General features: G+C 44.0%; 5 protein-coding genes and 1 pseudogene across 19 annotated transcripts; 1 reads left to right on the forward strand and 5 right to left on the reverse strand.

The window, feature by feature from the left end:
- Positions 1–1,143: 1,143 nt before the first annotated feature.
- On the reverse strand, positions 1,144–4,108 carry LOC147978237 (FBD-associated F-box protein At5g44490-like; annotated as a pseudogene).
- Positions 4,109–5,585: 1,477 nt separating this feature from the next.
- Positions 5,586–32,468, reverse strand: LOC125542542 (uncharacterized). Of its 15 annotated transcripts, none has more exons than XM_087546174.1 (13): positions 32,111–32,468; positions 31,721–32,042; positions 31,428–31,605; positions 30,656–30,756; positions 29,790–29,822; positions 29,384–29,660; positions 28,720–28,990; positions 28,527–28,590; positions 28,201–28,430; positions 21,516–21,696; positions 20,425–21,281; positions 6,110–6,355; positions 5,586–5,819 (listed from the first exon to the last, which is right to left on the reverse strand). In XM_087546174.1, the coding sequence occupies exons 1-3, from the start codon at positions 32,314–32,316 to the stop codon at positions 31,597–31,599; spliced, it is 537 nt and encodes a 178-aa protein (XP_087402300.1). In that variant the 5' UTR covers positions 32,317–32,468; the 3' UTR covers positions 5,586–5,819; positions 6,110–6,355; positions 20,425–21,281; positions 21,516–21,696; positions 28,201–28,430; positions 28,527–28,590; positions 28,720–28,990; positions 29,384–29,660; positions 29,790–29,822; positions 30,656–30,756; positions 31,428–31,596. The 15 variants fall into 15 exon arrangements, with proteins under 15 accessions (XP_087402300.1, XP_087402305.1, XP_087402309.1 ...); XM_087546179.1 differs by having other exon boundaries at positions 28,527–28,593; XM_087546183.1 differs by having other exon boundaries at positions 28,527–28,990; positions 31,721–32,022.
- Positions 21,922–22,431, reverse strand: LOC147978238 (uncharacterized). The gene has a single exon (XM_087514683.1). The coding sequence runs from the start codon at positions 22,429–22,431 to the stop codon at positions 21,922–21,924; it is 510 nt and encodes a 169-aa protein (XP_087370809.1).
- Positions 24,773–25,833, reverse strand: LOC147978239 (uncharacterized). The gene is made up of 3 exons (XM_087514684.1): positions 25,618–25,833; positions 25,067–25,477; positions 24,773–24,805 (listed from the first exon to the last, which is right to left on the reverse strand). Exons 1-3 carry the CDS (start codon positions 25,831–25,833, stop codon positions 24,773–24,775), a joined length of 660 nt encoding a protein of 219 aa, XP_087370810.1.
- LOC147978240 (uncharacterized) lies at positions 25,617–28,190 on the reverse strand. Its single transcript, XM_087546166.1, has one exon. It carries the CDS (start codon positions 27,348–27,350, stop codon positions 26,037–26,039), a length of 1,314 nt encoding a protein of 437 aa, XP_087402292.1. The 5' UTR covers positions 27,351–28,190; the 3' UTR covers positions 25,617–26,036.
- A 15,746-nt stretch (positions 32,469–48,214) lies between the features above and the next one.
- On the forward strand, positions 48,215–55,156 carry LOC147978241 (uncharacterized). The gene is made up of 5 exons (XM_087514685.1): positions 48,215–48,571; positions 49,268–49,567; positions 49,889–49,966; positions 50,412–50,558; positions 54,797–55,156. Exons 1-5 carry the CDS (start codon positions 48,215–48,217, stop codon positions 55,154–55,156), a joined length of 1,242 nt encoding a protein of 413 aa, XP_087370811.1.
- The last annotated feature ends 16,463 nt before the right edge of the window (positions 55,157–71,619 follow it).

Here is a 71,619-nt window from a genome sequence, read left to right on the forward strand (position 1 = left end):
GGAACGTTGGAATGCTTGATTACACCTGGTCCATAGGTTGATGTATGTTCAACTTTGAGACCAGGCGGATAAAATTAGTTGGAAATTAACCAAAAATGGATTATTCTCTGTGAAATCCATGTATTTGGACTTAATTGACTCCGGGCCATTGTCGAGGTCTTTGCACATATGAAAGATTAAAGTTCCACTCCGCATCAAGATCTTTATGTGGTTCATCCACAAAGGAGTCATCTTGACCAAAGATAATCCGATGAAAAGGAATTGGGTTGGTAACCCCAGGTGTTGTTTTTGTGATCAAAACGAAACGATTAAACACCTCTTTCTCGAGTGTCCACTTGCAAAATTTTTATGGCGATCTATTCATATAGCTTTTAACATCCAACCACCAATGAGCTTAAACACGTTATTTGGGACGTGACTCTACGGAGTAGACATACACATAGCTAAACATATTCGGATAGGGATGTGTGCTTTATTGTGGGCTATATGAAACACTAGAAATGATATGTCTTTTAATGGTACAACATTCACCATTTTTTTTGCAGGTTATCTACAGAGTTACAGGCTGGATCCGTATGTGGTCGTTACTCACTCATGCGGACTACAGGGGGCCTATGGTTATTGGGTAGCACGGGATATCTTCAGCCGATTTGGATGGCGAGTTAATAATAGGCTGGGTGTGTAGACATCGTAGCCTGTTATTTATCGCCGGATGTGGCGCTTTATTGCCGGTTGTGGCACTTTACATATTAATTTTCTTTTTTTTCTCGGATTTTGAGCTTTCTTGGATGTTAAGACTCTATTGTGGTTTCTAATAATATGGCTGCATGCATCGACTGATGCATAGGCCAGAGATATTCCTCCTTTGCAAAGAAAAAGAGCAGGTGGCTTAGTTGGGGCCTCGGGTTTTAGATGTTAGGCATTGGTGCAAGGTCTGTTTGGTATTTGGCCTGGACTCTCGGCACCCCCTTCATCAGTTAGATAGGAGTAGCGACAGATGTTGCAAAGATGGTGGCTTCAGACTTATTAATGTATTTCTTTGTAAGGTTTTTGTGAATAATAAATAAAATGGCCGCATGCATCTTCTAGATGTGCAGAGGCCGGGGGTCATCCTCATTTTCAAAAAAAAGAAAAAACTTGTAGCTACCTACGTTGCCGATGCATCCACTTGTCGTTGCAGTTGTAAAGGACTCTGATTTCCATCTTCTTTAGCACTTTCACGTTCAAAATAAAGAATTTCACAAAGTCAACGAACAGCCTTTCATCGCCGTTGTAGTTCAGCAACACTAGCACTTTTAATTAGGTGGAGCTCAAGGCGTTCAACCGGATCCAATGGGCCATAGTCCAGCGCATTATTCAAATCCTCTTGTTGATGATGCAACTGGGGATAGGGAAAAGAAACGATATGAAGGCAGTTGCTAACAAGTTAGCAGCAAAATACTAATACTAGTTTACTTGTCATAACTCTGACCCAATGGAAAATGGTTAATTTGAAGTTTAGAGCAACAGCTATAAACACCCACAATGACATAAAGCTTCTCGAAGAAAGGGAAGCACTTGAGGAAGTCAATAGCCACACCCAGATTAGGACCAACAGAGTGAAGAACCAAAATCTTCATTGTGTGCATTTTGGTTGCCAAGCTGACGGCAACCATTTTCTGGAGAAAAATGTAAGCAGTGTGGTATAAGAAAATAGTCTGCATATAGGAATAGGAATGCTGAATTTGTGACTGTTCAGGATGCTACCTGAAAGACTGTGGTTCCACTGTAGAGTGTGGATATGTCTTCAGAGAACAAACCCAGTATTTCCCCGGATGGCCTCCGGATCATTGTGTGGACAAATTACTAGCAACTTCTCAAGGAAAGGGGCGTCCTCTATGACCAGCTCCTCGAAACCTTGTTAATAATGAGCATAGCAGCCCATGGACCTGATAGTCAGCGAGCTGATACAAAGGCGGGCCAATGCCATTTTGTACAGTGAGACGTTTTCCAAAACGGTGCATCTGGAGATGATGCCTTGGAGGCAGTCCTCCGAGATACTGACATTGTGCAAGAGGAGCCTTTTGAGGTGCGGAAAAGTGGGCGGCGCGACCAGGTCGGAGAATCGGCGGTCGCAAAGCCTGAGCACGCGGAGCGTGGGCGTGAAGCGGATCAGCGCGTGCGATGGCAGCGGCAGCGGGCAGTGCCGGCGCCACTGCAAGTTGGAGATCTGGAGGTCCGGGAGGCCAGCGAGGGACCCGGAGCGGAACCAGCCGTCAACACGCCTAGGATGTCAGGCTGGAGGGAGATGAGGAGCAAGAAGTGGCGGGCCGGGCCGGGCGAAGAGGATTCTGGAGACTAGCGCGACGTGGGAGTCGCTGTCTGAGAGACTCCAGTCTGCCCCGAGGTTGAGCGGGGCATTAGGTGAGAGCCAGAGGGGACGCTAGCGGCGGGAGGAGGCCTGCATGTGCGCACCGTCCTTGGTGAGGAGGAGGGAGATGACGGTGCCTAGCAAGGCATCGGTGAGACGGCTGATGAAGTCCAGGTCATCGAGCCTTCCCTGTTCCTCGCCGCTCAAGTTGCCGTTCCCGGTGGTTCTCCATCAGATCTACGCCTCTTGCGAGCGCGCGTTTCCGACGCCTCCTCCACGGCCGGCGGCTTGCGCACGGGTGGGTTCTGGTTTGGCTGGGAGGGATATAGGAATGGGGAACCAAAGTTTGGTTTTAATTATGTATTTAAAAAATGTTAAATATGTATATGAAAAAAGTTCCTGATGTATACAAAAAATGTAGTATGATTGTTTATGTTTATACAAAACAAGTAGGCATAAAAAATACATGTGTTAAAAATGTTAATCATATATTTAAAAAAATATTAAACATGTATATGAAAATATTACTTATGTATAAAAAATATACAATGTGTATACAAAATGATAAATTGATAAAAAAAGGCCAGGACAGGCCAAATGGGTTGCTCCATTGGGTGCACTAGCCATGGAATGGCGGACATGGGGCGAACACCTGTTCGTTTGACCACCCAAACAGACAATAGGCAGGCGTAGTTTTCTTCCGTTTGGGTCGGCCAATGGGTAGCGCAACCTGCTACTCCACAATCTCCCTAAGACTATGGCCAATGGGTAACCCAACCTGCTACTCCACAATCTCTACTTCTAACTAGTAAAACGCCCGTGCGTTGCCAACGGGCTCCTCAAAATTTATATCAGTATCTTTCATTTATCATCCTCTCATTTTGGGTGAATCTTGGGTGCTCTAATTAGCAGCGCAACAATCAAGTATTAGGAAATTTCACCGAACCAACAATAACAAAGAATATGACATCTATCCTACTAATAAAGGGAGGTCATATTTTTTGTTCGGCATGCACTTCTGCAGAAAAGCCCCTATCCATTTTAGAATCAACTTGGCACGTGAAAAAATACATCTCTAAGGGTGCGTTTGGTTCACAGGAAATATGTAGGACTTTTAAAGGAACTGTCGTTCATAGGAAATTTTGCCTTGGTGGTGTTCGGTTCACAGAAAGCATGAAGAATACTTCAAATGAAACAAGGCCTTCTCGTATTGATTTTGCTTGAAAGATAGAATCCATTCAGATCTCATGTTTTGACGAAAGCCTGAGGCGAGCCGGTGACCAGTTCAATAAAAAAACTTCATGCATGCATTGTACTCCACTCAGAAAGACATAAAATATTGTGGTCATGTACTGCTTCATAGGCATATCTTCCTGCAACACGAACAGTCTAATTTTTTTGGTTCCCGTGTTTCTAGACTCCATGGCAATCCGGTAGCCATCAGCCATATCCCTACAAAGTTTTCTTTCCTTAGTTCTCTCTCCCTGCAAACCGAACGGAGCCTAAAGTGGGAACCATCCGGGGCCAACAAGAACTCAAACTCCTATCCAATCTCGACTTCATGCTCTTCCACCTCCATTGATACAGACGGGTCATCAAGGCTTTCATCACGATGACCTCAAGAAGATGCCGACATCCCTCCCCGCATCTACCCCTAACCCCTGCTGCCGCCTGCACTATCCTTGCTCCTCGGGGAAGGGCGACAATGTCCTCTGTGATGGCCACGACCAGATCCACGGGGAGGCCACATTCTTCCATGGGAACCCAACCAAGCACACCACCCCCCACAACCATTCAATCCAAACTCTAACAACGTCAAGACCTGCCATCGATCCACGAATCAGGCTCACTGCATCCAGGTTCACTACGAGTCCGCGATGAGTCTGTAGTCAATGTATTGTCGTTGGCTATCCCCACAATAGGACCATCGTCTCTCCCCAAAGCAGCAACACCACCCAGCAAATCACCACCACCGCTTGCGGCTTGTCTACATAAAATCACGAGAAATCCCCACGGCGTTGCTGTAAGACCACCTTGGCGACCTTGACAGCGACCAACTGGTCTAAGTTCTAAGCTAGACGCTCTATGTAGAAACCAATAGAAGCAGGGGCGTGGTTCAGATTTGTTCTTCGTGCGCGTGCATGCCCTGCTGCCCACCAGCTCTTGGTCTACAACTCACCTCTGACTGACCTCCCATAGAAGATTCGGGAAAAAAACTCATCACTTACATTATCATAGCCGCACATTCCAAGTCAAAGTAGAACATATCACAAGGATTCTGTGACAACCAGCCATGGCCAGGTCAGTTGGATTTTAATTTCGTTCCATCTCATAATCCATCACCCACTCTCTCTCAATGGAAATTAAACTTAGGGATGTCACAAGTTGTCATTGTTGTTAACATTTAGAAATTTAAATCAAAGGAAATCTGTAACTAATCACAATGCTTGCATTAAGCTGTAAGTACATGAACTGTAAATGCTACAGATGTAGAAGTACCACACAGCTATGTCACAGCCCCAAGAAATATTTCTCTGCTATCCTTCTTGAAACTCTGGAAGAATGCATATATACTATCCCCAATTTCACTCAAGTGTATTCATGAGGTATGATAAGCACGAAAAATGAACTATGGCAGTAACAACAAATAACGGCAAAGAAGTAACTGCAATCAGTGCAACCCACTACATCCGCCGGCATGGAGATCCTAATACTTTTGTACCCTCGACTTTATATTTTTTCCGCGCCACCAACATTTTTATATCATTCATTATGCTTTTCTTCAAGGTTTCATGTGAGAAGTATGAGGGCACTGACACAAACTACAGATAAAATTCTCAATAAATAAGTCTCATTTCTATTTATATCTAGTAAGTAAAACTCTAGGATACCAACATTAAGTATCTTCTATCTGGTAAGAAAAAAGAACATAAAACCAAATGAGAGCCCCCAAAAGGGAAGCCTATCATAAATTAGTTAAGAATCCAAATCACCGACATTATTCCACAACGAACTGATCAAAGTTTCGACATACAACTCATAAAGTATTTCATTTCTCTCATACATAAATTAAAATAGCTCAACAAATCAAGTCCGAACCTGAACAATGGAAATTTGTGAAGAAATAAGTGACAAGAACTTATCTTATTAGTGGCATGATTTAATAATCAAACGATCACTTTCATTTGCATTATCAATATTATAGCGCATGTTCTTCCCATACATAACAGTAGACTTGGTACAAAATTTAGTAACCTTTTAAAATCTTCAAGTATCAATCCTTAAATTCAATAGTACTGCCTAATAACCTGAACTTGTATTCGGAAGTGATATACAAATGGAGGGGGTACTGCCTAATAAATTCGAAGTACTATACAAATTCAGCCTATGTGCTAAGATTTTTTTCTGCACATCGCTCCCGTTCACTTTCAGTTAGACTCATGGTTAGGCCCCCATCAACCGGCAGCACCTGCACATGCGGAATTAAACAAGTTGGTAGTCATTTCCGATGAATTAGCAGTATAGTTTGTAGAATTAATCATCTTCACGACATATCCTTCCGGTAAAATGAATAAATTGTCAGTTTAATATAGCCAAATAGATACCAGTCATAGATGTATATATGTTATGGTTCCCAACTCAATTAATTTTATGAAGGTAGAGTTTCATCAACTAAATGAGGGACATTTGTACCAAAGAGAATCAATCGGCTTAAATAGATTGTGTAATATGTTGCTGGAAGAGGACGACCCAATAAACCTTATTTCATCGGCACCAACATGTCCTTGTCTTAGCCCTTGTGCTCCTGGCGCGGCATCATGGTCGATGATGGCTCCAGCCGCCGGAGCCTAACCAGCCGCCACGTGAGTACGTCACGTGACATCAGCTCATCAATCCATCATGGTCCGCTACTCTAGGCACATGCCTCCGCTTCTCGCCATCCACGCCCCAAGGCTGAATCGCAATTTCACAAGAGAATCTATTGTTTACATTACCTCTTGTTTCCTAAGCATGCAGAGTTCTTTGTATTAAGCAAGATAGATCCATAGCAGACACAGTTCTAACTAAAAAAGGTGTACATGGTCATCAAGCCCACAACATGCATCCATTAAGTTTAATAACTGATGGGCAACATTTTATGAGGAAACAAAAAGGCTTTTCCTATCAGCATCTCGGCAAATGTTCACCCAGTGCTTCAAGAAAATGTCAATGGCAGATCTATACTGCATTTTCGGGTGAACAAAAATCTAAAATAGATTATGAACATGCATCTATGTTACTATGCATAGAGAATATATAAACTTGAAAAAAATATGGAACCACAATAAAAAGAACATGTGCATAATGCATTTCAATTGTTATAGAAAATATGTCATCAAAGAAGATGAAACCAGAGACTATTTTTATACAATATAACAAGTACACTAGTAGAAAACAGGGCTATGGTCCAGGCCGGCTCAGCCCATTAGTCCCGGTTCAGTGTAGAACCGGGACTAATGTGGGCATTGGTCCCGGTTCGTGAGCCCAGGGGGCCGGCCGTACCACGTGGGCCATTGGTCCTGGTTCGTCTGGACCTTTTGGTCCCGGTTGGTGGGACGAACCGGGACCAATGGGCCTCGCTCCTGGCCCACCACCATTGGTCCCGGTTGGTGGCCTGAACCGGGACCAAAGGCTCCCCTTTAGTCCCGGTTCTTGCCACAAACCGGGACCAATGAGGTGCCTATATATACCCCCTCGCGCAAGAGCAGAGCACAGTGCTCTGTTTTTTCTGGCCGAGGGGGAGAGGCTTTGTGGTGCTCTAGCTCACCTCCTATGCACATGAGGTGTTCGATGGAATGCCCGAGCCACACTACTTAAACTTTCTCCTCTCGAAGCTCGACCTCCAAGCTCCATTTTCCTCGAGATTTGTCTAGATTTAGCGGTCCGTCACGCCCCATCCCCGTCTTCACCGCCGTCGATCACCCGCGCTGATCTCATCACTGACACCACCGTGGTGAGCCTCTTGTTCTTATCTTCTTTCTGAAAGGAAAAATATTCTTACTTGTCTGTTTAGATAGATACTTGTATCATTTTCTTACATTTATTATTGCATCTTATATAGTGCGATGGTTTTGGTATCCGCCCCCGTCGGCCCTCGTCCTGTCTATGATTCGGATTTGGTATGTATATTATCTTCATAACTATTGGTTCATTTATTGTTTATGAAAATTATGCCGACCAACGTGACATAGATTTTATTTATCTAGGATGTATGTGAATCGGAAATGCCAACCGACCCTATTGTCGAGAGGTTAAATTTAGTTGAAGAAGAAAACAATTTGTTGAAGAAAAAAATAAAAAAAATTGAGGAAGAGAAGATGATATTGGAGTTGCATGTTGCGGATGTCGTCGATGATCACAAGATCAAGATGGATGCAATGCGCTTGAAGATTAGAAAGATTAGAAAATATGCCATTCATACCGAGGCTTGGTATCATTATGCCGTTGGATCAATTGTTACCTTGGTTGCGATTATGATCGCATTTGTTTTCGCATTGAAATGTTTTACATAGTTTCAATGTATGGTTTAATTAATTAGATGCTTTGGAGAGCTATATGTTGTTAGATGAGAACTGTGTATGCACTTTGGTTTTAATGTGATGATGAACTTCTATTAATTTGGACACTTAATTATATATAATGCACGCAGATGAACCAGCAATGGATGTACGGTGACAGACACACCCGCGAGTACATTAAGGGCGTGCATGAGTTTCTCGATGCGGCTGAGGCAAACAAGCAGAATGGTTTTATGTGTTGTCCATGCACTGAATGTGGGAATACGAGGTCTTACTCTAACCGGAAAATCCTTCACTCCCACCTGCTTTACAAGGGTTTCATGCCACACTATAATGTTTGGACGAGGCACGGAGAAATAGGGGTTATGATGGAAGACGGCGAAGAAGAAGAGTACGATGACAACTATGTGCCCCCTGAATACGGTGATGCTGCAACGGGGGGAGCTGGTGAAGATCAAGAGGAACCAGACGATGTGCCCAATGATGCTGCCACGGGTGAAGCTGCTGAAGATCAAGAGGAACCAGACGATGTGCCCGATGATGATGATCTCCGCTGGGTCATTGTCGATGCAAGGACGCAATGCATTAGTCAAAAGGAGAAGCTGAAGTTCGATCGCATGTTAGAGGATCACAAAAAAGGGTTATACCCCAATTGCGAAGATGGCAACACAAAGCTCGGTACCGTACTGGAATTGCTGCAGTGGAAGGCAGAGAATGCTGTGGCTGACAAAGGATTTGAGAAGCTACTGAAAATATTGAAGAAGAAGCTTCCAAACGATAACGAATTGCCCGACAGTACATACGCAGCAAAGAAGGTCGTATGCCCTCTAGGATTGGAGGTGGAGAAGATACATGCATGCCCTAATGACTGCATCCTCTACCGCGGTGCATACAAGGATCTGAACGCATGCCCGGTATGCGGTGCGTTGCGGTATAAGATCAGACGAGATGACCCTGATGATGTTGACGGCGAGCCCCTCAGGAAGAGGGTTCCTGCGAAGGTGATGTGGTATGCTCCTATAATACCACGGTTGAAACATCTGTTCAGAAACGAAGAGCATGCCAAGTTGATGCGATGGCACAGTGAGAACCGAAAGAAAGATGGGAAGTTGAGAGCACCCGCTGACGGGTCGCAGTGGAGAAAAATCGAGAGAAAGTACTGGGATGAGTTTGCAAAGGACCCAAGGAATGTATGGTTTGCTTTAAGCGCGGATGGCATTAATCCTTTCGGGGAGCAGAGCAGCAATCACAGCACCTGGCCCGTGACTCTATGTATGTATAACCTTCCTCCTTGGATGTGCATGAAGCGGAAGTTCATTATGATGCCAGTTCTCATCCAAGGCCCTAAGCAACCCGGCAACGAAATTGATGTGTACCTAAGGACATTAGTTGAAGAACTTTTACAGCTGTGGAATGGAAACGGTGTACGTACGTGGGATGAGCACAGACTGGAGGAATTTCACCTTAAGGCGTTGCTGTTCGTGACCATCAACGATTGGCCCGCTCTCAGTAACCTTTCAGGACAGACAAACAAAGGATACCACGCATGCACGCACTGTTTAGATGACACTGAAAGTATATACCTGGACAAATGCAGGAAGAATGTGTACCCGGGCCATCGTCGATTTCTTCCGACCAACCATCAATGCCGAAAGAAAGGCAAGCATTTCAAAGGCGAGGCAGATCACCGGAAGAAGCCCGCCATGCGCACCGGTGTTCACGTGCTTGCTATGGTCAATGATTTACACTACGTAATCTTTGGAAAGGGTCCCGGTGGACTAGCTGTTCCGAATGACGCTGAGGGACACACACCCATGTGGAAGAAGAAATCTATATTTTGGGACCTACCCTACTGGAAAGACCTAGAGGTCCGCTCCTCAATCGACGTGATGCACGTGACGAAGAACCTTTGCGTGAACCTGCTAGGCTTCTTGGGCGTGTATGGGAAGACAAAAGATACACCCGAGGCACGAGAGGACCTGCAACGTTTGCACGAAAAAGACGGCATGCCTCCGAAGCAGTATAAAGGTCCTGCCAGCTACGCTCTTACGAAAGAAGAGAAAGAAATCTTCTTTGAATGCCTGCTCAGTATGAAGGTCACGACTGGCTTCTCGTCGAATATAAAGGGAATAATAAATATGCCAGAGAAAAAGTTTCAGAACCTAAAGTCTCATGACTGCCACGTGATTATGACACAACTGCTTCCGGTTGCATTGAGGGGGCTTCTACCGGAAAACGTTCGATTAGCCATTGTGAAGCTATGTGCATTCCTCAATGGAATCTCTCAGAAGGTGATCGATCCAGAAATCGTACCAAGGCTAAGGAGTGATGTGGCGCAATGTCTTGTCAGTTTTGAGCTGGTGTTCCCACCATCCTTCTTCAATATCATGACACACGTCCTAGTTCATCTAGTCGACGAGATTGTCATCCTGGGGCCCGTATTTCTACACAATATGTTCCCTTTTGAGAGGTTCATGGGAGTCCTAAAGAAATATGTCCGTAACCGCGCTAGGCCAGAAGGAAGCATCTCCATGGGCCATCAAACAGAGGATGTTATCGGGTTTTGTGTTGACTTCATTCCTGGCCTTAACAAGATAGGTCTCCCTAAATCGCGGTATGAGGGGAGACTGACTGGAAAAGGCACTCTGGGAAGAGACTCAATAATATGCAGGGACGGATATTCTTGGTCTCAAGCACACTACACAGTTCTACAGAACTCTACCTTGGTGACCCCGTATGTCGATGAACACAAGATCAGTCTGCGCTCCAAACACCCGGAGCAGTGCGACGACTGGATTACATGTGAACACATCAGGACTTTCAGCAGTTGGTTGGAAACACGTCTCAGAGGTGACAACACTGTTTGTGATGAGTTGTACTTGTTGTCCAGGGGACCATCTTTGACTGTACTGACTTAAAAAGGATACGAGATAAATGGGAATACATTTTACACGATCGCCCAAGATCAAAAGAGCACCAACCAAAACAGCGGTGTCCGCTTTGATGCAGCAACCGAGAGCGGAAAGGACACATATTATGGTTACATAGTGGACATATGGGAACTTGACTACGGACCTGATTTTAAGGTCCCTTTGTTTAAGTGCAAATGGGTCAATCTGTTAGGCGGCGGGGTACAGGTAGACCCACAGTACGGAATGACAACAGTGGATCTGAAAAATCTTGGGTACAGTGACGAACCGTTCGTCCTAGCCAATGATGTGGCACAGGTTATCTATGTGAAGGACATGTCTACCAAACCGAGAAAAAGAAAAGATAAGGAAGCGAATACATCATACGATGTGCCAAAGCGCCACATAGTTCTTTCAGGAAAAAGGGATATCCTGGGAGTGGACGGCAAGACAGACATGTCTGAAGATTATGAAAAGTTTCATGAAATTCCTCCCTTCAATGTCAAGGCTGACCCAAGCATCCTGATAAACAATGAAGATTATCCATGGTTACGGTGCAATAAGCAAATGACACAAGCGAAGAAAAAGTGAAGACTTTCTCCCGCAATAAGCAAATGCTATGTGGGTGAAATTATGATACCATCCCAACTTTCAACTTTTTCAGAGTTCATTTGAAATGCTTTCATGTCTTATGGTTCGAAACTTTGATACTTCGAAAGTGATTGTCCATTTTGTACACGAAGTGCATCAAGTTTTTGTCGTAACCCTCTCTACTTTTTGGAACATGCTATGTGGGTGAAATGATGAGACCATGCCAACTTTTAACCTTTTTAGAGTTCATTTTGAAATGCTTTCCAATTTCAGAGTCATTTAGCTCAAAGAATGAATTAATAGCAAACAGAATGAACTACAAAACTTTTATGAAAATAAAAACAATCAATTAAAATATTATGTTATGATCAATTAAAATAAAACTATAATATTCTTCAATAGCAAAAAGAATATAATTTATGTGACCTAAAATCAAACTATAATTTGTGTGACCTAAAATAAAAAATAAATAGCAAAGAAGAAAAAAATAAATAGAAAAAAATTCTAATTTTATAGTAAAGTTATTCATAAACTAGTGATTCACACAAATTTTTAAAAATTCAAATTTAAACTATTTAAAATTTAAAACTAATGGCACTAATAGAAATTTATAATTTTGGTGACCTAAAAGCAAAAAGAAATCACTAAAAAACTGTAAGTATTTAGTTGTAAGTAGAAATAAAAAATAAATAGAAAAAAATTCTAATTTTATAGTAAAGTTATTCATAAACTAGTGATTCACACAAATTTTTAAAAATTCAAATTTAAACTATTTAAAATTTAAAACTAATGGCACTAACAGAAAGTTTATAATTTTTGTGACCTAAAAGCAAAAGGAAATAAAAAACAAAAAACCAAAAAAATGTAGAAATAAAAAAGAAAAAACCAAAAAAAATGCCACCTACTGGGCCTCCACGGCCTGAATACGACTAGAAACCCTACATGGGCCAGGATTCAGGCCCGCAGAAGGCCCAATAGGCCCACAGGCAAAGCAGTGTCAAATTAGGCCCATAGGCCTGCAGTTCAGAGGAGTTCGAGAGGGAGGAGACAGCAGGGCTTATAAACCGGTGCCGGCGCCCTTCAGTTAGTGATGTGGGACTAAACTTTTGGGCGCTAGTAGCAAAAGGGCATTGGTCCCGGTTGGTGGAACCAACCGGGACTAAAGGTGTCATTGGTCCCGGTTGGTGGCACCAACCGTGACCATTGCCCCCCTTTAGTCCCGGTTGGAGCCACCAACCGGGACCAAAGGCCGCCGCTTCCTGCCCTTTGGGCTGCCAAAAAGAGGCCTTTGGTCCCGGTTGGTGGCACCAACCGGGACTAAAGGGGGGCAATGGTCACGGTTGGTGCCACCAACCGGGACCAATGCTCTGGCTATATAAGCCGACACTTGCGAAAATTTTGGATCAGTTCTTCAACCCGCCCCGACGACGCCGCCAGGCTGCCCCTCTGCTCACCTCGCCGTCGCTGCCGTTGCCCCTGCCCCGCCCCCGAGCGCGCCCTGCCTCGCCGTCGTCCGCGGCCGCCCGTCCACCACCCCTGATCACCCCCTGCGCCGCCGAGCACCCTCTGCGCCTCGCCCTCGACGCCGTTGTCCCTGCCCCGCCCCCGAGCGCGCCGACCCCAAGCCCGTCCCCGAGCCCGTCCTCGTCCACCGTCTGCCGTCGCCCTCGCCGACCCCGAGCCCGTCCGCCCTCGCCGACCCCGAGCCCGTCCGCCCTCGCCGTCGCCCTCGCCGACCCTGACCCCGAGCCCGTCCGCCGTCGCCCTCGCCCTCGCCGACCCCGAGCCCGTCCGCCGTCGCCCTCGCCCTCGCCGACCCCGAGCCCGTCCTCGTCGCCGTCGCCCCCGACGCCGGCCGCCCGCGTCTCCTCCCCGATCCCTCCGGGAGAGGTAGCTACCGCCTCCTCCCCCCTTCCTTCCTTCCCTGCTCTTGAATTTGCAGATGTATGTATGTATGTATGTATGATGAATTTTGATTTTTGTTCATATATATATACTGTAGATGTATGTATGTATGATGAATTTTGATATTTTTTTGTTCATATATACTGTTCATATATACTGTAGATGTATGTATGATGAATTTTGATTTTTTTTTGTTCATATATACTGTTCATATATACTGTAGATGTATGTATGATGAATTTTGATATTTTTTTGTTCATATATAATGTAGATGTATATGTATGTATGGAATGATATCGATGGATGTATGTATATAGAACATTCGTAGAAAATATAATGAGAGGAAGAAGAGGATAAAAAAGAAGAGGAATAAGAAAAGAAAAAAGAGGAGAAGAAAGAATAGAGGAGAAGATCTCCTCTATTCTTTCTTCTCCTCTTTTTTTTCTTCTTCTTCCTCTTTTTTTTATCGGGAACGAGGGTCGTCGAGGGTCGCCGAGCGGTAGAGGAAGAAGAGGATAAAAAAGAAGAGGAAGAAAAAAAAAGAGAGGGGTCGACGGTCGCCTAGGGGTCGAGGGTCGAGAGGGGGTCTAGGGTCGCCGAGAGGGGAGAGGAAGACGAGGAGAAATAAATAAGAAGAAGAAAAAAGAAGAAAAAGAAGAGGAGAAGAAGAAAGGAATAGAGGAGAAGAGAAAAATAGAATATATATTCTATTTTCTCTTTTCTCCTCTATTCCTTTTTTCTTCTCCTATTTTTTTCTTCTTTTTTTTCTTCGACACATGGGGGAGGGGGTCGAGAACGTCGGACATTCATGAGAGAGGCGAGGAAGAAGGGGAAGAAGAGGGAGAAGAAGAGGAGAGGAAGAAGAGGAAGTCTTCTCCTCTATTCTTTCTTCTCTTCTTTTTTCTTCTTCTTCTTCCTCTTTATTTTATCGGGAACGAGGGTCGTCGAGAGGGTCGCCGAGCGGTAGAGGAGAAACCCTAAATAGAAAGTATCGTCGGTGTGAGATACATGTACCGTCGGTGTCGGACACTACACCCACATCCCACAAGTGGCGCGGGCTTCGACGCCCACGTCACTTGTGGGACGTGGATGTAGTGTCCGACACCGAAGGCCACATGTATCTCACACCCACGATACTTGCTAGCTATTTAGGGTTTCCTCTACCGAAGAGAAGAGGAGAAATAAATAAGAAGAAGAAAAAAGAAGAAAAAGAAGAGGAGAAGAAGAAAGGAATAGTGGAGAAGAAGAGAAAATAGATATTCTATTTTCTCTTTTCTCCACTATTCCTTTCTTCTTCTCCTCTTTTTTTTCTTCTTTTCTTCTTCTTCTTCTTCTTCTTCTTATTAGCCGGAAGTAGAGAGAGGTTTCCTAGTGTCAAAGTATTGAAGAAATCCATGCCTTCATCATTAGCCGGAAGTAACCAGGGCATGTTGGTACGAAGTTCTGCAAAGTTATTCTGGAATGGAGTCCCGGATAGAATAATCCGCTTTTTGGTATGAATTCAGCAAAGGCCTTCCAAATAGCGATATTCGGAAGGCTCTTGCTGAACTTTGTACCAAAAAGCGAATTATCCTATCTGGGACTCCATTCCAGAACAACTTTGAAGAGCTTCATACCATCATGCACATGTTACTTTCGCCTAATGATGAAGACATGGTTTTGTTGAATCCTGAGACACTACGCAACCTCCCGACCCCTCGGCGATCCTCTTGAACATGAGAGGAAGAAGAGGGTCATCTAGGGGTCGAGGGTTCCAGGGTCGTCGAGGGTTCGAGGGGTCGAGGATCGCCAAGGGGTCGAGAGAGGTTTCCTAGTGTCAAAGTATTGAAGAAATCCATGCCTTCATCATTAGCCGGAAGTAACCAGGGTATGTTGGTACGAAGTTCTGCAAAGTTGTTTTGGAATGGAGTCCCGGATAGAATAATCCGCCTTTTGGTACCAATTCAGCAAAGGCCTTCCAAATAGCGATATTCGAAAGGCTCTTGCTGAACTTTGTACCAAAAGGCGGATTATCCTATCTGGGAGTCCGTTCCAGAACAACTTTGAAGAGCTTCGTACCATCATGCACATGTTACTTTCGCCTAATGATGAAGACATGGTTTTGTTGAATCCTGAGACACTACGCAACCTCCCGACCCCTCGGCGATCCTATCGAACATGAGAGGAAGAAGAGGATAAAAAAAGAAGAGGAAGAAGAAAAAAAGAGGAGAAGAAAGAATAGAGGAGATCTTCTCCTCTATTCTTTCTTCTCCTCTTATTTTTCTTCTTCTTCCTCTTTTTTTTATCGGGAACGAGGGTCGTCGAGGGACATAGATGTAGTGTCGTCGTTGTCGATATATACCCCCTCCCGATAGCTTACTATGATTAGGTAGCTAGTTCTACGTTTGGCACTAATATATCCATCTGTCATGTTTGAATAATAATTGCCATGTTGTAAATATTTGTAGAAACTATGGACACCGCCCTAGACGAAGCAACAAAAGAAGCGTTGTTGAGGGACATAATCACAGAAGGAAGTGATGCCATCTCGTTGTTTCTCAACGAAACCGATGGTCTGGAAGGAGAGGGTGAACAAGCTGGCTACGGTGACCTAATGCCGGTGCAAGAAGAAGAACATGAGGACGGCTCCGGTGACCCAATGCCGGTGCAAGAAGGAGACCGTGATGACGGCTCCGGTGACCGAACCGAGTCCGGCTAGGTATATATATTAGTTAAGCCTATGCTGACTAGCTGATTGATGCATTCATTGTTTTGGTATGTACACATATTAATTAAGTCTTTGTTCTTTTTTCTAGCCCTCCAAATCGAGCACAACTTCGGTAAAGAGACGAGGCCCGAAGAAAAAGTTGAGCTCGGATGAAAAGTTTGAGAACATAGCAATCGCGCCCGACGGCCAACCTATTGAACCCCTCCGGACAAAGAGTGCATTTGTTGCTCAGTGCGGGGTTCTGGTTAGGGACAAGATCCCGATAAGCATCCAGCAATGGTTTAAGCCAGCTACAGAAGACCCTGAGATGTCTTATGTCAATGATATGCAGAAAAATGATCTTTGGACTGAGCTGAAGTCAAATTTCACCCTACCGCCTGAGGATAATCCAGAGAACCCAGTTAAAGAGAAATTAATCAAGTCTTTTGCTCTCAAGAGGATGGCAGAACTATTCAGGAGGTGGAAGAAAGAGCTGAATAAGTTTGTCGAAAAAAATGAGACACCAGAATTCAAGGGCAGATATGAGAAGATCAGAGATCACTGGCCCGCATTTGTGGCCCACAAGACATCAGAAAAGAATAAGAAGATGTCGGCGACAAACAAGAAAAATGCTGCGAAGAAGAAGCTTCACCATCGCACGGGGTCAGGTGGCTACCTCGTAGCCCGGCCTAAGTGGTCCTAGAGTGAGAATGATCTGGTTCATAAAGGGATCGAACCAGAGACAAATAACTGGCCAGACCATTGCCGGACTTGGTTCTTCGGGGCTGGCGGAACCCTGGACCCTGAAACAGGGAAGTGCATTTGGACGAGCGATCAAATGGACATACCAGTCAGTAAGCTTAAGCAGTATATCGAAGCAGCGCAGGAAGGGACGTTCTTTCCAGACAGAGAGAACGACGAGCTCACAATGGCCCTCGGGAATCCTGAGCACCCTGGACGGACACGAGGCACGCCAGGCTCCGTTCCGTGGAAGGTTGGGTTTCCGGACGCAGGCGGTTACAAATCCCATGAGAGGAGGAAAAAAGTGCAGCAGACCCAAATGCAGGCGCTGCAAGCAAGGGTGGACGCTATAGAGGAACGAGAAGCAAATCGCAGCAAACGTACTACCGAAGCCTCCCCCGAAGCTACCCCGCCATCTCAGCGCAGAAGCAGCGTGGCTTCCACCGAGCTGCTTCAGCTAGAGCATGCCTTGACGGCTCCTGCCAGCTATCCCGTGGATGCTATCACGGAGTCTCAAAATTGCCACCTTATGACGCAATGGATGAATTTGAAGGTCAAGGCGGCTGTTGGCTCTGTTTATCCTACTGAAGCCGGCGCAACTTTTCACTGCCGGCCGATTCCAGAAGGATATGCTAGGGTGATGGTGGATGAGATAACGGAGGGATTTGAGGACCTCCACCTTGACCACCCTACCGGTGAAGGGGAGACTCGGCTGGGGTCTGCTCTAAAGACTCCATGCCTATGGCGGAAGGAGCTCATCAACCTTCCGAACTGGACGCCACCGCCTCCTCCTCCTCCTCCGGCGAGTCAGGGCACTCCGCCTCCACCGCCTCCTCCTCCTCCGGCGAGTGACGATCAGGGCCCTCGGCAGGCTCCTTCTCCGGCGCGCGGCGGCACTCCGCCTCCTTCTCCGCCTGCGCCGACGCGCCCGAGCAGCCAGCCTCCTCCTTCTCCGCCTCGTCAGCAAGGGCAGAAGAGACCTGCCGCCGCTCCAGCTGCTCCGCCGCGTCTTAGTCCTTCTCCTCCGCCGCTTAAGCAAGTAAAGAAGACAACCGCTACGTCTGCTCGGTCGGCGTCTAGCAGTACAACCAGAGGCGGGAGGACATACAGTTTCGGTCCTTCTCTGAAGACTCCAGAGAAGTTACCATACGAGAGGACCCAGGAGGAGAACACCGAGATCGCGCGAGAAGAAGTGAAGAAATTCTTTGAAGGGGTGAAAGCAAAGAAACATCCACCTCCGGAGGAGAAGGTAGATCGGGTGAAAGTGAAGCGCACTCTGGCTGCCCTGACAAAACCACCGAAGTCTGATTCGCCGAAAGGAAACTATGACCGCATTATTGGAAAGGAATTTGCCGAAGCGGAGCGGTCGGGAAGTACTGTCAGTGATCAAAGGCTGAAACAACGACGAGCTGGGAAACAAATTGCCCAGCTCGGCGAACAAGCGAAGCAATCGTGCCCCCGGCTCAAGGTGCCTAGCCACAACGTCGATAATGATCCGAGGATGGTGCCCGGTTATAGCAATCTTGCAGATTACCTGCCCGACGAAGTACATTATGAACCCATGGACGTGCAGATACAAAGATACAAGTACGGGAAGCCTCTCGTCAAAGATGAAAGATCTCTATCAACGATGATGCGAAGATTGCATGATTGGTACTTGAAAATCTGTAGAGACTCTGGGGGGAGGAGTACTTTGTATGCGAGGGTTAAACCGGAGCATGACCTCGTTGGAATTGATCTGTTGCCTGTTCCATTTGAGGAGTTCTATCAGTTCTTCAATCAATTGGCCCTCGATAAAGCAACTGTCACCTGCTACTGTCTGTAAGTAGTACTACTTCTGTCATTAAGTTTCTCTATATAGCTTAGCTCTTTCATTGCATGTATTTATAATCATCCTCACTATATTATGCAGATTGAAGATCATCGAATTGAAGAAAAGACAAGTCGGTGATATTGGGTTCATTAACACAAATCTCATAGATGCAACTCAGGTTAAATTTCATGCCGCAGAAACCGAGGCCAGCATGCTAGAATCGTTGATAATAAATCAAAACAAAGATATAATACTCTTTCCTTACAACTTCAAGTGAGTGTTACTGTCTTGTGCGTATTCGGTTTCCCTTATATATTAGTCAAGGTTATAGTAATGTAATTGATGAGTTATGCATGCGTGTGCAGTTTCCACTATATTCTCCTACATATTAAGCTTGAGCAGGGACTAGTAACCGTCTTAGACTCAAGACGAAAAGATCCCAAGGACTATGCAGACATGACTCAAATACTCGAGAAGTAAATTAAATCGATCATTATCCACCATATCAGCAACTTTGTTCATTTCCTGATATATCAAGTAATTGTTTTCTTTGTCCGGCAGGGTTTGGAGAAAATTCACCAGAAAAGCTCCGGGACTGCCGAAGGAGCTGCAATTTAGACACCCAAAAGTAAGTACTATAGTAGCATGTTCCGCGCATCTACTAGTCATTCAAGCGCTAGTTTCATCAATACCATTTGTCATTTTTGCTTATCAGTTTGATTGACCTCTATTTCTTGTAAAGTGGTTGTGGCAGGAACAAGGGAATGATTTCTGTGGATACTACGTTTGCGAGTCCATCCGCCACACGACCTGTGAGCGGGGCTACACTGACGAACAATATGAAGTACGTAAATAACAACATTCACAATTTTATTTTATTACCATCATTTGTGTTGAGTTTCATTCATTCATATATATATATATATATATGTATTGACCCCCTTCTTTAAATTAGATGTTTCGGAAGCGGGATGAACTCCTAGCACCAGCTCGCATGCGAGGAATTCAAGAGGAATTGGCGGCATTCTTTCTTGACCACGTGATCCCTGAAGACGGAGAATTCTATGTTAACCCTGAGTCCGTATGATTATATTTGTAAGAGATAATTACTGTATATATGTAGCCGGTAGTGTCAGATAGATATACGAGAACTTGTTGTTCGACCAATCTCTCGGAGAAGGAGAGGTGGTCGATATCACTTCTCTCTGTATATATGCATATATGTTCATGACGATCTTCTGTTTCCTTCGTTTGCTTACTAGCTAGCTAGCGTGTCTAGTCCTCTCTATATACGTATGTATAGTACGTAGCGTCGACCAAGCACAGACATAACAGAGGACAATTCTCTCTATTAATTATAACTAGCTAACACAATATATGAAACACCTAAATTAACCCCCAAAACCCCCAACCCCCCCCCCTTTCAAAAAAAAAACAAAAACCCCAGCCACAGAAGTGCTGACGCGTGGATGCCTATTGGTCCCGGTTGGTGCCACCAACCGGGACTAAAGGCCCTCCACGTGGGCAGTGCGCAGAGCCCAGTCAGGAGACCCTTTGGTCCCGGACCTTTAGTCCCGGTTCTGGATTGAACCGGGACTAAAGGGTGGAGGTATTAGTACCGACACTTTAGTCCCGGTTCCAGAACCGGGACTAAAGGCCCTTATCGAACCGGGACTATAGGCCCTTTTTCTACCAGTGGTAGTACAGAATTATCAACCATAAAATACTTGCATGTCACAACTCCCAAGTCAATCAAATTCATGTTAGAACTATAAGCGTGTTTTTGTTACACTATATACCTGTCAATATATCAAGCAACTCGTCTCTTTCTTTGTTTTTCAATAAGCACAAACATGAACTTTAAACCTCACCTTTTGTGAAGAGAAGGATCCACAGAGCTCTGCAGCTCTATACATTCTTGTTGCGACGTAATATTATGTCATCAGTTGCAACGGGTTTTCCTTCAAGGTTGCAGACTTGTGCTCATTGTGATTCCGTAAGAAGGCAATCGAAACACTCCATGATTAGCTTCCAAATCCATAATTTCAATAGGAAAAACCGGGATCAAAAAGCTACAAAATTTATCCATCTCTACCTATCGCTAGGTGCAGGGATATACAGATTAATGCAATAAATTTATACTCTCTATGTATTAGTTTGTTTCTTGCATCAATTTGATAAACAAACTGGGTTGCAGCGGTGCTTCAATAGAATAATTATATAGGACACAATGGCACACACGACAACATTTAAATCACGGCTCACAAAATTCAGGGATATGCATACAAATAAAACAAAAGAAAAAGTAAAGAATCAAACCTGCATTAGTGCATGGTCCTGACTCCAGAGCACGATACCAAAGTAGATGAACACCCTTGAGGATAGGGCAGAGCAAGGAACCTCCCAGGCTCAAAATCAGGGTGCATACCGGCACCTCCAGGAGCGCGTCCGTGCGGCCACCACTCCATCCACTCTGGCAACTGGCCGTGACGATGCAACCCCCGCTCCATCCCCTCTCGCAAACGCTCGGGCCGTCACGGACAACGGGTTGTTGTTGCCTCTCCTCTCAGCCGCCACTCCACGCAACCGCGGAGCCGTCTCTCGATCTCATCGGTCCATGGCGACTTGTTCCTCTTGAGAATCACCTTAAATCCATAGTACAAGAAAACAAGACCTCTCTGGAGCTCTAAGTGGGTTTTGGGCATTTAGATAAACTATTCACAAATGGCTGCAACATGAAAATATTACATATTTTTTTAGAACACACATCAGAGCTAATACACACACGCTAATATCAGTAAAATTTAGACAAGGAAAAGTCAGTCTTTGTATTTTGAGCTCTGTCCTTGCGAAAAATATATTGTTTTTTGAGCTGGGAAAAGTTGATAGATACTAAGACCAAATTACACTCATAGCATTGTAACATGGGAATGAAAAGATAAGAACCCCAAAGCATCAATACCTTAATTTCAGACCCCTGAATCTCAGCAACTTTGATAAATTTTTCGCCAGTCAGAGGATCAACTATCCAGAGTTCCAGTTACAGACTTATCCATTTTGCCTGCACTGAACTTAACTTCGTCAATGTTTGTGGTGAAATAGCACATTTCACTTGGTGGGGAACGTGATAGTCATACATTAACCTACAAATAAGCAGAATAATTCCATGTTTTAGCAATTCAATTCCAGGTTTCTTATTTTTTTAAACAATTGCTTGGCCATTGTACACTAATAAATGTTCCTGAAGATGGAGGACAAATGCATGACATTGCTCTGTACTACAAAGGGGTGTCATCAAGTTATCATAGCCATAGCCTAAAAAACAAAGCACCACTTTTTTTTGAGATGGAACACTACGATTCCATAGATTAACCAGGTCCAGCCAAGTTGCTGGCCGATCGCACATTTACATCATTTGGCAGGTCCTCCGACCAAACCTCCTGGATTATTTGACGCCTAGCACCAAAGGCAGCTAAAGCATGAGCGAGATGATTACACGCCCTCGGGGCAAAAGAGAAATTAATTCTGTTGAAGTTCAGCTGAGCGAAGGTCCGTATCTCCCGAAACAGGATTCCTTCCCAGGCGAGATCAGCTTCAGGGCTTCTTAGAGCGTTGACAAGCACCTGACAGTCCAGTTCCACCTCCACATTGGTCATTCCCCAGCTTGATGCAGCCTCAAGTGCTCTAGCGCATGCTTCCGCTTCAGCCTGCACCGGAGAGGCCACATGGTGCAGGTAGCCTGCTCCAGACCCTCGTACATCTCCGACATGGTCCCTGATGACGAAGCCCCAGCCGCCTGTGCATGATGTCGCTGAAAATGCGCCGTCGCAGTTAATTTTCAGGCAGTCCTCCTTGGGCCTTTGCCATTCCTGAGCCATGCGCTTATAGTTCGCATTACTAGGTTATCAGCATAGGGCAAGGGAATCCGTTGCCCAATGATTGATCTCCCTAGCAAGATTGTCTATTGGTCCAGCAGCTTCGCTCGCATTTGTTTTGTTCCTCCAGTTCCACCATTCGCCATAGCAGGCAGACCACCAGAATCCTTTTCTCTTCTGGTAGCTGAAATACAGTATTCACCATTGCATGTGCATCGATACATGTACACATCTGCATTCGAATATGCTCCAGTTGCAAAGAACGCCACACTATCTTCACTTGTTTGCACTTCAGAAACATTTAAGCTCCATCCTCATCAAGCCGTTTACAACAAACACACACAGTGTCACAGTTGATGCCCCGGCGTTTCATATTCAGTTTCAGTGGTAGGCTGTTGTGAGCTAGACGCCACACGAACTGTTGGATTTTTGGTTGGCACGGTAACTTCCAGATGTCAGACCACTCCCATCGGTTTGGCAAGACGGTCGAGGTCCCCGGTAGTGTTGCATCCCTCATCTTGATGTAAATTTGGTAAGCCGATTTAACTGAGAAAACTCCCTTGCTATCATGATACCAGGCATAGCAGTCCTCCCAATCATCCCGGACCGGAGTTGCCAAGATGATGCTAGCCTCTTCCGGACTGAAAATGTCACACACCAAAGCTTCATCCCAAGTCTGTGTGTCCGGATCCACTAGTTCACAAACTCTAGTGAGGAGGCAGCCTCCCCTGGGGGTGGATGGAGTTCTTGGTCCGTCTCTATTCAGCCATGGATCCATCCAGATTTTGACCGAGCTTCCATCTCCAACTCTATGTATCAGACCCTCCTTCAAAAGTGACACCCCCTTCAGAATACTTCTCCACGTATATGATATACCCGGATGAGCCTCTGCCTCAAGAATTGATGTGCGCGGAAAGTATCTGGCTTTCAAGACCCTAGCGCACAGGGAGTCAGGTGCAGTTAGCAGCCGACATGCCTGCTGTGACAACATAGCGATATTGAAGCCATATATATCTCTGAATCCCATCCCCCCATCCTTCTTTGGTCTTGTCAATAACTCCCAGCTCACCAGTGCATTGTGTTATTCTTGTCCTGTTTTGCCCACCAAAATCGACATATCATCGTGCCAATCTCCTCGCACAAAGTCTTGGTCAAATCGAAACATGACATAGCAAAAGTAGGGATAGCTTGGGCACATGCTTTGATCAACACGTCCTTCCCCATTTTGGACAGCAACCTCTCCTGCCACCCCTGTATCTGCTGCCATATCCTCTCCTTGAGATACTCAAAGGTCTGCTTTCTAGCTTGGCCAACATAGACGGGTAGTCCCAGGTACTTCTCATTACGCGCTTCAGCTCTAATATTCAGCAGTCCAAGCACTTCATGTTTCCTCGGATTCCTTGTATTCTTACTGAACATAACACATGATTTATCATAGTTTACAACTTGCCCCGAGCAATCCTCACACAGTTGTAGCACATTTTGCAAAGCCATAGCACTCTCGCTTGTAGCTTTAATGAGTACTAGTGAGTCATACGCAAATAATAGATGATTAAAGCTCGGTGCATTGTTGCAAATGCGTATCCCACTCAATGTTCCATCCTCCTCAGCAACATTCAGCAGAGAAGAAAATCCTTCTGCACATATGAGGAAAATATACGGTGATAAAGGGTCGCCTTGCCGTAGACCCCGTGTGGTATGATCACATCCGTATAATCTCTGTTCACTTTCACCCTATAGGATACTGAGGATACACATAGCATAATTCTGTCAATCCACTCTTCGCCAAACCCCAGTTTCTGCATCATCTTTTCCAGGAAGATCCATTCAATGCGATCATAGGCTTTACTCATATCGAGTTTGACCGCCGCAAGCCCCTCCCCCCCTTGCCTCACCTTTTGTTCTGCATAAGATGTGTGCACTCATATGCTAGCAGGATATTGTCCGTAATTAACCGACCGGGTACAAAGGCACTCTGATTGGGGGATATAATATCAGGAAGGATTTGTTTGAGACGGTTTGCCAATACTTTCGAGACCAGTTTATAGACGACGTTGCAGAGGCTGATTGGTCTAAGATATTTCATATTATCTAGATTCTTTACCTTAGGTATCAACACAACACAGGTCTCGTTCCAACCCTCCGGCATCGGCCCCCCATTGAGTACTGCAAGGGCCTCCGTAGCAATATCATCACCCACAAAGTCCCAACATTTCTTATAAATACGGCTGGCATGCCATCCGGGCCGGAGCTTTGAGGTCACCGATACTTTGCAGCGCTTCATATACCTCACGCGTGTACTCCTTCTGCAAGAGGCCGTTCATATCGGGAGTGACACGAGAGTTCACTCGTGCAAGTAGTTCTTCATGCCGGCCACCTGCATGAGAAGTGAACAGATTCATAAAGTAATTAGTTACAACTTCCTTCAGCTCCTCCTCCCTCTCCACCACAGCCCATCATCCCTTCTTAGCTTCTTGATCCTATTCTTCCTCCTCCTCTCCGACGCGGCCGCATGAAAAAAATTCGTATTTCGGTCTCCCCACTTCATCCAATTGATGTGCGCCCGTTGTTTCCAGTATGTTTCTAGCTGGTCCTCCAGCTGACTCAATTTAAATCGCAGCATATGCTCCCTCTGAACCTGCTCGTCATCAATACTCTTCCTTCTTACAGCCTCGAGCTCCTTCTTCAGTCTATGAATTCTTTTCTCAAGGTCGCCGAGAACGTTCTTGCTCCAATCAAAAACTTCCTTCAGCACTCCCTTAGCTGCTCCTGCTACTTCCTTCCCTTCTATATTCTTCTCCCTCCCCCACGCATTTTGCACTATCTCCCTACATCCTTCTTCATCTAGCCATCTTGCCTCAAACCTGGGCATACGATTCTGCGGGTCTCCTTTCCTGATTGCTGCAGCCCCGGTCGTATCTATGATGATTGGTCTGTGGTCCGAGTGGAACGGATCACCATTGATCACCTTGTAAGCAGGAAAACGGTTACGCCATGATTGCGTAGCAACAGCCCTATCCAGCCGCTCCTTGACATAATCGCACGCAGCCTGGTTGTTATTCCTCCAAGTAAACGCATCTCCAGTAAAGCCAAGGTCATCTAATTCACACTCTTCGAGGGCTGATTTAAACCGATCCATACATGCCTGGCTGCGTGGAACCCCCCTTCCTTCTCCCAGCTATGTAATACCTCATTGAAGTCGCCTGCACAAAGCCATGGTTTATTATTGTGGTGTTTCAGATTCCTCATGAGGCGCCAGGTTTTAACTTTCTCACTCATCTTCGGATCACCATAAACATCCGTAAACCTCCACTTGAACCCATCCTCCTCAGTAATCTCCGCATCAATATGATATTTGGACATAAAACCCACAATGCGCAGGTTCACTTCTTTCTTCCATAACATGGCCAACCCCCCACTCTGACCCTCACAGTTCTTCACCATCAAACAAGTCATATTCATCTTCCACCTTAACCATTCCAGTCTACGTTGCTCCATCTTCGTCTCCGACAGAAACAGAACATCGGGGTCCTCCTTCTTCTGGAGATCCAGAAGACCACGAATCGCCGGGCCGTTCCCCAACCCCCGGGAATTCCAGGAGATAAGCTTCATTGGGGCACGCAGGGCTGTTCCGACAGCCCCACTTTAGCATTGTTTGTGACCTCCACACCATCTGCACCGTGCCCTTCTAACTTGCTCTTCCTACTCTCTGGGTTCAGCTCCTCAACCACCATGTCATCCCCACCTCTCTTCTTCTCCAGGAGCACATTATCTGCATGCCCCAAAACCCTTCCCTCCCTTCCTTTCTTCTTGTACCTCCCCCCTTTCCCCATTGAATTCTGCTTCTCACCTGCATTATGTACAACGGCCAGCCCACTTGTATCTGCTGATTGACCTCGTACCCCCTCCCCCACCTTACCGGCCTCCGATTTTGCTTCATCGGTACTAACTTCGTTCTCCCCTCCTTTTACCTGACCCACTCCTTTGATCAAGCCCCCTCCTTCTTTTGGACCCCCCTCCACTACCTCCACAGTTAAGGCTCCCTTTTGTATGATTTGGGGTCCTTTAACCTGTCCGCCACTTCTTGTATCGCTCTGGAACCCCAGCTGCTTTGCCACATCAGTTCTCCTGCTTGGGGCTACCCCGGTCGTGTTTTTGATCTTTAATGGGCTGGTAACCTCCTCCCCATCAGTCCTCTGGCGTTCATTCCCACTGCCTCTCTCAGACCCTTCTGTATTCTTCCTCCAAGAAGGACCATCGCTTCCTGACCTGCCGCTGCTATTGGTCCATCCGTACCTCCTTCTGTTGGCTCCACCACTGTATTCCATAGCCTGCCTCCCCCTCTCCTCACCGCCCTGATATGCTTCTGGCAAGTAACGTAGCCATCTCCCATACTCAGCCACCTCCCCCCTTTTCAACTTTGTCTTGCATTCACGGTCAATATGCCCCATGATGCCGCATGTGTAGCATAAGTCCGGGAGGAACTCGTATTGAAAGTGGCACCAGATTTTTGGTTCTTCCTCCTCCTCTCCCCCCTTTGCCTTGACCACTATGTCCCCATCGGCATCCTCCTCATCGTCTAGGAACATTCCCCTCATAAGAGGTTCCTTCACCATGATCCGCACTTTGACCCTCAAGCATTGCGCAACCGCTGTCCCATCCTCTCCTGTGTCCACCTCTATCAGATCACCAATATTCTCACCCATATCTTCTGCCAATTCTTTGCACATCAGACCCAGCGGCACGTTAAAGATCCTAATCCAGATCGGCACTTTATCAAACTTATAATCATCTATGGTCTTTGCCGGATCGAACTCCTCCATGACTAGTAATTCTTTCCCAAAGGTCCAAGGTCCATTCTCTACCGCTTTCCTCCTCCCTGCCTCTCTCTCAAAAACAAACAAGAATCTATTCCCTCCCATATCCTTAACCTCTCAAAAACAAAGCACCACTGACCAAACACATCTTGCCCATTTTCCCAATAGGAACTTCAGAGGAATGAGATTGCTCTGTACTACAAATCGGACACAGTGGAACGATCCTTCTCAACAGAGGCCGAGGGTCGAGGGTCCTGTCTCGCCGGCCATGGATGCTCATGGAGTGCGAGTCTAGGCTTTACGTTTAAATCAATTCTTACTACTCCGCACAGTAATTCCCTGTAGCGCGTGGACACCCAAATACAACCTATGCAACAAAAATTAGACCAATATTAAGTGCGCAAACAAGACACAAAGACGAATATTAAGTGCCACACACACGGTCCCTACAAAAATTCCTAAAAAAATAAATTTGAACTACTCAACCCTAAATAAAACTGAATAAAAACATAAAAACCTAAGAATTTCTTTTAGAGGCAATCAATATTCATTGAGCTCATATTTGGATTTCAGATTTCAGTGAGCTGAGCTGCTTGGAATGATAACAAGTTCAAATCATCGATCTTGACACATCTAACCCATAACATAAAGTTGCACGTAATTCAGGACCTACAAGAATCGAGTCTATGCGCACATATGCATGAAACATAATGCAAAACCCTGTCGAATTGATGCCCATATGCTTTTATGGTACCTCAAGCATAGCGCAGAAACTGATTAGAAGACCTTGTATCACAGAGAAGAATTTTATGCACAAAAATCAATTTGATCTCTGCATAAAAAAGACTGAACTGGTTTGTTGTTTCATGCACAAAAATCATTTTCATCATTGCCTCTAAAAGGACAGTTTACAAAAAATCATTGCAAGTTATGCATCAGGGACAAAATATAGTACCTTGGCCTCTTACAGAACATGGCATCAAGCATTGAGGCACCTGCATCACCCAGACCATTTTTCGAGACTTCAAAGGTAAAGGGCGCTGCCTGTCCACACGAAGTGCGGAACGAGGGCATTTTCAGCGAGATCTTTTATGATTCTTCTCCATGTTTTTAATTTCAGTTGCATGGGCCACATCAGTTGCATTTTTAAGCTCACAGAGAACTAAAGAAAAATTGCACTCAGACCTGCATATATCTGAACTCAGTAACATAGAATTTTAAAAGACGATTGCACCTATCATACATAGATTGAATGGACGTGAAGGATCATATGATGCTTACCTTCAAGGTGTTCCTGAAGATTTCCATTGGAACATACTCCACATTAATGCTTTATTTTCCCCTTCTACTATTTCAGATTGTGTACCACATACGTACAGGTATCGTAAATGAATAACATGGTTAGATTTCACAAGAGTTGGATAGCAACTTCTACAGTCAATGTCTGGTAAGTTACTCATAGTACTTACTATACCTTATAGGATGTACCAATGATGGTCAATAGTAACTTTTAGAGACCAAACATGTCAAAGTTGATCTTGATGGTTAGCACATCAAATTGTTATCTCAAATGTTACCGTCCATAAAAGATGCAGAAAATCTCCAACAAAAAGAAAATACATCAATCTTGCAGTAGTTATTATTACTCTAGTATTCTTCAATTGTTATCTCAAGTGTTGTATTCTTCAATTGCAGGCCCTCAAAATGTGGCAGCTCAGTAGCAAATTCAGCCAAATGAGCTCCATCTGCAAAAATTTATGAGGATCAAAAGAATATATTATCTCTCTTATGATGATAAACGTATGTACAACAACGGTTATTACAAGACTTCCAGCGCCCATAAACAGTCCAACTTATAAAGGTTATCACTAAAAAAACATAGTTTCAAAAGATCAGAATTTATCCTTGGAACAAATCTTTCAATAAACTGAAAGCATCATACGCATAACGAAAGCACTGCCCTATAACAGAATGAACAAGCTAAAGTGAATGCAAGCATGCTTTTAGTGCTTAGTCTATAACAGGCGGGTAAAGTTCCTCCTTGTTCCCATGTTGTTCATCATCCCCTTTTGAAGAAGAAACATCGTCTCGATGTAAAATCATGGTGATTGACTCAAGGGAACAGAGAGCAAACACACCTCCTTCAAGCGAATTCAACAATTGACAGCTCCTTCAAACGAATTCAACAATTGATGTGCTGCAGCGAGCGATGGTTTATGATCTCCCTCGCCAAATTTTCATCAATCCGCAAACACACCAGGACACCAAAAAATTTGCCCCGTTACTAAATTTGCAGCATGAGAATCCTGACGAGTTAAGAAAAACTCGACTGAGCGTCCCATGTTCGTAGTCCTACGCGAGGCGGCGTCTTCAAAACCCAAAGTGCCACCATTTTCTTTATGTCCTGGAGAAAGGCTTATCATAAAATTTTGCCAAAAAATTATTAATCAGAAATAACATCACAGTATATCCATCCTCTTGCTAAAAACTATCTGAATCAAACAAAGATGTAATTTTTCAATATCAGTATACAAGAATGTTTACCTGTTGTGTGATGTTCTCCATCCGATTTGATTGCTGTAAGAGAAGGTAAATAAAATAAAACTATAAAAACGAGCAAATAAGCATCACAAAAGAAATCACATGGCAAATGTATAGTACATAAAAAGGTGCATGTGTGCTGCCACAGGACAACTTGTTTCATGAATTGTTACTTTAAAGAACTATACTGTTTTGCGGAAGATTAGCATATACTTCAGATACTATTTGAAAAAATGTAAAAGGAATATAAAAGCACCTAAACATTTGTGTGGTTAGAATTCCAGAGCAAGAAATATACCATTACGTTCTTATGCTGCAAAGGAAATATGGAAAGATTTAAAAAGGGGAGTAGTAAGGAAATAGTACAACACGGTCTTCTCCACTAAAACAAATGGCTATAATATCTTGTTCATTGTATTTATGAGAATAAGACATATTCACCACTTATTTGAAATCGGCTTCAAACTCCATGCGGTGTTTGATGTAAAATAGGTCACAAAGAAACAAAATTTTCATCTCACAATTTGATATGAAAAACAAGTTCATTTATTACGACGACTGGAAAGAAAATGTATAAAAACTAACCAGTGACTGTTTGTGAAAAGAAAACATATAGCACCTCTCAAAAATAGAATCTCTAATTGTGATTTATTTACAGTACAGTATTTTGATTCGGGATAATAACAAAATCACAACCATAATAGATTAGTATGATATAATTTTTAACTTGATCACTATGGTTAATTATCAGAAAACGATGGTGTATGTGCATGCCAGCTACAAAGGTAAGCAACTAATGCATGTCATATAATCTAATCTATAGTATTATAGTCAGAGATTGGGATGGGGATGAGGATGCGAGCCCTCACATGCATTGCCGTCTGCACAGGCTTGTTTGCTGGCATCCATAGCTCCTGCTCGACCCTTCGACTGCAGCATGCCGGAGAGCACACCGAACGGCTGCTGGTGCCTGGCGGGAGAGCACGTGAGGGACGCATCGACACACACACATCAGCAAGCAAGCACAGACGTGTGTATGTGTTAGGTGGGATGGAGAACGAAAATAAACCAGTGAAGGTGGGACGAAAATTAACCGTAGAACGGAGACTACCAAATGAGACATTAGGAGTAGAGATACTAACAATAAGACATACGGCTCGTCTACACGGACTGTAAATCTTACCCAATAGCTGTAGGATTATTGCTCCAAAAAACACAATGGCACACCCAACAAAAAATACCTTGCATGGCCACTGCTGAACGTGGAGTCTACACCAAATTTGACACTACTTTCAGACTCGGTTTTAGTCTGCTACGTACTAAAAGATCATACCACGAAATTAAAGAGGAATCTAGTTATCAGAGTAGCATGATTTCCTTTCAACTTATTTACATGACTGATGGCAGCTGATCTGTAACACTTTAAAGTCAAACAATTTCAGTTAACCTATCTAGCTCGCAGCTTCCTAGCTAGTTAGCCTATCTAGCAACATACCAATTTATTTCAACATTTTTGTAGGGTAAATTTCTTGTAACCTATCCACACAAAATAGAGATGAACAATCCCAGTGATGGATCAAGACTAAAATTTCTTGCATAACAAAAGTGCAGTTAGAGACATGCGCCCAAGGAGGCTCTCACCAGTGGTGCCGGCCGTGATGGCGTTAGCACTCGTGCTGGGCATAGCGTCATATCCATCGTCTGCCGACCGGAAGCAGTAAACCTCCCAGTCCAGCTTCCCTATGCGGATGAGGACGACGATGACCCCGACGCTGCCGTAGTCCCCACGGCGGCGCTGCACCAAGTACTGCTACCGCCCCTGCATTTGGTCGCAAACAATCGTTTAGAAACCGCAGATTCAGAAAGAAGGGGAGAAGAATTGCTCTCAATCTCACACCCATGAACAAACCAAGTCGCACAAGGAAGGAACTCACCAAGATCCCGCCAGCACGAGACCCGCCCGTGGCGGCGAGGTTGCCGCTGTACACGTCGCTGGCGTACGTCCCGTCATCCTCGTCGTCTGTCAGGAGCTCGCGGCTCCGCGGCCGCACGTGCTGCCCGTCGCCGTCCACCGGTGCCCGCGGGGATCGCTGAGTCGGAAAGAAGCAGGCGCCAAGGTAAACGACGTCGCCGCCGTGGAAGTCGGCCGCGAGAGGCGCGCCCAGTTGGTGTCCCGCCTCTCGCTGTCCGTTGCGCCACCAGTTGGTGTCCCGCATCTGTTGCCACTCGCCGACCCCTGCCATGGGAGAGGAGAACCTGGGGGCGCGTGAGTACAGGCTACGGGGAGAAGATGGGTTGGGGCATCGGCAGGGAGATAGCGTTACCTGGGTCGTCGCTCATCGCTGTCGCGGACGCGGCGCTCCTGCTCGTCTACCTCCCACTTCGATCTCCTCCTGAAATCGGTGAAGAAAAGAAGAGACGGCAAGGGCGCAGATCCACCGCTCCAATCAGATCCCTTCCATTCTCTTCCCTCCCTTGGGAGAGGGAGAGAAGGTGAGGGGGAGGAGGAGGCCACCGGCGGTGTCGCCATGGCCGGGCAGGGCTCCTCCCACCTGCCCGCGACGGGAGGTGGCGAGGGCGGCAATGACGGGCGGCGGCGTTTGAGGGAGGGGATCGGTGGCGGCTGCGAGGGCGAAGGGTCTGGTGTGGCGTCGCTCGAGGGCAAAGGCTTCGCTCGCACGTTCGCAACGCACGGAAACGTCTGGCTAATTCTTCGTAGGTTAACCGTCGTAGATTACTTTCAGGCGCGAGATTTTTTCGATGAACCGGAGGGTTTAGCACTGGACATAATGGGAGCATACCGATTTTTATTTCCTGGTCAAGGGTGGAGGTGGGAACCGAGGGGACGCGGGAGGTGGGATTGAGGACAAAAAAAACCGTTTTTACTGGGACAAAAATTGATCAGCGGAGAGTACCAACTGCTCCATTAAGAATAGAGATATGAGTTGATTGAATAATGTCCATGGTTTATTTTCGTCCCACCACTTTCAACCATTTTATTTTGCTGGTTTTTTTCCCCTCCGCCACCTCATCGGTTTAGTTTCGCATCACCCTCTTACACAACGAGAAAAATTTGTACGGATCGGAACTTTCCATACTGACGCAAGTTATTTAGTAATACATTTATGTAAAAGAATCAATCACGATCAATCTTTAAAGATCAAATCTATATTAATTACCTTAAATCGCTCAATACATTAATTAGGAAACAAATAACCAATTTTAAGAAATCTCATTATTAAAGCATTTATGTACCTACTTAATTTTTATGGAATATTATCTCATTATTGAAGTATTTATGTACCTATTTAATTTGTAATCGAATATTATCCAATGGCAGCAACAAAAAAATGCGGACGCCTCATCTCACTTCTGTCGTCCAGCCCTACCGCTCGAAAAGTCCGAGCGCCGCCGCCACCACGTAGTCTCGTGTCCTATCCCATCCTGGATTCCTCCCTCTCCCTCACTCTATGTCTCTCGTGCACGCTCACGCAGGGGATGGGCCGCTCGGCCTCTCCTTGCAGGCTGCCACCATCCTCCTTGGCATCGTGTCGTCGGCACCTTCGCTAGGTATCGAGGGTTCCAAGAGCTCGGTCTGATCCGGCGTTGTTCGGTTAAGAGTCGTGGTCGCCTTTGCCTCTGTCACATCGAGCATCTCTGTGGCCATGGCCGCATAGATCGTGTAGACCGCCGTCGATGGTGGCCTCTCTATCACTATGGTGCAACGATTCCTCATGTATCTGCCGCATCTAAGAACCTCCTCTGGCAAGGACACAGGAGTCGACTCATTGTTGAGGACGGACGGCCGCTGCCACGAGGTGAGAGCTGCCTCATCCTGTAAGGAGGTGGGCAACGTCGCCGCCATTCGTCACGAACATACATGGATGCTGCTTTCGCTGTGTTGGCATGCTTCTCCTGGATTGACAACGAATATCAGCTCTGCCGAGGTCAATTAGATCGACTTATTAGATTGTCCAATGGACATAGCATGGAGTAGTGATGTACATCAGGTTTGTGGGCGACGATGGTTTATATCTGCTGGATTCCTATAATCGCTTACCTGCAGACCTTGCGCTATATTTTACACCAGGCACACAAGCTAGAAGTGGATGAGAATTTCTGCATGATCCTCGGATTCGTTGAGATTGCACTGACGTACCTACTCTCCATGACAATGAAGGAGAGAACGTCGTTTAATTAATAGTAATAAGACACGAATCATCAACTGTGCAAAATAGCAGGTGTAAGATATATATTCACCGCTTTGCTAGCTCCAATAAATCTATTGATTACTCATGCTGCTTCAATTGGGTTGTTACGAAAACATGAAAAGTACTTTAAAATTATTCTAAGTTTTATGGCAACCAATAAATATATTGATTAGTCATGCTGCTTCAGTTGGGCTGTTGTGGACATTGACATTGAAAATTCTACTTCCACGGTTCGTACCCAAGTCTGCATCAGATGATCAGAATATTAACTATTATAGGTGATGCTATTTGTTCCCAATTTTCACTTTTCATTAGGGCCTTATATAAGGTTGATTGACTGGCGCTATGCTTGCTTTGGTCCTGAGAAAGAGGATGAACAGAGAATGATGATCGATTGCTGCTACTGCACTATATATCTTGTGAATTGGCTAGTGGTACAGAGTACAAATTGCATAATGTTTGCCTCAAAATAAAAGATTGTACAACCTATACAATTTATCATATATAAATTATGCTATTTCGTGCTAAATTTTATTGCTGCTATTTGCAGATGAAGTGGATACTACCGGTGTGTTACTGTACGATACTGTGGGCATACGATAAAAAAGAAAGTATCATTGCAGTAACCATATTGCAGACATTTTTGTTGCTTACCACCAATCGTTGGGCTTCTCTATTAGCAAGAAGTCAATTTGTCAGTGGAGACATAGCTGCAAGGATGCAGTATTTCATCTTTGAGATTTAAGATTATAGTTGCCATCAACAAACAGGTATGCTCTTGTACTAATGTCTGTCAGTTATCTTTAATCTGTAGAACTTTGTATTTAAATTTGTTTGATATTCTGATTTGGACAATTGGATTTAGGGAGAACCCACTTTGATTACTTTTCACCATTGGATTTACGTCGTATCGCCATAGGACCATACGAGAAGACCACAGTGGAGACAAACTAGGTCTCGTCGCCCTCCTCTAACCATCGCTTGTCTTATGCATCAACGCGTTTATAATTTTTTGTTTCCGATTACATGGAGTGACAAAGATGAATTTACAATGAAGTTTCACATTTATTTATTAATTTTATGTATATAATTAATAATTTTTTCGGTTTTATAACCCATGATAAGAACGGTTAAATTATAACCCATAATCATATAAGAACCGGAACATACCTCTCTGATTGTGAATACATTCTTCTTCATTAAATGCCAAAAGTCGCACTTATGTGATCTTCAGTAAGTAAGTACTTCCCGGTCAGTACACCACGGCAGTTATCATGTTGAAAATTGTTAACATTTTTGTTCGCACATTAATACTGAACATTAATTACACAAAGCTTGTCCAAATTTCTGTACGGAATGGTATGTCCTTTCTCTCTACCATTCCCTTTTCCGTAGAACAGGGCTACTAGGTTTCACGCCCTCCCTTATCCCATCCTGCCTTCGTCCTGTGCTCCTGGGTTCCACCCCATGGCGATGCAAACCATTATAGGTAATGCGGAATTTCCTTGCGGTTAGTAATAGGTGCGACAAGGCGCAAAAAAGAAAAATAAGTAATGGGTGCGGCAACTACCTTTGAGTGTTTACCATTCTTCAGTCTACACATATGGCATTTGCTAATTAACTGTATTCTTTTTCTTCCTTGAATAGTGCCCGTGAGAATGTTTCATTTTAAAAGCAGACAATATGCCATCTTTCACAGTACATGAGGACCATTTCATTGATTTCCTAAAGTTGAAAATAAAAACGTCAAATGATGCTAAAGAGAGAAGATAAAGTTTGGGATTTGACAATAATACTAGACTAAGGACGGATGAAGAGATAGAGGTAAAATTTGGTACCATAGAGAAAAGACCCCGCTCGAGTGCCGCTCCTGGCGGCACCAAGTGATACGTCTCCAACGTATCTATAATTTTTTATTGTTCCATGCTATTATATTATATGTTTTGGATGTTTAATGGGCTTTAATATGCACTTTTGTATTATTTTTGAGACTAACCTATTAACCGAAGGCCCAGTGCAAATTGTTATTTTTTTGCCTATTTCAGTGTTTCGCAGAAAAAATATCAAACGGAATCCAAACGGAATGAAACCTTCGCGAGGATCTTTTTTGGAACAAACGCAATTCAGGAGACTTGGAGTGGGGGTCAAGTAAGCAACGAGGCGGCCACGAGGTAGGGCGGCGCGCCCAGAGGGCAGGCACGCCCCCCACCCTCGTGGGTCCCTCGTAGCTCCACCGACCTATTTCCTTCGCCTATATATACTCTTATACACTGAAAACATACAGGGGAGCCACGAAACCACTTTTCCACTGCCGCAACCTTCTGTACCGGTGAGATCCCATTTGGGGACCTTTTCCGGTGATCTGCCGGAGGGGGATTCGATCACGGAGGGCTTCTACATCAACACCATAGCCTCTCCGATGATCTGTGAGTAGTTTACCACAGTGCTACCTCTTGAGCTTGCGTTGGTTTTTCCCTTGAAGAGAAAAGGGTGATGCATCAAAGCAGCGTAAGTATTTCCCTCTGTTTTGAGAACCAAGGTATCAATCCAGTAGGAGGTAACACGCAGGTCACCTAGTACCTGCACAAGCAAACAAGAACTTCGCAACCAACACGATAAAGGGGTTGTCAATCCCTTCACGGTCACTTACGGAAGTGAGATCTAATAGAGATAATAAGATAAATATTTTTGGTATTTTTATGGTGTAGATTGGAAAATAAAAATTGCAAAGTAAACAACTATGGAAATAGATAGTAAAATAATATGATGAAATATAGACCCGGGGGCCATAGGTTTCACTAGAGGCTTCTCTCAAGATAGCATATTCTACGGTGGGTGAACAAATTACCGTCGAGCAATTGATAGAAAAGCGAATAATTATGAGAATATCTAGGCATGATCATGTATATAGGCATCACGTCCGAGACAAGTAGACCGAAATGATTCTGCATCTACTACTATTACTCCACACATCGACTGCTATCCAGCATGCATCTAGAGTATTAAGTTCATAAGAACAGAGTAACACATTAGGCAAAATGACATGATGTAGAGGGATAAACTCAAGCAATATGATATAAACAACATCTTTTTATCCTCGATGGCAACAATACAATACGTGCCTTGCTGCCCCTACTGTCACTGGGAAAGGACACCGCAAGATTGAACCAAAAGCTAAGCATTTCTCCCATTGCAAGAAAGATCAATCTAGTAGGCCAAACCAAACTGATAATTCGAAGAGACTTACAAAGATATTAAATTATGCATAAGAGATTTCAGAGGAGAATCAAATATTTTTCATAGATAATCTTGATCATAAACTCACAATTCATCGGATCTCGACAAACACACCGCAAAAAAGAGTTACATCGAATAGATCTCTAAGAGAATCGAGGAGAACTTTGTATTGAGATCCAAAGAGAGAGAAGAAGCCATCTAGCTAATAACTATGGACCCGAAGGTCTGTGGTAAACTACTCACACATCATCGGAGAGGCTATGGTGTTGATGTAGAAGCCCTCTGTGATCGATTCCCCCTCCGGCGGAGCACCGGAAAAGGCCCCAAGATGGGATCTCACGGGTACAGAAGGTTGTGGCGGTGGAAATAGGATTTCGTGGTGCTCTTGGATGTTTTAGGGGTATATGGGTATATATAGGAGGAAGAAGTACGTCAGTGGAGCTACGAGGGGCCCACGAGGGTGGGGGGCGCGCCTACCCCCCTGGGTGCACCCTCCTGCCTCGTGGCTACCTCGTTTCTTTCTTGACGTCGACTCCAATTCTCTTGGATCACGTTTGTTCCAAAAATAACTCTCCCGAAGGTTTCATTTCATTTGGATTACGTTTGATATTACCTTTCTGCGAAACACTGAAATAGGCAAAAAAACAACAATTTGCACTGGGCCTTTGGTTAGTAGGTTAGTGCCAAAAATAATAAAAAGGTATATTAAATCCCATTAAACATCCAAAACAGATAATATAATAGCATGGAACAATCAAAAATTATAGATATGTTGGAGACGTATCACACAGACCTTCGGGTCCATAGTTATTAGCTAGATGGCTTCTTCTCTCTCTTTGGTTCTCAATACAAAGTTATCCTCGATGTTCTTGGAGATCTATTCGATCTAATACTTTTTGCAGTTTGTTTGCCGAGATCCGATGTATTGTGGGTTTATGATTAAGATTATCTATGAACAATATATGAATTCTTATATGCATGATTTGATATCTTTGCAAGTCTCTTCGAATTATCAGTTTGGTTTGGCCTACTAGATTGATCTTTCTTGCAATGGGAGAAGTGCTTAGCTTTGGGTCCAATCTTGTGGTGTCCTTTCCCAGTGACAGTAGGGGCAGCAAGACACGTATTGTATTGTTTCCATCGAGGATAAAAAGATGGGGTTTATATCATATTGCATGAGTTTATGCCTCTACATCATGTCATCTTGCCTAATGTGTTACTTTGTTATTATGAACTTAACACTCTAGATGCATGCTGGATAGCGGTCGATGTGTGGGGTAATAGTAGTAGATGCAGAATCCTTTCGGTCTACTTGACACGGACGTGATGCCTATGTTCATGATCATGCCTAGATAGCATCATAACTATGCGCTTTCCTATCAATTGCTCGGCAATAATTTGTTCACCCACCGTAATATATGCTATCTTGAGAGAAGCCACTAGTGAAACCTATGGCCCCCGGGTCTACTTTACATCATATTTGTTTCCCGTCAACTAGCCATTTCTGCCACCGTTTATTTTGCAATCTTTATTTTCCAATCTACACAAAAAATACAAAAAATATTTATCTTATTATATTTATCAGATCTCACTTTTTCAAGTGGCCGTGAAGGGATTGTCAACCCCTTTATCGCCTTGGTTGCAAGGTTCTTATTTGTTTGTGCAGGTACTAGGCGATTTGTGTGTAGTCTCCTACTGGATTGATACCTTGGTTCTCAAAAACTGAGGGAAATACTTACGCTACTTTGCTGCATCACCCTTTCCTCTTCAAGGAAAAACCAACGCATGCTCAAGAGGTAGCAAGAAGGATTTCTTGCGCCGTTGCGGGGGATATTTGCACCAAGTCAAGTCAAGATTTGATCTCCCGTCAACTAGCCATTTCTGGCGCCGTTGCCGGGGAGATCTACGCTGAAGTCAAGACATACCAAGTACCCATGACAAACTCTTATCCCTCACATTACATTATCGCCATTTGCCTCTCGTTTTCCTCTCCCCCACTTCACCCTTGCCGTTTTATTCGCCTCTTTTTCGTTCCCCCTTTTTCCGTTCGCTTCTCTTCGCTTGCCTCTTGTGTGCCCGTGTGTTAGGTCGTTTATTTGCCCTCATGGCCAGTTCTCCTATCATTGTTAACACTCCCGATAGTGAAGTTCTTAATTTTAAACAAAGGGTGGGAGAAAACCTAAAAGATGCTTGGTATAGAATTTGCAATGCTCAAAATAGATCTATTAAAAAGCAATCTACTTCTGTTCTTCTTCGCAATTTTTACGTAGGCATCACTCCTTGGTACAATATGTTCTTGACACCATCATCGGAAGCCATACTTTTGATTCTTATAATGCTATGATAGATTTGTTAGGCCCACCACCTCTTTTGGTCAATGGAACTATTTTAACTTTGGAACATGTGATGCAAAGGCTTGATATTATTGAAAATAAAATTGCCACCATGGAGTTAATTGAAAATTTGGATAAAAAGATCCACAACCAAATTACTCAATATGGATCTAAGGTAGGAGTTACTCTGAAAAATCTCAAGGAAAAGGAACCCATAGTCAATGAAAAGATAGATCAAGATTCCACTAGAATTGATAAACTCGAAGAAATTATTACCAACTTGGGGTCCGCTTTTTCTGCCATTAAAAACACCTCAAATCCTCCTCCTACCAAAGTTGCCAAATTTATCTATGTTCCTAAAAATAAGGGTGAATTTTCTAGTAAGAAAAATGAAGATCTCGAATCAATAAGTGTTCACCCCAACTTTTTAGATATCATTAAGGAACCTTTTGCTACAAATGAATTTCTTGATTTCCTACCTAGGAGTTTGATCATTTGCAAAAATAAAGATCCTCCTAAGGGTTATAAGTGTTCAATTGAAGAATTGCCTACCAAAGATGACAATACCTAAATCTATTCTTGTTTTTACGCCTAGCTAGGGGCGTTAAACGATAGCGCTTGTTGGGAGGCAACCCAATTTTATTTTTCCTTGCTTTTGTTCCTGTTTAGTAATGAATAAATCATCTATCCTCTGTTATGATTGTGTTTTTTGTGTTTAATTACTGTTTGTGCCAAGTAAAGCCTTTAGGATCTTCTTGGATGATTCTTATGCTTGCTGGAAAAAAAGTATGCGCTAACGATAATAATTTTCATTTTTTACTAGAGAGCGATAAAATACCAATTCTAACTGCAGTAGATCAATATACAAATTATTTAGGACGTCCTAATTTCTCAGGATTTTTGAAGTTACAGAAGTATTCGGAACCTACAGACTACTACAAATTGTTCTGTTTTTGACAGATTCTGTTTTTCGTGTGTTGTTTTCTTATTTTGATGAATCTATGGGTAGTATCGGGGGTTATGAACCATAGAGAAGATGGAATACAGTAGGTTTGACACCAATATAAATAAAGAATGAGTTAATTACAGTACCTTAAAGTGGTGGTTCGTTTTCTTATACTAATGGAGCTCATGAGATTTTCTTTTGAGTTTTGTGTTGTGAAGTTTTCAAGGTTTTGGGTAAAGATTTGATGGATTTTCGAATAAGAAATGGCAAGAGCCTAAGCTTGGGGATGCCCAAGGCACCCCAAGGTAAAATTCAAGGACAACCAAAAGCCTAATCTTGGGGATGCCCCGGAAGGCATCCCCTCTTTCGTCTTCATCTATCGGTAACTTTACTTGAGGCTATAATTTTATTCACCACATGATATGTGTTTTGCTTGGAGCGTCTTGTATGATTTGAGTCTTTGCTTTTTTGTTTACCACAATCATCTTTGCTGTACACACCCTTTTGGAGAGACACACATGCATCAGAATTTATCAGAATACTCTATGTGCTTCACTTATATCTTTTGAGCTATATAATTTTGCTCTAGTGCTTCACTTATTTCTCTTTAGAACACGGTGGTGGTTTTATTTTATAGAAATTATTGATCTCCCATGCTTCACTTATATTATTTTGAGAGTCTTTAGAATAGCATGGTAGTTTTCTTTGGTTATGAAACCAGTCCTAACATGATGGGCATCCAAGACGGGTATAATAAAAAATTCATATAAAGTGCATTGAATACTATGAGATGTTTGATACTTGATGATTGCTTTGAGATGTGAAGATGGTGATATTAGAGTCATGCTAGTGAGTAGTTGTGAATTTGAGAAATACTTGTGTTAAAGTTTGTGATTCTCGTAGCATGCACGTTTTGTGAACCGTTATGTGATGAAGTCGGAGCATGATTTATTTATTGATTATCTTCCTTATGAGTGGCGGTCGGGGACGAGTGATGGTCTTTTCCTACCAATCTATCCCCTAGGAGCATGCGCATAGTACTTTGTTTCGATAACTAATAGATTTTTGCAATAAGTATGTGAGTTCTTTATGACTAATGTTGAGTCCATGGATTATACACACTCTCCCCCTTCCACCATTGCTAGCCTCTCTAGTACCGCCCAACTTTCTCCGGTACCATAAACCCACCATTTATTACCTTCCTCAAAACAGCCACCATACCTACCTATTATGGCATTTCCATAGCCATTCCGAGATATATTGCCATGCAACTTTCCACCGTTCCGTTTATTATGACACGCTTCATCATTGTCATATTGCTTTGCATGATCATGTAGTTGACATCGTATTTGTGGCAAAGCCACTGTTCATAATTTCATACATATCACTCTTGATTCATCGCACATCCCGGTACACCGCCGGAGGCATTCACATAGAGTCATATTTTATTCTAAGTATCGAGTTGTAATTCTTGAGTTGTAAGTAAGTAAAAGTGTGATGATTTTCATTATTAGAGCATTGTCCCATGTGAGGAAAAGATGATGGAGACTATGAGTCCCCCACAAGTCGGGATGAGACTCCGAACGAGAAAAAAGAGGCCATAAAAAGAGAAAAAGGCCCAAATAAAAAATGAGAGAAAAAGAGAGAAGGGGCAATGCTACTATCATTTTTCCACACTTGTGCTTCAAAGTAGCACCATGATCTTCATGATAGAGAGTCTCCTATTTTGTCACTTTCATATACTAGTGCGGATTTTTCATTATAGAACTTGGCTTGTATATTCCAATGACGGTCTCCGTGAGCAAGCGAGTTGGATGCACACCCACTTAGTTCTTCTATAGAGCTTTCATACACTTATAGCTCGAGTGCATCCATTGAATGGAAATCCCTACTCACTCACATTGATGTCTATTGATGGGCATCTCCGTAGCCCGTTGATACGCCTAGTTGATGTGAGACTATCTTCTCCTTTTTGTCTTCTCCACAACCACCATTCTATTCCACCTATAGTGCTATGTCCATGGCTCACGCTCATGTATTGCGTGAAGATTGAACAAGTTTGAGAACATCAAAAGTATGAAACAATTGCTTGGCTTGTCATCGGGGTTGTGCATGATTTAAATATTTTGTGTGATGAAGATAGAGCATAGCTAGACTATATGATTTTGTAGGGATAGCTTTCTTTGGCCATGTTATTTTGAGAAGACATAATTGCTTTATTAGTATGCTTGAAGTATTATTATTTTTATGTAAATATTAAATTTTTGTCTTGAATCTTTTGGCTCTGAATATTCATGCCACAATAAACAAAATTACATTGAAAATTATGTTAGGTAGCATTCCGCATCAAAAATTTTGTTTTTATCATTTACCTACTCAAGGACGAGCAGGAACTAAGCTTGGGGATGCTTGATACGTCTCCAACATATCTATAATTTTTTATTGTTCCATGCTATTATATTATCTGTTTTGGATGTTTAATGGGCTTTAATATGCACTTTTATATTATTTTTGGGACTAACCTATTAACCGAAGGCCCAGTGCAAATTGTTGTTTTTTTTTGCTTATTGCAGTGTTTCGCAGAAAAGGAATATCAAAGGAAATCCAAACGGAATGAAACCTTCACGAGGATCTTTTTTGGAACAAATGCAATCCAGGAGATTTGGAATGGAGGTCAAGGAAGCAACGAGGCGGCCACGAGGTAGGGCAGCGCGCCTAGGGGGCAGGCGCGCCCCCACCCTCGTGGGCCCCTCGTAGCTCCACCGACCTACTTCCTTCACCTATATATACTCTTATACCCTGAAAATATCCAGGGGAGCCACGAAACCACTTTTCCACCACTTCAACCTTCTGTACCCGTGAGATCCCATCTGGGGACCTTTTCCAGTGATCTGCCAGAGGGGGATTCGATCATGGAGGGCTTCTACATCAACACCATAGCCTCTCCGATGATGTGTGAGTAGTTTACCACAGACCATCGGGTCCATAGTTATTAGCTAGATGGCTTCTTCTCTCTCTTTGGTTCTCAATACAATGTTCTCCTCGATGTTCTTGGAGATCTATTCGATGTAATACTTTTTGTGGTGTGTTTGCCGAGATCCGATGAATTGTGGGTTTATGATCAAGATTATCTATCAACAATATTTGATTCTTCTCTGAATTCTTATATGCATGATTTGATACCTTTGCAAGTCTCTTTGAATTATCAGTTTGGTTTGGCCTACTAGATTGATCTTTGTTGCAATGAGAGAAGTGCTTAGCTTTGGGTTCAATCTTGCGGTGTCCTTTCCCAGTGATAGTAGGGGCAGCAAGCACTAGTAGAAAACAGGCTTTGGTTGGAGCCTGCCAAGCCCATTAGTCCCGGTTCAGTCAAGAACCTGAACCGGGACCCATGGGGGGCATATGTCCCGGTTCATGCGCCCAGGGGCCCGGCCAGGCCTCGAGAGGCATTTGTCCCGGTTTATGTGGACCCATTTGTCCCGGTTCTAGGCATGAACCGGGACCAATGGGCCTCGCTCCTGGCCCACAGCCATTGGTCCCGGTTCGTTCCTAGAACTGGGACAGAAGGGCGGCCTTTAGTCCTGGTTCCAGCCACGAACCGGGGCAAATGATTTGCCTATATATACCCCCTCGCCGGCGAGTAGAGCAGTCCACACTACTTTGTTTTTTTGGCCGGCGAGGGGAGGGCATTTGGGTGATCTAGATCACCTCCTATGCACATGCGGTGTTTGATGAAATGCCCGAGCCACGCTAGTTAAGTTTTCTCCTCTCGAAGCTCGACCTCCAAGCTCCATTTTCCCTGAGATTTGCATAGGTTTAGCGGGTTGTCCCGTCCTGTCCCCGTCTTCACCGCCGTCGATCGCCCACGCTGATCTCGTCGCCAACGCCACCGTGGTGAGCCTCTTGTTCTTATCTTCTTTCTGAAAGAAAAACAATTCTTACTTTTGATAGATACTTGTCTAATTTTGTTATTTCTGACACACATAATTATATATAATGCACGCAGATGAACCGACAATGGATGTAAGGTGACAGACACACCTCCGACTACATTAAGGGCCTGCATAATTTTCTTGAAGTGGCTGAGGCAAACAAGCAGAATGGTTTTATGTGTTGTCCATGCCCTATATGTGGGAATACGAAGTCTTACTCTGACCAGAAAATCCTTCACACCCACCGACTTTATAAGGGTTTCATGCCACACTATAATGTTTGGACGAAGCACGGAGAAATAGGGGTTATGATGGAAGACAACGAAGAAGAAGAGGACGATGACAACTATGTGCCCCCTGAATACCGTGATGCTGCAACGGAGGAAGCTGCTGAAGATCAAGAGGAACCACACGATGTGCACGATGATGATGATCTCCGCCGGGTCATTGTCGATGCAAGGACATAGTGCGAAAGTCAAAAGGAGAAGCTGAAGTTCGATCGCATGTTAGAGGATAACAAAAAAGGGTTGTACCCCAATTGCGAAGATGGCAACACAAAGCTCGGTACCGTACTGGAATTGCTGCAGTGGAAGGTAGAGAATGTTGTGCCTAACAAAGGATTTGAGAAGCTACTGAAAATATTGAAGAAGAAGCTTCCAAAGGATAACTAATTGCCCGACAGTACGTACGCAGCAAAGAAGGTCGTATGCCCTCTAGCATTGGAGGTGTAGAAGATACATGCATGCCCTAATGACTACATCATCTACCGCGGTGCATCCGCGGATTTGAACACATGCCGGTATGCGGTGCATTGCGGTATAAGATCAGACGAGATGAACCTGGTGATGTTGACGGCGAGCCCCCCAGGAAGAGGGTTCCTGGGAAGGTGATGTGGTATGCTCCTATAATACCATGGTTGAAATGTCTGTTCAGAAACGAAGTGCATGCCAAGTTGATGCGATGGCACATAGAGGGTCGTAAGAAAGACGGGAAGTTGAGAGCACCCGCTGAAGGGTCGAAGTGGAGAAAAATAGAGAGAAAGTACTGGGATGAGTTTGCAGGTGACCCAAGGAACGTATGGTTTGGTTTAAGCACGGATGGCATTAATCCTTTCGGGGAGCAGAGCAGCAATCCCAGCACCTAGCCCATGACTCTATGTATGTATTGTTAGAGTATATATATAGCCATGTAGCCTTTCGTATTTACCCTATTGTATAAGAGGTTTCCTGCATATATTCCACACTTGTACATGTATATATACTGGCCTATGGCCTCCTGGAAATACAAGTTGCATATTTCCTAACATGGTATTAGATCTAGGTCAATTTTTTGCACGCCGCAACTCGTGCCATTGATCCGCTCCTACTGTCGGTATCCTCTCTGGTTCTCTGGATTACTTTCGATCCAGCCGCCGGCCGCTTGCCCCTCCCGATCGATTAGATCGAGTCGAGCTACCGTCTTCCGTTCACTCCGCCCCGTCCCGCAGTTGGGCTTTGGGCCTCTCCCTATCTAGTCGTCGTCGCCCCGCAGTCGGCCTCTCCGATCGATCGCTCTCACCCCGTAGAATGGGCCTCTCTCGATCGATCCCCCGCCCCCGCAGTCTTTGTTCGAGGTAGCAGATCGCCCCGCCACCAACCCAGCCGCCGGATTCCTGCTGCTGGCTCGATCCATCTGCGGGTGTTCTCCCGTTCTCACGAAGTCAGCACAGTAGCCGGTGGTGATTGCCACCCTCATGGGATTTGGTCCCTACTGCTGTTCTCGTCCCATCCATCTGCTGCCGCCGCGAGCGCTGACTACGGCTTCTCGTCAGGATCCTGCTGTCTGCCCGGTGATTGCAAAAACGTCTACACCATCAGGCTAGGTCGCAGTTCCTCGCTGCCCGGTGATCTTTGATGGCACTAACTACATCGAGTTTGCTGGCTTCATGCACATTCATATGCGTGGCATTCGTCTTTCGGGCGTTCTTTCTGGCGAGGTCCATTGTCCGCCGTGTCCGGTTCCACCTGTGGCTCCTACTCCGCCGAAGCCACCGGTTCTTGCTGCTGATGCTGATCAAGCTACGAAGGATGCAGCTAAGCTTGCAGATGATGCTGCCGTCCATGCCTATGATGCCCAGGTTTCGACTTATGAGGAGGCTCTTCAGACTTATCACGAGGCTCTTTCTGCTTACACTCAGTGGCTTGATGAGGATGCCCGTGGCGCACCTGTTCTCACTGCTAGTGTTCTTCCTCAGTTTGCCTCTGAGTTCTTGGGGCTCCCTACCATATTTGACATGTGGACCCATCTCCGTCAGCGCTTTCAACCCTCTGGTGATGCCTTATATCTATCTGTGGTCCGACAGGAACATGCTCTTCAGCAGGGTGACTCCAGTGTTAACGGTTTCTTTGCTCAGGGTTCTGCTATCTAGCGTCAGCTTAATTCTCTCCGCACTGCTGGTTGCTGTACTTGTCTGTGTTGCCAGGTTGTGCGAGCTGATTTGGAGTTTCATCGTGTCTACGTGTTCTTATCTCGGCTCCGTAAGGAGTTTGAGCCCCGGCATGCTCAGTTGTTTGCTCATGGTCATATCTCCCTCATGGAGGCGCTTTCTGAGATTCGTGCTGAGGAGACTCGCCTATGTGGTGCTGGTCTACTTGAGGTTCCCTCTGTGCTTGCTGCTCGAGTTCCTGTTATGTCGCCTGTTGCACCGACTCCATCCAGCTCCAGTGCTCCTCCGCTCTTGCCTACTCCTACGGGCGGCCAGGGTCGGTCTCGTCCTCACTGTGGCTATTGCAATATGGATGGTCATGTTGAGTATCAGTGCTTCCAGAAGAAGAAACACCTGCGTAAGGCGCGATCATCAGCTTCAGGGACTTCTTCTTCTACTTCGACATCTTCCACCACCGCCTTGACTGAGCAGGATATTCTGCGACTTAAGCGTCTGCTTGCCGCGTCAGGTTCTCCTTCGACCGGTACTGCAACTTCTGTAACTGATGCTTCCCGCACTGAGCTACCACCCTCTACACAGTCAGGTACATCCTCGTGGGTTCTGGACTCTGGAGCTTCTTTTCATATGTCTTCTCATTCTTCAAATTTGTCCTCTCTTAAATCGCTTGATTTTCCTGTTCATGTACTCACTGCTGATGGTACTCCTCTTTCTGTTGCTAGTCGAGGCAATCTTACCATGCCCTCTTACTCCGTTCCTGATGTTGCTCATGTTCCTTGACTCACCATCAATCTTTTTTCTGCTGGTCAACTTACTGATTCTGGTTATCGTGTCATCCTTGACGTTAACTCTTGTTCTGTTCAGGATCGTTGAACACACACTTTGGTTGGGGCTGGCCCTTGCCGCCGTGACTCTCAGGGTCTTTGGGAGCTAGATTGGCATCATGTTCCTTCCCCTGCCACCACTATTGCTAGTCCATCCGCTTCTGTCGCTTCAGCTACCGGCTCCTTCCAGCTGTGGCATCATCGACTTGGTCATCTTTGTGGGTCTCGCTTGTCATCATTAGTTCGTCGAGGTCTTCTGGGGTCTGTCTCAGGAGATGTCTCTTTAGAGTGTCAGGGTTATAGACTAGGAAAACAGATTCAGTTACCTTATCCTACTAGTGAGCCGGTGTCTCAACGTCCTTTTGATTTAGTCCATTCTGATGTATGGGGTCCAGCTCCATTCGCTTCGAAAGGGGGCCATTGATACTATATTATTTTTATAGATCATTTCTCTCGTTGCACTTGGCTTTATTTTATGACTTCTCGCAGTGAGGTTCTCTCCATGTATAAGTGTTTTGCTGCCATGGTTCACACTCAGTTCTCTTCGCCTATTCTTGTGTTCCGTGCTGACTCCGCTGGCAAATATATTTCCAAGATGTTGCGTGGCGTTCTTGCTGAGCAGGGCACTCTTCCTCGGTTCTCTTGTCCTGGTGCTCATGCTCAGAATGGCGTGGCTGAGCGAAAGCATCGCCACCTTCTTGAGGCGGCTCGTGCGTTGATGATCGCCTCTTCTCTTCCACCTCATTTTTTGGCCGAGGCTATCTTCACCTCCACCTATCTCATCAACCTTCAGCCGCCTGCTGCTCTCCAGGGTGGTGTTCCTTTTGAGCATCTCTTTGATCGTTCTCCTGATTATTCGATGCTTCGCTTGTTTGGTTGTGTTTGCTATGTTCTTCTTGCCCCTCGCGAACGCACCAAACTGACCGCTCAGTCTGTTGAGTGTGTTTTCTTAGGCTTTAGTGATGAGCATAAGGGCTATCGTTGTTGGGATTCTATCGGTCGTCGGATGCATATTTCTCAGGATGTGACTTTGATGAGTCTCGTCCCTTCTACCCGCGTCCATCTTCCTCGACCTTTTCAGTGGAGGATATCTCTTTCCTCAATTTTCCCGACACACCTATCACCCTAGTTGAGCCCTTGTCTTTCCGTCCTGTTCACTCTACTTCTCCACATCTTGTCGATTTGCCGCCACAATCTCCCACGGTTTCCTCACCTCGCATGTCACCGGATTCTGCACCTTCATCCCCGGTGATTTCTTCGTCTCCACCTCCTGATTCTACCTTGGCTACTTCTCCTCGTATTCTTCCATCTTTTCCTCAGCATTACACTCGTCACTCATGTAATGTGGACGCGTCTGCTGATGTGTCGTCCTCCTCGTCTCAGCCTACCTATGGCTTGCGTCTTCGTCCGCTTCCGCCTGTTGATCGCCTTGGTTTTTCAACTACTGGTGCTACTGTTCTTGAGCCGACTTCTTATCGTGAGGCTGTTGTCCATCCTGAATGGTAGTTCGCGATGGCAGAGGAGATTGCTGCTCTTGAACGCACTGGTACATGGGATCTTGTTTCTCTTCCTCCAGGTGTCCGTCCCATCACTTGTAAGTGGGTCTATTAAGGTTAAGACTCGCTCTGATGGTTTTGTTGAGCGTTACAAAGCTCGTCTTGTGGCTCGTGGTTTTCATCAGGAGCATGGTCGTGATTACGACGAGACTTTTGCTCTTGTGGCCCATATGACCACTATTCGTACAATTCTTGTTGTGGCCTCTGCACGCCAGTGGTCTGTATCTCAGCTTGATGTTCAGAATGCCTTTCTTAACGGTGAGCTGCGTGAGGAGGTTTACATGCAGCCACCACCTGGGTATTATGTTCCTGATGGCATGGTATGTTGCCTTCGTCGGTCTCTCTATGGCCTTAAGCAAGCCCCCCGCGCCTGGTTTGAGCGTTTTGCCTCTGTGGTAACTGCCGCTGTTTTTTCAGCGAGTGGTCATGATCCAGCATTATTTGTCCACCTTTCTTCTCGTGGTCAAACTCTACTTCTTCTCTATGTTGATGACATGGTCATCACTGGTGACTATCCCGAGTATATTGCCTTTGTAAATGCCCGTCTTAGTGAGCAGATTCTTATGTCCGATCTTGGACCTCTTCGCTACTTTCTTGGGATTGAAGTCTCTTCTACCTTTGATGGCTTTTTTATATCCCAGGAAAAGTATATACAGGATCTTCTTGCTCGTGCTGCTCTTACCGATGAGCGCATCGTTGAGACTCCCATGGAGCTCAATGTTCACCTTCGTCATACTGATGGTGACCCCTTTGCCTGACTCGACACGTTATCTTCATCTTGTTGGGAGTCTTGTCTATCTAGCTATCACTCGTCCGGATATCTCTTATCCGTTTCATATTCTGAGTCAGTTTGTCTCTGCTCCCACTTCGGTTCACTATAGTCACCTCCTTCGTGTTCTCTGATACCTTCGGGGCACGATCTCTCACTGTCTATTCTTTCCTCGCTCCAGTTCTCTACAGCTTCAGGCCTATTCGTATGCTACGTGGCCTAGTGATCCCTCCGATCGCCATTCACTTTCTGCTTACTGTGTTTTTCTTGGTGGTTCTCTCATTGCCTGGAAGACGAAGAAACAGACTGCGGTTTCCCGTTCGAGTGCAGAGGCTGAGTTACGAGCTATGGCTCTTTTGATGGTAGAGGTGACTTGGTTATGGTGGTTACTTCAGGATTTTGGTGTTTTTGTTACTACACCTACTCTGCTCTTGTCTGGCAGTACAGGTGCTATCAGCATTGCGCGCGATCCTGTGAAGCATGAGCTCACCAAGCATATTGGTGTTGATGCTTTCTATGTGCGCGCTGGTGTGCAGGATCAGGTTATTGCTCTTCAGTATGTGCCTTCCGTGTTACAGTTGGTGGATTTTCTGACGAAGGCCCAGATTAGAGCGCAGCATGGCTTCTATCTCTACAAACTCAGTGTTGTTAATCCACCATGAGTTTGAGGGGGGTGTTATAGTATATATATAGCCATGTAACCTTTCATATTTACCCTATTGTATAAGGGGTTTCCTGCATATATTCCACACCCATACATGTATATATACTGGATTATGGCCTCCTGGAAATACAAGTTGCATATTTCCTAACATGTATAACCTTCCTCCTTGGATGTGCATGAAGCGGAAGTTCATTATGATGCCAATTCTCATCCAAGGCCCTAAGCAACCCGGCAAGGACATTGATGTGTACCTAAGGCCATTAGTTGAAGAACTTTTACAGCTGTGGAATGGAAACGGTGTACGTGTGTGGGATGAGCACAAACAAGAGGAATTTAACCTGCACACGTTGCTGTTTGTAACCATCAACGATTGGCCCGCTCTCAGTAACCTTTTAGGACAGACAAACAAGGGATACCACGCATGCACGCACTGTTTAGCTGACACCGAAAGTATATACCTGGACAAATGCAGGAAGAATGTGTACCTGGGCCATCGTCGATTTCTTTTGAGCAACCATCAATGTCGAAAGAAAGGCAAGCATTTCAAAGGCGATGCAGATCACCAGAAGAAGCCCGCCATGCGTACTGGTGATCACGTACTTGCTATGGTCAATAATTTACACGTAATCTTTGGAAAGGGTCCCAGCGGACTAGCCGTTCTGAATGACGCTGAGGGACGCGCACCCATGTGGAAGAAGAAATCTATATTTTGGGACCTACCCTACTGGAAAGTCCTAGAGGTCCGCTCTTCAATCGACATGATGCACGTGACGAAGAACCTTTGTGTGAACCTGCTAGGCTTCTTGGGCGTGTATGGGAAGACAAAAGATACACCTGAGGCACGGGAGGACCTGCAAGGTTTGCACGAAAAAGATGGCATGCATATCCAAAGCAGTATGAAGGTCCTGCCAGCTACGCTCTTACCAAAGAAGAGAAGGAAATCTTCTTTGAATGCCTGCTCAGTATGAAGGTCCCGACCGGCTCAAATATAAAGGGAATAATAAATATGCTAGAGAAAAAGTTTCAGAACCTAAAGTCTCATGACTGCCACATGATTATGATGCAACTGCTTCCGGTTGCATTGAGGGGGCTTCTACCGGAAAACGTCCGATTAGCCATTGTGAAGCTATGTGCATTCCTCAATGCAATCTCTTAGAAGGTGATCGATCCAGAAATCATACCAAGACTAAGGAGTGATGTGGCGCAATGTCTTGTTAGTTTCGAGCTGGTGTTCCCACCATCCTTATTAGATATCATGACGCACATCCTAGTTCATCTAGTCGACGAGATTGTCATTCTGAGGCCCGTATTTATACACAATATGTTCCCCTTTGAGAGGTTCATGGGAGTCCTAAAGAAATATGTCCATAACCGCGCTTGGCCAGAAGGAAGCACCTCCATGGGCCATCAAACAGAGGATGTCATTGGGTTTTGTGTTGACTTCATTCCTGTCCTTAAGAAGATAGGTCTCCCTAAATCACGGTATGAGGGGAGAATGACTGGAAATGGCACACTTGGAGGGGACTCAATAATATGCAGGGACGGGCATTCTTGGTCTCAAACACACTACACAGTCCTACAGAACTCTACCTTGGTGACCCTGTATGTCGATGAACACAAGAACAGTCTGTGCTCCAAACACCCGGAGCAGTGCGACGACTGGATTACATGTGAACACATCAGGACTTTCAGCAGTTGGTTGGAAACACGTCTCAAAGGTGACAACACTGTTTGTGATGAGCTGTACTCGTTGTCCAGGGGACCATCTTCGACTGTATTGACTTACAAAGGATACGAGATAAATGGGAATACATTTTACATGATCGCCCAAGATCAAAAGAGCACCAACCAAAGCAACGGTGTCCGCTTTGATGTAGCAACCGAGAGGGGAAAGGACACATATTATGGTTACATAGTGGACATATGGGAACTTGACTACGTACATGATTTTAAGGTCCCTTTGTTTAAGTGCAAATGGGTCAATCTATCAGGAGGGGGGGTACCGGTAGACCCACAGTACAGAATGACAACAGTGGATCTGAACAATCTTGGGTACAGTGACGAACCGTTCGTCCTAGCCAACGATGTGGCACAGGTTATCTATGTGAAGAACATGTCTACCAAACCAAGAAAAAAAAGATAAGGAAGCAAATACATCATAAGATGAGCCAAAGCGCCACATAGTTCTTTCAGGAAAAAGGGACATCGTGGGAGTGGAGGGCAAGACAGACATGTCCGAAGATTATGAAAAGTTTCATGAAATTCCTCCCTTCAAAGTCAAGGTTGACCCAAGCATCCTGATAAACGATGAAGATTATCCATGGTTACGGCACAATAAGCAAAGGACACAATCGAAATAAGTGAAGACTTTCTCTCCACAACTATTATGATGATACCATGCCAACTTTCAACCTTTTCGTAGTTCATTTGAAATGCCTGTTGTAACAGACAAGTTTCCGTATGAAACCGTGATATCTCGAATGTTGCATTTTGAACACATAAGAAGTCCGGAGTTGTAATAAGTTATTAAAAATATAAGAGAGCTATGTGTAGACTGCACGGAGCTATGTGTAGTTTTCGTCCGAAAACCTGATTGTCCGTTTTGTACACGAAGTGCATCCAGTTTTTACCGTAGCCCTCTCAACTTTTTAGCACATGCTATATGGGTGAAATGATGCTACCATGCCAACTTTCAACCTTTTCAGAGTTCATTTGTAGTGCTTTTCATTTTCAGGGTCCTATAGCTCAAAAAAATCAGTAAATGCATGAAAAATAATAAATGAAGTCAGAAAGGATTGAAAATTGATGATGTGGCTTTGAATGGTGCATTTTGAACACACAAAAAGTCTGGAGTTCAAAAAAGTTCAAAAAATGAAATCCCTTTGTAACAAATGAGCTTTCATCCGAAACCCTGATACTTTGAAAGAGATTATCCATTTTGTACATGAAGTGCATCCAATTTTTGCTGTAACCCTCTCAACTTTTAGCACATGCTACGTGGGTGAAATGATGATACCATGCCAATTTTCAACCCATTCAAAGTTCATATGAAGTGCTTTTCAATTTTTTAGTCATTTAGCTCAAATAATGAACTAATATAAAAAAGAATGATCTGGAAAACTTTTATGAAACTCTAATAGCAAAAATAATAAACTAAAAGAATGAACTAGAAAACTTTAATGAAACTCTAATAGAAAAAAGAATGAACAAGAAAACTTTAATGAAACTCTAATAGCAAAAGGAATCAACTGAAAGCTTTTATAAACCTCTACTATTATTGAAACTAAAATTATATAAAATTTATGCAACTAAAATTATCAAAGTATTTTGTGCTCAAAACATTATAAGCAAAATGAATTTTCATAAAATTAATAAAAAAGCATAAAATAAAATAAATAAGTAGAAACAAAATAAAATAAATAAGTAGAAACAAAATAAACTTTAATAAATAATTAGAAAAAATAAAACAATATAAACCTTAATAAAACAAATAAAAATAGCAACAGTAAGTATTTTGTTGTAAGTAGAAACAAAATAAAATAAATAATGCAAAAATAAATAAGACAAAAAAAGCCACCTAGTGGGCCACCACGACCTGAATACGACTAGAAACCCAGCATGGGCCAGGATTCAGGCCCGCAGAAGGCCCAGTAGGCCCACATGCAGCATAGTGTGTGATTTGGCCCAGTAAGCCTGCATTTCAGAGGAGCTCGAGAGGGCAGTGGGAGTGGGGCTTATAAACCACTCCGAGCCCCTCTCAACTAGCGAGGTTGGACTAAAGTTTTGGCCGCAAAAGCAGCACCACCCTTTCGTCCCGGTTGGTGGCACCAACCGGGACCAATACCTACCTTTGGTCCCAGGTCGTGCCACCAACCGGGATCAATGCCCCCATTTAGTCCCGGTTGGTGCCCCCAACCGGGACCAAAAGGTCTATGCTTCCCGCCCTTTGGGCTGCTGAAAAGAGACCTTTGGTCCCGGTTGGTGGCACCAGCCGGGACTAAATGGGGCATTGGTCCCGGTTGGTGTCACAAACCGGGACCAATGCTTCGTCTATATAAGCAGCACTTGTGAAAATTTTCATTCAGTTCGTCTTCCCTACCCCGACGATGCCGCCAGGCTGCCCCTCTGCCTCGCCGTCGCCGTCGTCGCCCCTGCCTCCGACACCGTCCCGCGCCGCCCTCTGCCCCGACCTCGCGCGTTGACGTCCTCTGCTCCGGTCTCCTCGTGGCCGCCCTCTGCCCGGACCTCGCCGTGGACGCCCTCTGCCCCGACCTCGTCGTCGCCACCCTCTGTCGCACCTCATCGTCGCGGACCAGTGAGCCCGCCCTTCCCCTGCGCCGCTGCCCCTACCTGCTCTGCTTGCCGTGCGCCGCCGCCACCGCCGCCACCGCCCCAGCCTGCTCTGCTTTGCCGCGCGCCGCCGCCGCCCCAGCCTGCTCTCTGCTGCTTTTTTTCATACACTTCTTTGTTCATTGATGTATGTATATATGGATGTTGTATGTATATGTATATATATGCAGATGTATGTATGATCCATGGATATGTATGCATTGATCTATGATTTTTTTATTCATAGATTTTTTGTCAGTTTATGTATATGTTTATATATATGTGTGCATATTTAGAAAAGAATTGTGTTGCAAAATATACATTTAAGGTTAGTTGATTTAGTGCATTTTAGGTTATTAGTTCTACTGTTAATGCATTTTAGGATAGTAGATTCTAGGTTAGTGGATCGGAGAGGAAAAAGTAAAATAATGAAAAGGAAGAAAAGAGGAAGAAGGAAGAAGGAAGAAGAAGAAAAAGAAGGAGAGGAAAAAGGAAAATAAGAAGAGGAAGAAGGAGAAGAAGAAGGAGAAGAAGAGGAGAGGAAGAAGTGGAGAAAAAAATAAGAAGAGGAAAAAGAAGAAAAAAGAGGAGAAGAAGAAAGGAATAAAGGAAAAGACTCTATTCCTTTCTTCTTCTCCTTTTTTTCTTTTTTTTCTTCGATCTTCTCCTCTATTCCTTTCTTCTTCTCCTCTATTTTTAGTAAGTACTACTTTATTTTATTTATAGTAAGTGCTTAGTAGTTGAACTAGTTGATTTAATATAACTACTTTATTTTACTATAGAAGTAGTTTATTTTTAGTAAGAACTAATTTATTTTATTTATAGTAAGTGATTAGTAGTTGAAGTAGTTGATTTAATAAAACTACTTTATTTTACTATAGAAGTAGTTTATTTTTAGTAAGTACTACTTTATTTTATTTATAGGAAGTGCTTAGTAGTTGAATTAGTTGATTTAATAAAACTACTTCATTTTACTATAGTAGTATTTTATTTTTAGCAAGAAAATTAATAGAACTAGTTTATTTTTTAGTTCAAGCAATTATTCCTGCATCCTCGTCATCGACTCGGCGGTAGAGGCTAGCTTGATCAGAGGGGCCATGTCCGGGACTGCGCTCCGCCGGGCTAGTATTGGGAGGTGTTACCTTCCGGGGGGCGTAGGTTGGTGTGGAGCCAGCCCGTTGTTGACCCGATCCTTGTTTGGTGGTGGTCGCATGGGCCAATGACGGTGTCGAGGCTTCCGGACACCATGTAGGTGGTACGTCGCCCTGTTAGCGAGGAGGACGAGCATGTCAGTTGCTACATGGTTGCGTTGGAGGGAAGGTTTGACAATACCTGGCAGGTTCTTCAGGGATCTCACTGGAGCTATGATCCTGTGATGGTTCCTTCTCTTTGGGTGTCCACCGCCCGCACCTATACCCGTCGTGCGCTATGGTTCTAGTTGTATTAGCGATGCTATATGTATGATAGTATTCAAGGTGTATTAGTGATAATATTCGACGATGTATAGACGTAAGAGATGATGTAGTTTTGCTTATAATTGAATGCATGCTAATTTGAATACTACTTTATTTTACGATTTGATTTTGCTTATTGAATGCTCAAATTGTAAAACTACTCCTACTTTGAATGCTAAAATTGGAAAGCATTATGCAAGGTGTATGCATTTGATTAATTGTAAAAGTTTAATATTTGAATTACAAACATAGGAAATGTCGTACTCGGACGATGAAAGTCTCCCGAGGGAGTGCGACTGGTGCCACGACGATCAAGGTCTGTGCGACATGCTTCACCTAGACGAAGATCGATGCTTCAGCATTAAGCTCGAGGAGACCTTCGATGTTGAAATGGTATGCAACGACGACAAGTGTTTTTTCGTAATTAAGCACGACTTCAACTATTTCAACGTGTAATTTTCATCTTTTACAATTCGACTAGCTTATCCCATGCCATGAAGACACTATGTCTTGGAAAGGATGGGTTTTGAAGACCATGAAAGGATGGAAACAAAGAAAATTCACCTAAGGACCCATCATGGTATGGATTTCAAAGTAAAACTATACAATTCTGAGAGCGTAACCCATTTTGGTTGCAAAAAATGGGAAGCACTTTGCAAGATGTATGGTTTTCATGATGATATGCTTGTCACCATGGATCTTGGTGATCCTGAAATCGAGCAAGACAATATGGACATTTGGCTCCTTGTTGATATGCCTCCAATTCTACCACTATGTGAGTTTCTCTAACATAGTTATTAACTAATTTATATTGTTTATTTCAAAATAATTAATAGCTTATTTTCATTCTTCAATGAATGTGCGGAAGATGGTAGACAAAACCCACTACACCGATGGCTCCGAATTAACTTATCAGGAGAAAAATCATCTGATCGCATTTTCTACTGATATTGAGAATTACAATATCTATAATCAAACTCCTCAACATTATGGTCAATACGTGCCACTAGTGCACGTGTTGAACCACGGTAACTACCGTGGAGATACCCTAGTAAGATTTTTTACTATTACGACATCTGCGCATCTTTTGCATACTTCTAATACTAGTACATCATTGCTAACTATGAAGTTATTACTATATTTTTCAACAGAGAATCCCGATGGATTGTGTGCCTCATTTGATGTATCAGAATGGTCACCTTGATGTTTTGAACATATATCCAGGTCATCCTACGAATCTGAACTGTCCATACCGGATTTCTAAAGGAAGTGGAGACATGCTAATCAAACAACGAAAAAAATGTATGTAAAGTCGTAAGGAGGTTCTTGGAAGCAAAAGTAAGCGAAGCGCAAGAATTGGAGACAGGATGATCTCCATTCTCCATAATGGAGAGTCAGGGTCTATATTGTTTTATGCTATTTTACCTTAAAGAGGGTATTTAGGTCCTACATAATGCTGATGATCATGTGCTAAGAACAATTAAGTAGGGTTGGTTCGATGACTATGAGGATGATGATCGTATGACTTGTTATTAATAACGAGTAGAAGTTGTATGATGATGATTAGTAGGACTTGTTATTATGATGATGCATGATGCGAGCATGAAGAGTTATTATATATCAGTGGGTGAAATGAACATGGATTGGATTGAAGTGAAGGCAACATGCATGTGGTGCATGTCGAAAGTGGTACAATCCAAACTTGATCAAGTTAGGATTAGTATTGCTTTCGACATGCACCACATATTGCCTTCACTTCAATCTAAACCATGTTTAGGCATAGCAGTAGCATTGGTAAACCAAGCACGGAGATAAGATAGGACACTTCTCTCTATTAGCCAGCTAACAACCTGAATTAACCCCCAAAACCCCTAAACCACCCCCTATTAAAAAAACAAAAACCATAGCTCCTGCTAGTTGCTGACGCGTGGATGCCTTTTGGTCCCGGCTGGTGCCACCAACCTGGACCAAAGGCCCTCCTGCCTGGGCTAGCTGCAGCGGCCACGTGGAGGGCCATCTGTCCCGGTTCGTGTAAGAACCGGGACTAAAGGCCTAGGGCATTAGTAACTACCCTTTAGTCCCGGTTCGCCAACCGGGATAAATGGGCCTTACCAACCGGGACAAATGGCCCTTTTTCTACTAGTGAAGGCACATATTGTATTGTTGCCATTGAGGATAAAAAGATGGGGTTCATATCATATTGCTTGAGTTTATCCCTCTACATCATGTCATCTTGTCTAATGCGTTACTCTGTTCTTATGAACTTAATACTCTAGATGCATGCTGGATAGCGGTCGATGTGTGGAGTATTAGTAGTAGATGCAGAATCATTTCGGTCTACTTGACACGGACGTGATGCCTATGTTTATGATCATGCCTGGATATTCTCATAACTATGCTCTTTTCTATCAATTGCTCGGAGTAATTTGTTCACCCACCATAATATATGCTAACTTGAGAGAAGCCACTAGTGAAACCCATGGCCCCGGGTCTATTTTACATCATATAAGTTTCCGATCTACAATTCTAGTTTACTATTTATTTTGGAATCTTTATTTTCCAATCTATACAACAAAAATACCAAAAATATTTATCTTATTGTCTTTATCAGATCTCACTTTTGCAAGTGGCCGTGAAGGGATTGACAACCCCTTTATCGTGTTGGTTGCAAGGTTCTTATTTGTTTGTGCCGGTACTAGGCGTTTTGCGTGTAGTCTCCTACTGGATTGATACCTTGGTTCTCAAAAACTGAGGGAAATACTTACGCTACTTTGTTGCATCACCCTTTCCTCTTCAAGGGAAAACCAACGCATTCTCAAGAGGTAGCACCATGGGGCCAAACCTAGCCACCAGAGGATAGGCCAAATCAAGCGGCCTACCGCCACTGCCGTTGGCGATTGCGTGGTGGCGGTGGGGCACCCAATTGTCGTTCTGACAACGATGCTGAGAGCTCACGGCGGCGGCCCCGAGGTTGGTCACGACACGTGTCTGGTCGGTGTGACAACAGATGCGGCGGTCCCCTTCGGCTGCCTAGGCAACGACGAGGCAACCGAGAGATGGGTGTCCTTCTCCATGTTGCTTGGGGAGCAGCCTTGGGGCGCCTCGACGACATCTGGCAGGGACGGCATGGTGGTTGGCGGCGCTCCGGCGGCTACTGCGTGTGGATCCGACGGTTGGCTACTTGCCACCCACACCAAGGGCGAGGTTGCGGTTGTTGCGGGTTGCTCAGGATTCGGCCCAGCAGCTCAGCTCTGCGGGATGGGGCGGGGTGGCGGCCCCCCTCCTGGCTTGGTGCGATGAATCTGGCCATCTTGCTTGCCCATCATGGTTGTGGCATGGTGGAGGCTGCTGGAGCGGTGGCCCCGGCTTTGGTGTTAGCGGCTTTGGCTGGGGGAAGAGGGGTGTTGCGCGCGTCTGGACGTGGTGCATCGTGGGACCCCATGACAAGTTCATCGTCGGCCTCGACAGGATGGGTTTTGTTTCTTGTGCTGGTGCGAGCAGTTGATGGTTGAGTATCTCCGGGAGAAATGTAGGAAATATGCCCTAGAGGCAATAATAAAGTTGTTATTTATATTCCCTTATATCATGATAAATGTTTATTATTCATGCTAGAATTGTATTAACCGGAAACTTAGTACATGTGTGAATACATAGACAAAACAGAGTGTGTCCCTAGTATGCCTCTACCTGACTAGCTTGTTAATCAAAGATGGTTAAAGCTTCCTGACCAAAGACATGTGTTGTCATTTGATGAACGGTATCATCATTAGAGAATGATGTGATGGACAAGACCCATCCGTTAGCTTAGCATAATGATCGTTAAGTTTTATTGCTATTGCTTTCTTCATGACATATACATATTCCTCTCACTATGAGATTATGCAACTCTCGAATACCGGAGGAACACCTTGTGTGTTATCAAACGTCACAACGTAATTGGGTGATTATAAATATGCTCTAAAGGTGTCTCCGAAGGTTTTTGTTGGGTTCTCATAGATCGAGATTAGGATTTGTCACTCGAATATCCTAAAGGTATCTCTGGGCCCTCTCAGTAATGCACATCACTACAAGCCTTGCAAGCAATGTGACTAATGAGTTAGTTGCCGGATGATGCATTACGGAAAAAGTAAAGAGACTTGCCGGTAACGAGATTGAACTAGGTATGATGATACCGATGATAAAATCTCGGCAAGTAACATACTGATGACAAGGGGAATAACGTATGTTGTTAGTGCATTTTGACCGATAAAGATCTTCGCAGAATATGTAGGAACCAATATGAGCATCCAGGTTCCGTTGTTGGTTATTGATTGGAGATGTGTCTTAGTCATGTCTACACGCTTAACGTTCGATGAAGATTTGTATTATGAGTTATGTGTTTTGGTGTCCAAAGATTGTTCGGAGTCCCAGATGAGATCATGGACATGACGAGGAGTCTCGAAATGGTCGAGAGGTAAATATTAATATATTGGACGATAGTATTTGGACACCGGAATGGTTTTGGGACATTTCAGATATTTATCGGAGTACCGAGGGGTTACCGAAACCCCCTGGGGAAGTAATGGGCCTTCATGGGCCATAGGGGAGAAAGAGAGGGGAGCCCGCAGGGTGGCGCCCCCCCAAGGGAGTCCGAATTGGATAAGGGGGAGGGGTGTGCGTCCCCCTTTCCTCTTTCCCTCTCCCTCTCCCACTGCTTTCCTTTTCCCCTCTGACAAGAAAGGAAAAAAGGGGGGCGAATCCTACTAGGAGTGGAGTCCTAGTAGGACTCCCCCCTTGGCGCGCCCCCTTGGTGGCCGGCCTCCTCCTCCCCTCCTTTACATACGGGGGCAGGGGGCACCCCAAAGCACAACAGTTATTCTCTTAGCCATGTGTGGTGCCCCCCTCCACAGTTTACTCCTCCGGTCATAGTGTCCTAGTGCTTAGTGTCGGTATCGAAACCGACTGATCTCGTGTAGGGGGTCCCGAACTGTGTGTCCGAGGATCGAAGGTAACAGGAAGTAGGGGACATGATGTTTTACCCAGGTTCAGGCCCTCTAAATGGAGGTAATACCCTACTTCCTGCTTGATTGACTTTGATGAGTATAGGGGTTACAAGAGTTGATCTACCTCGAGATCATAATGGCTAAACCCTAGAAGTCTGGCCTATATGATTATGATCGCCTCCACAGACTAAACCCTCCAGTTTATATAGACACCGGAGGGGCCTAGGGTTGTACAAAGTCGGTTTACAGAGAAAGGAATCTTCACATCCTAACGCCAAGCTTGCCATCCATGCAAAGTAGAGTCCCATCCGGACACGGGGGAAGGCCTCCTATCTTATATCTTCTTGGCCCATTACTCCGCCCATATCACATAGCCCGGACGCTCGGGGACCCCTATTCCAGGACTCCTCAGTAGCCCCTGAACCAGGCTTCAATGATGATGTGTCCGGCGCACAGATTGTCTTCGGCAATGCAAGGCGGGTTCCATAGTAAAATAAAATCAAAGTAAATAACTAAGTATTGGAAGATTAATATGATGAAGATAGACCCGGGGGCCATAGGTTTCACTAGTGGCTTCTCTCAAGAGCATAAGTATTTTACGGTGGGTGAACGAATTACTGTTGAGCAATTGATAGAATTGAGCATAGTTATGAGAATATCTAGGTATGATCATGTATATAGGCATCACGTCCGAGACAAGTAGACCGACTCCTGCCTGCATCTACTATTATTACTCCACTCATCGACCGCCATCCAAAATGCATCTAGAGTACTAAGTTCATGAAAACAGAGTAACACCTTAAGCAAGATGACATGATGTAGAGGGATAAACTCATGCAATATGATGAAAACCCCATCTTGTTATCCTCGATGGCAACAATACAATACGTGCCTTGCTGCCCCTACTGTCACTGGGAAAGGACACCGCAAGATTGAACCCAAAGCTAAGCACTTCTCCCATTGCAAGAAAGATCAATCTAGTTGGCCAAACCAAACTGATGATTCGAAGAGACTTGCAAAGATAACCAATCATACATAAAAGAATTCAGAGAAGATTCAAATATTGTTCATAGATAATCTTGATCATAAATCCACAATTCAACGGTCTTAACAAACACACCGCAAAAAGAAGATTACATCGAATATATCTCCACAAGAGAGGGGGAGAACATTGTATTGAGATCCAAAAAGAGAGAAGAAGCAATCTAGCTAATAACTATGGACCGGAAGGTCTGAGGTAAACTACTCACACTTCATTGGAGAGGCTATGGTGTTGATGTAGAAGCCCTCTGTGATGGATGCCCCCTCCGGCGGAGCTCCGGAACAGGCCCCAAGATGGGATCTCGTGGATACAGGAAGTTACAGTGGTGGAATTAGGGTTTTGGCTCCATATCTGATCATTTGGGGGTACATAGGTATACATAGGAGGAAGGAGTACGTCGGTGGAGCAACAGGGGGCCCACGAGGGTGGAAGGCGCGCCTGGGGGGGGGGGGTAGGCACGCCCCCTACCTCGTGGCCTCCTCCTTTATTTCTTGACGTAGGGTCGAAGTCTCCTGGATCATGTTCGGTGAGAAAATCACGTTCCCGAAGGTTTCATTCCGTTTGGACTCCGGTTGATATTCCTTTTCTTCGAAACCCTAAAATAGGAAAAAAAAACAGCAATTCTGGGTTGGGCCTCCGGTTAATAGGTTAGTCCCAAAAATAATATAAAAGTGGATAATAAAGCCCAATAATGTCCAAAACAGTAGATAATATAGCATGGAGCAATAAAAAATTATAGATACGTTGGAGACGTATCAAGCATCCCCAAGCTTAATTCATGCTCGTCCTCGAGTAGGTAAATGATAAAAACAGAATTTTTGATGCGGAGTTCTACTTGGCATAATTCTAATGTAATTCTTCTTAATTGTGGTATGAATATTCAGATCTGAAAAATTCAAGATAAAAGTTTAATATTGACATAAAAATAATAATACTTCAAGCATACTAACAAAGCAATCATGTCTTCTCAAAATAACAAGGCCAAAGAAAGTTATCCCTACAAAATCATATAGTCTGGCTATGCTCTATCTTCATCACACAAAGTATTTAAATCATGCACAACCCCGATGACAAACCAAGCAATTGTTTCATACTTTTCACATTCTCAAACTTTTTCAATCTTCATGGAATACATGAGCGTGGGCCATGGATATAGCACTATAAGTGGAATAGAATGGTGGTTGTGGAGAAGACAAAAACGGAGAAGATAGTCTCACATCAACTAGGCGTATCAACGGGCCATGGAGATGCCCATCAATAGATATCAATGTGAGTGAGTAGGGATTGCCATCCAACGGATGCACTAGAGCTATAAGTATATGAAAGCTCAACAAAAGAAACTAAGTTGGTGTGCATCCAACTTGCTTGCTCATGAAGACCTAGGGCATTTTGAGGAAGCCCATCATTGGAATATACAAGCCAAGTTCTATAATGAAAAATTCCCACTAGTATATGAAAGTGACAAAATGAGAGACTCTCTAATATGAATATCATGGTGCTACTTTGAAGCACAAGTGTGGTAAAGGATAGTAACATTGTCCCTTCTCTCTTTTTCTCTCATTTTTTATTTGGGCCTTTTTCCCTTTTTTATGGCCACTTTTCTTCCTTTTTTTATTTTTCGTCCGGAGTCTCATCCCGACTTGTTGGGGAATCATAGTCTCCATCATCCTTTCCTCACTGGGACAATGCTCTAATAATGATGATCATCACACTTTTATTTTCTTACAACTCAACAATTACAACTCGATAATTAGAACAAAATATGACTCTATATGAATGCCTCCGGCAGTGTACCAGGATATGCAATGAATCAAGAGTGACATGTATGAAAGAATTATAAATGGTGGCTTTGCCACAAATACGATGTCAACTACATGATCATGCTAAGCAATATAATAATGATGGAGTGTGTCATAATAAACGGAACGGTGGAAAGTTGCATGGCAATATATCTCGGAATGGCTATGGAAATGCCATAATAGGTTGGTATGGTGGCTGTTTTGAGGAAGGGTATATGGTGGGTGTATGATACCGGCGAAAGGTGCGCGGTATTTTAGAGAGGCTAGCAATGGTGGAAGGAAGAAAAGTGCGTATAATCCATGGACTCAACATTAGTCATAAAGAACTCATGTACTTATTGCAAAAATCTACAAGTTATGAAAGAAAAGTATTACGCGCATGCTCCTTGGGGGATAGATTGGTAGGAAAAGACCATCGCTCGTCCCCGACCGCCACTCATAAGGAAGACAATCAAAAAATAAATCATGCTCCGACTTCATCACATAATGGTTCACCATACGTGCATGCTACGGGAATCACAAACTTTAACAAAAGTATTTCTCAAATTCACAACTACTCAACTAGCACAACTTTAATATCACCATCATTATATCTCAAAACAATTATCAAGCATCAAACTTCTCATAGCATTCAACACACTCATTAGAAAGTTTTTACTATTCTTGAATACCAAGCGTATTAGGATTATTTAAGCAAATTACCATGCTATTTAAGACTCTCAAAATAATCTAAGTGAAGCATGAGAGATCAATAGTTTCTATAAAACAATTCCACCACAGTGCTCTAAAAGATATAAGTGAAGTACTAGAGCAAAACTATATAACTCAAATGATATAAGCGAAGCACATAGAGTATTCTAACAAATTCCAAATCATGTATGGCTCTCTCAAAAGGTGTGTACAGAAAGGATGATTGTGGTAAATTAACAAATAAAGACTCAAATAATACAAGATATAGCTCCAAGTAAAGTTACCGATAGAAGTAGACGAAAGTGGGGATGCCCTCCGGGGCATCACCAAGCTTTGGCTTTTAGGTGTCCTTATATTATCTTGGGGGTGCCATGGGCATCCCCAAGCTTAGGCTCTTTCCACTCCTTGTTCCATAGTCCATCAAATCTTTACCCAAAACTTGAAAACTTCACAACACAAAACTTAAAGTAGAAAATCTCGTGAGCTCCGTTAGCAAAAGAAAACAAAATACCACTTCAAGGTACTGTAATGAAATCATTCTTTATTGATATTGGTGTTAAACCTACTTAATTTCAACTTCTCTATGATTTTTAAACTATTTTATTAGCCATAGATTCATCAAAATAAGCAAACAACACACGAAAAACAGAATCTGTCAAAAACAGAAGAGTCTGTAGTAATCTGTAGCTAGCGCAAGATCTGGAACCCCAAAAATTCTAAAATAAATTGCTGGACGTGAAAAATTTGTCTATTAATCATATGAAAAAAGAATTAACTAAATAGAACTGTCCAAATAAAAATGGCAGCAGTTCTCGTGAGCGCTAAAGTTTCTGTTTTTTACAGAAAGATTAACAAGACTTTCCCCAAGTCTTCCCAATGGTTCTACTAGGCACAAACACTAATTAAACACAAAGAACACAACAAAAACAGAGTCTAGGAAAATTATTTATTACTAAACAGGAGCAAAAAGAAAGGAATGAAAATAAAATTGGGTTGCCTCCCAACAAGCGCTATCGTTTAACGCCCCTAGCTAGGCATAAAGAGCAAGGATAGATCTAGGTATTGCCATCTTTGGTAGGCAATCCATAAGTGGCTCTCATGATAGTTTCATAAGGAAATTTAACTTTCTTTCTAGGAAAGTGTTCCATGCCTTTCCTTAACGGAAATTGGAATCTAATATTTCCTTCCTTCATATCAAATATTGCACCAATCGTTCTAAGGAAAGGTCTACCAAGAATAATAGGACACGAAGGATTGCAATCTATGTCAAGAACAATAAAATCTACGGGCACATAATTCCTATTTGCGACAATAAGAACATCATTAATTCTTCCCATAGGTTTCTTAATAGTGGAATCCGCAAGGTGCAAGTTTAAAGAGCAATCATCAAAATCACGGAAACCTAACAAATCACACAAAGTCTTTGGAATCGTGGAAACACTAGCACCCAAATCACACAAAGCATAGCATTCATGATCTTTAATTTTAATTTTAATAGTTGGTTCCCACTCATCATAAAGTTTTCTAGGGATAGAAACTTCCAACTCAAGTTTTTCTTCATAAGATTGCATCAAGGCATCAACGACATGTTTAGTAAACGCTTTATTTTGACTATAAGCATGAGGAGAATTTAGCACGGATTGCAAAAAGGAAATGCAATGAATCAAAGAGCAATTTTCATAATTAAATTCCTTGAAATCAAAAATAGTGGGTTTAGAAACATCTAGGGTTTTAATTTCTTCAATCCGACTTTTATCAAATTTAGCATCAAGATCTAAAAACTCCGAATTTTTTGAACGCCTTCTAGGTAAAGGTGGATCATATTCAGTCCCATCATTATCAAGATTTATATTGCAAAACAAAGATTTAATAGGTGACACATCAATAACTTTTATATCTTCATCTTTATTTTCATAGGAACTAGAAGAACACGCTCTTATAAAGGCATCTTTCTTAGCACGGATCCTAGCGGTTCTTTCTTTGCACTCATCAATGGAAATTCTCATGGCTTTGAGAGACTCGTTGATATCATGCTTAGGAGGAATAGATCTAAGTTTCAAAGAATCAACATCAAGAGAAATTCTATCAACGTTCCTAGCCAACTCATCAATCTTAAGCAATTTTTCTTCAATCAAAGCATTGAAATTCTTTTGCGAAGTAATAAATTCTTTAATATTAGATTCAAAATTAGAGGGCATCTTATTATAATTTCCATAAGAATTGTTGTAGGAATTACCATAATTATTAGAGGGATTAGTAGGATAAGGCCTAGGATTAAAATTTCCTCCATACGCGTTGTTACCAAAATTGTTCCTACCAACAAAATTCACATCCATAGATTCATTATTATTCTCAATCAAAGTAGACAGGGGCATATCATTAGGATCAGAAGAAACACTTTTACTAGCAAATAATTTCATAACTTCATCCATCTTTCCACTCAAAACATTAATTTCTTCTATCGCATGCACCATTAGTAGATCTTTCAGTATGCCATTAAGAATAGTTAACCATAACATTATCTAGGAGTTTAGTAGCTTCTCCTACGGTGATTTCCATAAAGTGCCTCCCGCGGCCGAATCTAAAAGATTTCTAGAAGCAAAATTTAATCCGGCATAAAATTTTTGTATAATCATCCACAAATTCAAACCATGAGTAGGGCAATTACGTATCATTAATTTCATCCTTTCCCAAGCTTGTGCAACATGTTCATGATCAAGTTTCTTAAAATTCATAATATCTTTTCTAAGGGAGATGAGCTTAGTGGGAGGAAAATACTTAGAGATAAAAGCATACTTGCACTTGTTCCAAGAATCAATACTATTTTTAGGCAAAGAGGAAAACCAAGCTTTAGCACGGTCTCTAAGCGAAAAAGGAAATAGCTTCAATTTAACAACATCATTATCCACATCTTTCTTCTTTTGCATATCACACAAATCAACGAAGCTACTTAGATGGGTAGCGGCATCTTCACTATGAAGGCTGGAAAATAGATCTTTCATGACAAGATTCAGCAAGGCAACATTAATTTCACAAGATACATCATCGGTAAGAGGAGCAATCGGAGTGCTAATAAAATCATTGTTGTTGGTATTGGTAAAGTCACACAATTTAGTGTTATCTTGAGCTATCGTGACAAGCAAGAAATCCAACACACAAGCAAACAAAAAGCAAGCGGGCAAAAAGAGGCAAATAGAGAAAGAGAGGGAGGATAGAGAGAGAGGGCGAATAAAACGGAAAGGGTGAAGTGGGGGAGAGGAAAACGAGAGGAAAATGGCAAATAGTGTAATGTGGGAGACAAGGATATGTGATGGGTACTTGGTATATTGACTTTTGCGTAGACCTCCCCGGCAACGGCGCCAGAAATCTTCTTGCTACCTCTTGAGCACTGCGTTGGATTTCGTTGAAGAGGAAAGGATGATGCAGCAAAGTAGCGTAAGTATTTCCCTCAGTTTTTGAGAACCAAGGTATCAATCCAGTAGGAGGCTATGCACGAGAACCTCGCACCTGCACAAAGCAAATAACTCCTCGCAACCAAGGCGATAAGGGGTTGTCAATCCCTTCATGGTCACTTACGAGAGTGAGATCTGATAGATATGATAAGATAATATTTTTGGTATTTTTGTGATAAAGATGCAAAGTAAAATAAAAGCAAATTAAAAAGAAAGGAAATAACTAAGTATTGGAAGATTAATATGATGAATATAGACCCGGGGGCCATAGCTTTCACTAATGGCTTCTCTCAAGAGCATAAGTATTTTACGGTGGTTGAACGAATTACTGTTGAGCAATTGACAGAATTGAGCATAGTTATGAGAATATCTAGGTATGATTATGTATATAGGCATCATGTCCGAGACAAGTAGACTGACTCCTGCCTGCATCTACTACTATTACTCCACTCATCGTCCGCTATCCAGCATGCATCTAGAGTATTAAGTTCATGAAAACAGAGTAATGCCTTAAGCAAGATGACATGATGTAGAGGGATAAACTCATGCAATATGATGAAAACCCCATCTTGTTATCCTCGATGGCAACAATACAACACGTGCCTTGCTGCCCCTACTGTCACTGGGAAAGGACACCGCAAGATTGAACCCAAAGCTAAGCACTTCTCCCATTGCAAGAAAGATCAATCTAGTAGGCCAAACCAAACTGATAATTCGAAGAGACTTGCAAAGATAAGCAATCATACATAAAAGAATTCAGAGAAGATTCAAATATTGTTCATAGATAATCTTGATCATAAAGCCACAATTCATCGGTCTCAACAAACACACCGCAAAAGGAAGATTACATCGAATATATCTCCACAAGAGTGGGGGAGAACATTGTATTGAGATCCAAAAAGAGAGAAGAAGCCATCTAGCTAATAACTATGGACCCGAATGTCGGAGGTAAACTACTCACACTTCATCGGAGAGGCTGTAGTGTTGATGTAGAAGCCCTCCGTGATGGATGCCCCCTCCGGCAGAGCTCCGAAACAGGCCCCAAGATGGGATCTCGTGGATACAGGAAGTTACGGCGGTGGAATTAGTGTTTTGGCTCCGTATCTGATCGTTTGGGCGTACATAGGTATATATAGGAGGAAGGAGTACGTCGGTGGAGCAACAGGGGGCCCACAAGGGTGGAGGGCGTGCTTGGGGGGGGGGGGTAGGCGCGCCCCTACCTCGTGGCCTCCTCCTTTATTTCTTGACGTAGGGTCCAAGTCTCCTGGATCATGTTCGGTGAGAAAATCACGTTCCTGAAGGTTTCATTCCGTTTGGACTCCCTTTGATATTCCTTTTCTTCGAAACCCTAAAATAGGAAAAAAACCAGCAATTCTGGGCTGGGCCTTCGGTTAATAGGTTAGTCCCAAAAATAATATAAAAGTGGATAATAAAGCCCAATAATGTCCAAAACAGTAGATATTATAGCATGGAGCAATCAAAAATAATAGATATGATGGAGACGTATCACTAGACTTTGATGATCTAGCCCCAAATTCCTTCCTCCACATCTCGGCGTTCATCATCGTGTGCGAGGCATTCCTCCGCATCCCTCCCCACTTCGGATTATGGCTCAAGGTCTTCAATGTGAACACGAAAGTGGTGGACCGTCAACATGTGGAGTGCGACGGCGCCATGGTGAGCAAGCTCCCCAACGTCACTTGGCCCTAGGGGGCCTTCATGGAGATCGTGAAGGGATGGCAACAGGAGTGGTTCTATGTCACAGAACCTCGCGACGCCACATGGGCTGCCACTCCTGAGTTCAAATCTGGGCCTCCAATGCAGCTCACATCGTGGGTTAAAAAGGGCCTGGACTGGGCATCGTCCAACAAGGTGATGACGCTGCAGAAGCGCGTCAAGGGCATGATAGAGAAGAACACCAGCCTCGCCGATGTGATCCAGGTGATGCTTTTTCGCCGGATTCTCCCCTGCCAGCGCCGGACTCTCCATATGTGGGAGTTCAATCCGGCAGGACCTCGGACCCTGCAGCAATTCTTCGGCACGATGCATGAAGAAATCTGGAAGCTACTTTTCAAGGCCCAGAAGTCGTGGCCGGGAACGACTGAAGACCTCGGCCTCGAATGCGCTCACCCGGCCACTCCAGTAAGTTTTTCAGATTTCCAAACATAACCTCTACTTGTAGATTCGAGGAGTATGCTAAGCCTTCCTTTTCTTCTTCAGGTCTGGATGAAGAAAGCGGAGTGGATCAAATGTCCGGCTTCGCTGCCCTAAGACCCAGCTATCCCTGTGCTAACGAAGATGCTAGTTCCGATGCCGTACCAGGCGCCGAAGAAGAACGCCAAGAAGAAGGGCAAGGAGGCTAGAAGTGGCCTCTGCCGTAAAGGTACTTCGGACACCATGTCTGAAGACACCGAGGTTCTCTCCTCCCACGAGGGAGATGAAGATGAAGAGGAAGAGGAGGAGAGCAATTATCCCCTCAACGAAGAGAAGAAAAGGGCGGCGTCCGTGGACCTAGAAGCGGAGGCGTCCAAGAAGGGGAAGATTTCCCTTTCGGATGATTCGGATTCGGACGCCGAAGTCATCCCCGAGTGGCGCCTCAGGCCGAAGCCCCCGGCCGAATCATAAGTATTTAAAGATACTATACATACATCTAGACTTTTACAGATCGTAGGATAACATTTGATTCATGTATTTTCAGTCCGGCGCGTGATCTCCCCCAACAATCGTCGTCTTCGGGAAGCTGGGGCCGCAGATGATGGAGAGTGAAACGCCTTTGCGAGCCTCTCTGCCCCGAGCCATGGATGACACCGAGGTGTTGTCCCAAAGGACTTCTCCAGGCCAGGGGAGATGCGGACGGCCGCTGAAACAGTGCCAGAGGGTAATGCCTCAGCTGCCGAAAACATGGGGGATACTACCCCCATGGAAACTGACGATGGGGGCTTGGATCAGTCCAGCCCCCACATGGCTCCGGAGTCGAGCGAGCACCCCCCTTCATGGGAGGGGGGAGTTCCGACTCCACCGGTGACCTCTATCAATCCGGAGGCGCCGGATATGTTGAGGGAAGAACTTCAACGTGCTTCCGTCGTGGAAGAGCATCGTACCCTGATGGGTATGGTGGTTGAGAAGGTTCAGTTCACCAAAAGCGGTCTGAGCGAAGTTTTCACTAGCATGTTAACAGGTTTTGAGGTAAG

Source organism: Triticum urartu, chromosome 3A, assembly GCF_056163025.1.
Source record: "Triticum urartu cultivar PI428250 chromosome 3A, HENAU_Tu73, whole genome shotgun sequence".
NCBI lineage: Eukaryota > Viridiplantae > Streptophyta > Magnoliopsida > Poales > Poaceae > Triticum > Triticum urartu.

Excerpts from the sequence above, each read along its gene's own strand:
- LOC147978238 (XM_087514683.1), bottom strand. The coding sequence starts at position 22,431 with ATGGCTCAGGAATGGCAAAGGCCCAAGGAGGACTGCCTGAAAATTAAC.
- LOC147978239 (XM_087514684.1), bottom strand. The coding sequence starts at position 25,833 with ATGTTATGGAAGAAAGAAGTGAACCTGCGCATTGTGGGTTTTATGTCC. Across the intron at positions 25,478-25,617 it reads GTGCAGGCGACTTCAATGAG|GCTGCGTGCGATTATGTCAA; the intron begins GTATTACATAGC and ends AATAACAACCAG. Across the intron at positions 24,806-25,066 it reads AGAGTATTGATGACGAGCAG|GTGGCCGGCATGAAGAACTA; the intron begins GTTCAGAGGGAG and ends CTTCTCATGCAG.
- LOC147978240 (XM_087546166.1), bottom strand. The coding sequence starts at position 27,350 with ATGGGAGGGAATAGATTCTTGTTTGTTTTTGAGAGAGAGGCAGGGAGG.
- LOC125542542 (XM_087546173.1), bottom strand. The coding sequence starts at position 32,316 with ATGGCGACACCGCCGGTGGCCTCCTCCTCCCCCTCACCTTCTCTCCCT. Across the intron at positions 32,043-32,110 it reads AGCGATGAGCGACGACCCAG|GTTCTCCTCTCCCATGGCAG; the intron begins GTAACGCTATCT and ends ACGCGCCCCCAG.
- LOC147978241 (XM_087514685.1), top strand. The coding sequence starts at position 48,215 with ATGGTTCACACTCAGTTCTCTTCGCCTATTCTTGTGTTCCGTGCTGAC. Across the intron at positions 49,967-50,411 it reads AGACTCCCATGGAGCTCAAT|GATTTTGGTGTTTTTGTTAC; the intron begins GTTCACCTTCGT and ends TGGTTACTTCAG. Across the intron at positions 50,559-54,796 it reads GCGCTGGTGTGCAGGATCAG|GCTGCCCCTCTGCCTCGCCG; the intron begins GTTATTGCTCTT and ends CGATGCCGCCAG.